At 33.9% G+C, this 72,089-nt stretch overlaps 1 protein-coding gene, 3 long non-coding RNA genes and 1 pseudogene across 7 annotated transcripts in view; 1 reads left to right on the top strand and 4 right to left on the bottom strand.

The window, feature by feature from the left end:
- Window positions 1-26,231: 26,231 nt before the first annotated feature.
- Window positions 26,232-33,151, top strand: LOC145101447 (uncharacterized). The gene is made up of 2 exons (XM_079038649.1): window positions 26,232-27,805; window positions 32,878-33,151. The coding sequence occupies exon 1, from the start codon at window positions 26,387-26,389 to the stop codon at window positions 27,764-27,766; it is 1,380 nt and encodes a 459-aa protein (XP_078894775.1). The 5' UTR covers window positions 26,232-26,386; the 3' UTR covers window positions 27,767-27,805; window positions 32,878-33,151.
- A 22,372-nt stretch (window positions 33,152-55,523) lies between these two features.
- Window positions 55,524-65,813, bottom strand: LOC145100093 (uncharacterized). 3 transcript variants are annotated; one of them, XR_013704815.1, is made up of 6 exons: window positions 65,575-65,813; window positions 65,298-65,434; window positions 65,073-65,226; window positions 64,592-64,706; window positions 61,576-61,667; window positions 55,524-55,709 (listed from the first exon to the last, which is right to left on the bottom strand). It is a non-coding gene; the product is annotated as an uncharacterized LOC145100093 (long non-coding RNA). The 3 variants fall into 3 exon arrangements; XR_013704814.1 differs by lacking the exon at window positions 55,524-55,709 and having other exon boundaries at window positions 61,544-61,667; window positions 65,575-65,810; XR_013704816.1 differs by lacking the exons at window positions 55,524-55,709; window positions 64,592-64,706 and having other exon boundaries at window positions 61,544-61,667; window positions 65,575-65,810.
- Window positions 65,814-66,409: 596 nt separating this feature from the next.
- LOC145100092 (uncharacterized) lies at window positions 66,410-67,148 on the bottom strand. Its single transcript, XR_013704813.1, has 3 exons — window positions 66,908-67,148; window positions 66,631-66,767; window positions 66,410-66,559 (listed from the first exon to the last, which is right to left on the bottom strand). It is a non-coding gene; the product is annotated as an uncharacterized LOC145100092 (long non-coding RNA).
- A 505-nt stretch (window positions 67,149-67,653) lies between these two features.
- LOC145100091 (uncharacterized) lies at window positions 67,654-68,394 on the bottom strand. The gene is made up of 3 exons (XR_013704812.1): window positions 68,238-68,394; window positions 67,961-68,097; window positions 67,654-67,889 (listed from the first exon to the last, which is right to left on the bottom strand). It is a non-coding gene; the product is annotated as an uncharacterized LOC145100091 (long non-coding RNA).
- Window positions 68,395-72,070: 3,676 nt separating this feature from the next.
- Window positions 72,071-72,089, bottom strand: part of LOC145101445 (F-box protein At5g46170 pseudogene) — a 1,895-nt pseudogene continuing 1,876 nt past the window's right edge. The window contains exon 2 of the transcript XR_013705664.1: window positions 72,071-72,089. This exon is cut by the window's right edge and continues 365 nt beyond it. The product of XR_013705664.1 is annotated as an F-box protein At5g46170 pseudogene (transcript).

Raw genomic sequence — 72,089 nt, 5'->3', positions numbered from 1 at the left:
GTCACCAAGCCTAATGTTATGCATTTCATTGTCGAACGCCATGGCTTTTGCATCTTTGCTTGTTCTGAAAAGGTCTTCAAGATCCTTCCACATTTACCAAGCATGAGATTTTTTCTTCAATACCATCTGAAAAAAAGACTGAGAAATTGTATTATACTTCCATATCTTCACAATGTTGTCAATTCTATCCAATTCAGATTGATCAGAGGTAGCCGAGGTCTTTTTAGTCGTTTTTCAAGATGAGAATAATCCCCAAAACCTTCACAATGAGTTTCAAATAACTCAATCAGGTCATCATAGTTTAGTTTGTCTAAATCAAGGATTAGCGGGATTGATGCCATGAAGTTAGTTATGCCATTCGACTTTTCAAAAGTTTCAGCATTGTTTGATGATCCTTCACCCATTGATGATCATGACAGAAAACAGAGAGTGATAGAGGAGGAGGGGGAACGAGAAGGATTTTGGTGCCAAAAGGTAAAAACAACGACTAGGGTAGTTGAAACTTAGGTTTGCTCGGATACCATGTAACAAACTTTAATTCGCACATGAATCCCCTTCTCATTCCAATGATATATATATATATATATATATATATATATATATATATATATATATAGAGAGAGAGAGAGAGAGAGAAAGAAGAGATCAATATAGAACTAGATAAAACCCATAGTACCATAGAACAAATTTATAAACTTAAGATAATTTTATCAATAGATTAGACTAAAAGGGTGTATAGTAATATTATGCACCATTGTACATTGAATTATTTTTATCTAATTTAGTCAAATTTAAAAGCTTAAAAAAAGGAAATTAAAAAGAAAGAAATTAATTACGCCTTCAAAGATGAAACTCCTCAAGAAAGTATATGTAGCCTCCTCTTTAGAACCTAGTTCCATCGAGGTTTCTCTCTTGTCGACTGCGATTGAACCCCACCACCGGTGGCTTCTCTGGTCGTCTTTTTCCCTTTCTATCACCCATCAGTACCAACTTATTCTATTTGGAAGGCTACATCTCTCTCTACATGTGTAAATTTGTGTGTATGAATGAGATTGCTCAAAACTTACTGTTAGATTAGTGTCTAAGTCCATAACTGAAATTGATATGTACTTGACCCGATTTAGCATGGTCCATTTGGGTTGCAGTTCACCGAAACAATTTATATGGATAGTATTTTGAGAATAGTATGTTTATGATTCATATTAATATATTATAAGTTCTAATATATTAATATGGAATCATATTATTTAATTAGTATTGATCAAGAATTAATTTTGAATTAATTTAATGATCAAAAGGAACTAATTAAATATGGACTCTTATATATATATATATAGCATGTGCCAAGTTCATTTAGGTTGGTCTAAGCTTGCAAGGATAGTCCATGGAGTTTTTAACCAATGGATCCTATGGAAATGAAAGGTCATGGGTATTAGGGTTTACATGAATGTAACCCTAATCCTCTATACTATATAAAGAGGTGTTTGGCACATGAAATGACACTAGTGTGTGAGCAAACATGAGTGGGCCAATTTCTAGTGTGCTTACTATTCTCTCAAGTTTCCAAGGGGTTTTAGGTGATTTGTGTTTCCACTTGAGGCTTCCACACTATTGGGGCTAAACTCTTAAAGTTAAAGACTTCAAGCCATATCAAAAGGTATGTCTTCTAACTAGACTTTTGTAGTATAGTTGCTTCATAATATGCTAGTTAGGATAAAACCTTGGAATATTGAATATTTGCATGTATAATAGAGAAAACATAGATCCAAGGTTTATAGGGTTGCATGTACACCATAAGAGTGTTAGAGTGCTCAAAACTCATCAATGGTATCAGAGACTAAGATTGTTTTCAATTATACTTGATGCTACATGTTTTTCCAAAGTTGAAATTCTGCCATTTTTTGCATCTGACTGCTCATCACGACGTGGCAGTCTTTACCACGACGTGGTGATGCCCCTGTATGCATAATTTCGGGGTTTTTCTTGGTATTGGATGAGGATCATTACCCTAAGCTGTTTTTTGAACTTGTAAACCTGTTTTGATGTGGTAATGTTCATGCTAATCCAATTTCAAAGATAATTGTCAATAGATTCATGTTTTGTATTAGTTTAATGGTTAGGCTAATTTCATGAAAATTGTTTGATTTGAATTATATTGTTCTTATGAGTTGTTTTAGATTAATAGAAAAGTTATGTGATAATATGTTTTCAATCCAAATTTATCTAAAAATTGTTCATAATATGTGTTTTTGTAACTTGTCCTCAAGTTATAAGTTGTTTTAGATTAATAGAAAAGTTATGTGATAATATGTTTTCGATCCAAATTGATCTAAAAATTGTTCATAATATGTGTTTTTGTAAATTGTCCTCAAGTTATATGAAAAGTCACATTTATGATTATTAAAGCTCATAAGATTTCCATAAGTTATAAAAAAAATGAAGAGTCTCATTTTTGTAAATGCTTTAAAGTCTTCCATAACTTGAAGAGTTTTTTTTTATCAAGAACTACTTTAAACACATACGTTATGAAATACAAAAGTTTTTGAATTATTCAAAACTTGCACTCAATTTTTGGAATTTGTAAAGTTTCACACACACTTTAATTCCAAACCCTAAAATTTTAAAATTTAAAATTCAACCCTTATACTTTATAGTATTATAAGTTAATAATATATATATATATATATATATATATATATATATATATATATATATATATATATATATATATAAGAACAAAGTCAGGCTTACTGTTAGTAGGCCTCATTCACGAAGCCGGTCTATAAGAGGGTATAAGGTTACTGCCTATAAAATGGCAGTTTAATGGGTGTCCACTCTCACCCACCGCTTCCTTGACTGGTGGAGGGTCGTTAGTCGAACGAATAGGACAAGGACTATAATATTCATTATAACTATAATGATAAATATAAAGTAACTAAACCTTTTATAAATTCCCAATCTTAGTTACTTTAGGAAAAATGTGAATTTGGTGCTAACCCATGAAATTATACTTTGCACTTTGCTTAAATCGTTAGTGGAGCGTGTGTGGTTAACCGACACACTAACCTGGATTTAACAAGGTAGGCAAATGGTAACTTAATGTTTATAATAGGATCGGTGGAGCGCGTATGGTTAACCGACACATCGATTAAGTGATAAATATTAAGGGTACCAAGTATATTTGCATGGTTATTCACATCTTGTTTTGTGATCCTTCGCATCCCAGTCACAAAACTTGAGAGGGCACAATCGAGATTGAAACATGTCATTGAAAAGTTCAATGAATCTCAAAAGATCTAGGAGTTTCAAATCCAATTAAAACTTAATAAATTATTTCGGTTTTTTTTTTTTTTTTTTTTGCATAATTTATATGTAGATATTTTATTGTTTATAAGGATATTGATGAATTCTTGTTGTATAATGGAGTATGTATTTTCAAATTGTTGTCGAATTTAATTATTTGTAATTTTTGATTCTTAGTTTAATGGGTACGTTCATGCATATTCATTTTTGAACATGTAATGTTCATCTTTTAATGTATGGTTACGAGTGAAAATTACATACGAAAATCCATATTAATACTAATACATGTTTAGTTATGAACATGATCAATTTTTGAGTTTTTGAAGAAAAAAATTGTTTATGAACATTTCAAATTTATGGATATTTATTTATATTTGATCATAATTTCATACATATTCAGTTATGAACATTTATTCATATCTACTCATAACATTTATACATATTATGACCATTTGTGAATCTTAATATAGTTCTCAATGTTCATCTATGAACTTATTTTTTTATTAATTCGTGCAATTAATTTTTTTTATGATTTTTTCTTTAATATTTTCTATTCATATTTGTTAGATTGATTAAAATAAATACTATAATTTAGGAACATCATTATTAAACTACTATTTTCTTCTAAACTAAAATTGTTAATGGTAAAGAAAGTGGTTCTATGGTTCTATGAATATATATATATATATATATATATATATATATATATATATATATATATATATATATATATATATATATATATATAAACATAATACATGTATGAGGCCAAATATACAATACATGGGCCGATTATAATAAATAATAATACATGAACAACTATTAAAAAGGAAAAATGACAATGTAGACCTACAAAGTATTCCACATTTGTCCATTAAGTCCTTTATGTTATTTCCGTGCCTTTTAAGGGAACAAAGTTAATTTTGTCAGGTCGATTTGATCCTTTTCGAAGAACTGAAGGGGTTACCCGGTCACTTCCTCCTCTAAAACGCTGACTAGTTGACAAATTGACCCAATTTCTTCTTATTCGTCATCTGCAACGACTTCCTTCTAGAACAACTTCATTTTCCTTCCTTTTCTTAGCCTTATTCCTTCCTTTTTTTCTGAGTTTCTTCTTCTTCTTCGTCTCCTTTGTTTTTCTTTTTATTGCTGCATCCGAACAAGAAAGCTATTGTGAGGTGTGATTGTGAAAGCATGAAAATCATAAGGACTTCCATCACTAAGAAGAATCCCAGTAGGGAAAACTATGGTTGCCCGAACATGGAACTCCATTTTGGGTTTTTTCAATTCTAACCTAATTTTGCTAATTGATGATATTGAAACCTGCATGGACCTAGGAGTGAGTTTCTTTTATGGGTTGATGAGACTGAAAATCGTGCACATGTTGTTGAAGTCCAAAATCAAAGCTTGAGGGAAGTGGTAATCTAAAATTGGAGACTGAAGATTTGCTTGAAGGAGGTGGTAAACCAAAATCGAAAGTTGAAGGTTTGGTTAGTGTTTAGTTGGGTTTTGTTTTTTGGCATAATTGTTTACAAGTTGTAATCCCTTTGATGTATGTTAGAACTGAACTTGCTATCGATCAATGATAATTGTATTTTGGTTTTTAACAAAATCGGAACCTTTCATCTCTACTTCACATCGCCTTTTTCATCGATCATATTACAGTTACAGAACAACAAAGAATATCAGTTTGTAGAACAATTTACGTTGTCGGAGTCGATACAACATATAGGGGTGTGATAATAAACCAAAACCGAATAATCGAACCAAACCAAATATGAATATCTTATTTAGTTAAATTTTTATTATTTTGGTCAAACCTAAAAAACCGAATAAGCTATATAATTAATATATATTGTTATAGTTTTATATCTATAGATTAACATTTATATTTAACTTGATGGACTAGTTACTAAAAAAGATTTTGATAACTCATTATTTAATCATTAACCATTATAATTTTATAATTGTTTATATTTTATTAAAAAAAACTAATTAGCCAAATGTTAATTAACCTCCGATCAATTTGTTTTCTTCTTCATATACGAGTAAAGCTATATTAAATTGTCTCTGCAACTTGTATGACTACTTCGACACTTCAAGACAACATATCGTGAAAAGACTGAATATAATATGTGATGTATTAATGTATTTTTTTCATTTGGTAAAATTTAGTAAGATTTTTTTTCTTTTAGTTTAATATTTAATTTTACATGCAAAATTTTATTTGGTTTAACCGGTAAACCGAACTGAATAAACTGTAACTGAATTGACCGAAACCGATTAAATTGAACCTTATTGTGTTTGGTCATGGTTAGTTTTAAGATGTAAAAAAACTGAAAAAAAAAAAAAAAAAAAAAAAAAAACGAACCGGTTAAACCGAAAAAACCAACCGTATAACAGCCCTAACAACAACTGAAGTCGATAGAGGAAAACGATTGATACAGTCTCGTTTGCAGAAGTCAATCCACTCCAATATGATACACTACAATTCGATACAGTCCAATGATGTTTTTCCAGTTTATACTATGATTTTTCCTTTTACTATCTGATTTTAATTTTAAAATGACAATAAACTGGATACTAGAGGTAGATATCTCAAAAAGATAGCTCACTACATACTTTGTTCCTTTAAAAGACACGAAAATAATATAAATGACTGAATGAATAAATGTGAAATATTTTGTAGGGTTACAATATCATTTTCCCTTATAAAATAACATGAAACACTAACATTTTGAATAAATAAAATATGTTTAAAGGTAATATATTTAGTCAAGTATCGTTTTTTAATATTGTAAAATATTTTTTTTTTCTTTATTTATCAATTTTACATTACTTAGAATTATATTTATTGATAAAAACATATTAGAAGTATTATTTTTTCGAACCAACCAAATATTATAATGGAATTTAATGATCTATTCAATTATGTTGTCTATTTCATTCCCTCTTACTAAACATCATTTCCTATGGAATAAAAATCATCCGAAAAAAGAAATCATATTACATTCCTTGGAAGACAACGAAACATTTTTTTTCATTCCGTCTTAGTGCTTCATTTCATTTATTTTATGAGTAATGCATAACAAACACAAACACTACTTAACATCTACTCAAAACAATAAAATACTGTGCTAATTTGGAAGAATGGTAGTCCATAACTGATTTAGTGGGATCTCTGCAATTCCCCAAGACCCATCACCTACTTTGAATATAAGTAGTATTTAAGGACAATGCAAATGGTGGAAGCATTGAGACACATAATTGCTTGTACGGACAAAGTAAGTTTCCCAATTGCAACCAACTTTAACTCCACCAATGCCACATTCCCATCTATGCAAAACAAGCACCCTCTTTCGAAAACAAAACTAAATATATACTATTATATCTAATTTGTCATGTATTTTCAATAATGTTTTATTGAATTGACCATGAGAAAGATTTGGTAATCGTGCTAGAAATGGTCACGTGAATGACAAATCCAATCTGGAGCAACCATGTGGCCTATTTGTTAAGGTTAATGTTATTAAATATCATAAATTTACCCCTCAATTTATAAGTTATCATAATATATTTTTTCATTGATTTGACATTAATTTTGAGTAAACATTTTAAATTTTAACTTTTAGAACGTCACATTTACATTACTGTCTACATGGCAATTATCTTCGGGACTTGGCATATTACTGTCTACATGGCGATTGTCTTCCGGACTTGGCATGCATAAGTGATGTTCCTCTTAATGAAGACGAAACTAACGATCAATCGAACAAACTAAAGTGCTAACGTTACATTCATAATATGATTGAATAAGGGATAATGACTTAAAAGGGTAATATATTTTTTGATTTGTACACATTTGGTCTGAGTTTTTTTTTTCCACATTTACCCCTTCAACTTGTTAAACTGTACACATTCAGTCCTTATGACCGGTTACTCCAGGTTAGCCGGGAAAATGACTTAATAGGGTAATATATTTATCATTTTGTACACATTTAGTCCTTAATATTTTTTTGTTTCAAAATAAGTCATTTTTATTTTTGTACACATTCAGTACTTATAAATGTTTTATTTAGGTTTTTCTCACGACATCTTACGTGGGACAATCATTGATGAAGTGTGTGGGGTTGTGTATATTTATGTGTAATGTCTCCTTTTCACAACAAAAAAATTTCATTTTGAAATAAGGCAAAACTCCCTAATTATAAATCCATTATTAAGAAAAAATGTTTATTCCAAAATACATTAATCGAAAATCAGAGTAATATAAGAAATGTGGAATCCTCAATATTGTTGATGAGTGTGTACAGTCATGCATTCTCCTTCCCACGACCAACGATAGAACCTGAAAACATAAATGTATTATCATGCATAACAGACCTACACTCATCAGATTAGAATACCTTGGCCCAATCAGTCATCGGACTGGAACGCCAACATGCAACAGGTCCAATCAGTCATCAGACTGGAATACCCAAGGTTTGTTGGCATGCATCCTTAACCCAATCGCTCTTCTCGAGTCTTCGTGCCTATTGCTTATAGCCGGCCCGCACCAGGTATTTTGGCCTACAGCATATAGCAGGACCACCTCAACCTATCCCACCACTATATGGCTATCCCACATAAGATGTCGTGAGAAAAACCTAAAGAAATCATTCATAAGTACTGAATTAATACAAAAACAAAAATGACTTATTTTGCAAAAAAAAATATTAAGGACTAAATGTGTACAAAAATATTAAGGACTAAATGTGTACAAAGTGAGAAATATATTACCCTATTAAGTCATTTTTACCGGCTAACCTGGAGTAGCCGGTCATAAGGACTAAATGTGTACAGTTTAACAAGTTGAAGGGGTAAATATGGACGAAAAAAAACTCAATGACTAAATGTGTATAAATTGAAAAATATATTACCCTTTTAAGTCATTATCCCATTGAATAACTCATGTGGCAACCTGACTTGCTAAGCTTTTAGATATACTGCATATTATTTAAAAAGTGTTTATGAACAATATTCTTTGGGAAGTTTGGACTTTTGCCACATACAGTTTTTATTTTGGAGTTTTGCCACAAAGTTTTTAAATATTTGTAGATTTAGTCCTTGCCATTTTATAATTTACATAAAAGGTCCATCTTAAAGAAACAAACCCTATTTTAAGATTTCCGTATGATGTTAGGTTTTGCTAAATAATAAGTTCAAAGTACAAACATTTCTGACTTAAACTTGTTTTGAATCAAAGTTATCTATGACATTGTTATCTTTATTATATAAATGAGATACACATGTTCCAACTTCAAGAAATAGATTTTTGAAGAAAAATAATGTAGTTTATTTGACATATGTGAATCTTATTTATATATAAAAGATTCCTAATGATATTTTTACTAAACTGTAGAGAAAAAGGAACTATACATTGTGATGTATGATTTTCTTTCTATTGAATGTCTAGATTTAGTTCAAGATACCTAATCATCTTTATTAACAACTGTAGTTGTTGTAATTATATTTTACATGCTAAAAGATAAACGTGGAACCTTTGTTGAAGTTTTCAAATATAGAGTTGATACACAGATCAATAAAACCATCTAAAGTCTTAGAGATAATAAAGGATGGTCTAAACCTTACTAGATATTCCTATGAAAGTTGAGTTAGCAGAAAGCAAGCTTCTAATGACAATGTAAATGGGAGGCACATAGAACTTGAAGAAGCTGAAAAACCATAGCCTGATGTAGCAACAGTTGGTACTAGCTTCAATAAGGAATTGTTGAACATGAATAATAGTTATTCATAAACACAAATTGTTTGCATATATGGTAGGAATCATCTATAACATGAGAAATATGAAATCTCTTATTTATGAGTTATTCTTAACAGTTTATGGAAAATCCATCAGCTACTATAATGTTATATCAGATTTTAAACCAGATTAACGACTTATATTCATGAATAATGAAATGTAATCCATGTATAACAATCAAGTATGAGATTGATTAATCTTCCTCCCTATAGCAAAGCGAAAAGGTGTAAGTAATTGTTTTAGAAAGAAAACATACATAAGGATCTATACACATTTAGCAAGACTTGTTGTTAAAGGATTTAATCACGCTCAAATGACTATGATCAAACTCTTTCACAGGTGGCTATGATTATATCAACAAGGATATTATTTACCATAACTATATATTCTGATTATGAGATATGACAAATAGATTTCAAGAAAAACTGCTTTTGTTAACAGACACCTACTTGAAGATGTCTATATAGCTTAGCTTGGAGGTTTTCTTAATCCAAGTTATCCTAAAAAATATGTAAGCCTTAAGATCCATTTGTAGATATAAAACATACATCTCAAGGTTGGAATTGTCATTTTTATATGAAAATACAAGGTATGCTTTTATATCAAAATGAAAATAACATCCGCTTACTAAGAACTAGTGGGAGCAATAGTGATATTCCTATTCTTGCATGAGTGAGACATACTTAATCATGAAAAATTACATTCTAACTATGCAAGAATGTTTTACCTTGACTCAGAAAGTGTTTCTAAGATGAAAGACTTAGGAAAGATATACATTCTTGGAATGTAAAATCGATGGAGATAGATAAAGATAAATGTTAAAGTTTTAAAATATTTATGCATATGATAAAAATATCTTGAAAGAAATCAAGATACAAGATTCCTTTGGAGGACTCTTGTAATTGAAACATGGCACCATTTTAAGCTAGCCTGAAAAGGACCTAGCATATAGCTAGGTTTGAGCTAGATAAAGTATCTTATATTTGTTTGGAAAATGAATTCATCATTTATGTGATATTATGCACAAGACAAGGAATATGATCATGCTATGAACATATCATAAGATACCAATTAAATACATGGGAAAGTCATTAGCTGACTATAAGGACATTCTAAGAGTACTTAAGAAGAACTAAGAGAATGTATATGAGTTAATTAATTTAGAAGAAGATCTTCATGTAAAGAGTTATACAAGATGCTAACTTCAAAACACACACACACACACATATATATATATATATATATATATACATACATACATATATATATATATATATATATATATATATATATATATATATATATATTAGCGTTGTAAAAATACCGACTAGGTCCTGATTAATCTCCGATTAATTCCTAGGCAATACCCAACCGACTAGAGGGCGCCTAGCGATTAATCCTTACCTACACGATGATTAAAACAGTAGAAAACGATGAAGTTTGAACACTTTGAAGAAGTTTTATCTCAACAGAAACTATTTGAGGAATGACTAGTGTTGTATTAATCATATTAATCTATTTTGTTATGGTATTACTAGTATTTACAAACTTTATTATGATATTAGTCATATTTATTTATTTTTTAAAAATCAACGAATTAGCAATTTGTAACAACTCGATGATGAGTTACTTTTAATTTGACCCTATGATTTATTTATATTGCAATATGGACCCTGAGTATAAGAAAGAGTGCAATATGGGCCCTAGTGGCATTTCTGTAATTTTAGGTTGGGAGAGTACGACATGCGCATGTGTATACGCTGCGCTACTACGACGCACCCTAGTACATTGTGCGTACATCTATATATAGGGTGTACATTCCAGTGATGCAAACCATATTTAAACCCTATTATAGCTTTATTTCCCATCACCTCATCAACCTCCATCCTCTTGGAACGTTCTTGCAACCCTAATCCATCTTGTGAAGCATTTCGAAGCTTGAGTGTGGGTGTTTTGTGCCTTTGAAAAAGAGGGAAAGCAGTGGAGACCATCTTGGAGGAGTGAAGCTCTTTAGATCAAGAATCTCACCACCTTTTGGCATCATTTGGAGTGGATCCGCAGGAGCAAGCAGTGTACCAAGGAGCGGATCGTGGTATTCTCGGGTTTCTTCATTTCAGGTGAGTTTCGCATCATTATACTATGGGTTGAAGGCACCAATGCCGACCCACTAGTTTTCGGTTATTTGTTAATAGAGGGATCTCTTAGGGACTGTATATAGTCACGTAGGATAAACTAATGACTCTAGATCTAGGCCCTCTTACATGTTCCTTGTTTGGTTGTGGTTCTAGGGTAGAATCATCTGTCCGGGTGGCTATCTCACATCTGATTATATACGGTCATGCATTTCTTAGATTGTTGCTATTTAGTATGTTGTTATGCTATAGTGATCTGCTAGATTTTTATCCTGGTATCGAGTACGTTGTTATGCTGTAGTGATCTACTTGATTTGTATCCTGGTATCGAGTACATTGTTATGTTGTAGTGTTATGCTAGATTTGTATCGTGGTATCGAGTACGTTGTTATGCTTTAGTGATAGGCTAGATATGTATCCTGGTATTGAGTATGTTGTTATGTTGTAGTGATCTGATAGATTGGTATCCTGGTATGTAGGATGTTGCTATGATATAGTGTATTGTTGGATCGGTATGTTATCTGTACTTACTGTTTATCATCTTGTGGAGTGCCTTAGGCTCTCTTACCAGTTCCTTGTTTGGTTGTGGCTCTAGAGTAGGATCATCTGTTCGGGTGGCTATCTCACCTTTGGCTACTTATGGTTACTCGTCCCATGGAGGTTAACCGGTAGTAGGATTGTGTGTTGTGAGAGGATTAGTAGTCGGGAGTGATTTGTAGGATAACATGTATGATCGATTATATGTGGTTATGTAGGATAACATGAGAACTCTTGGTCTAGGCTCTCTTACCAGTTCCTTGTTTGGTTGTGGCTCTAGAGTAGGATCATCTGTTCGGGTGGCTATCTCACCTTTGGCTACTTATGGTTACTCGTCCCATGGAGGTTAACTGGTAGTAGGATTGTGTGTTGTGAGAGGATTAGTAGTCGGGAGTGATTTGTATGATCGATTTTTGCCTGTTTTATGTGCCTGCTTGATCCTTGTTTGTTTATATGTCGACATACGGTGGTGATGGGTTGAGGCGATCCTTCTTTGTGTTGTAGGCCAAAATACCCTATGCGGGCCGGATGTAAGCCAAAGGCACGAAGGCTCGAGAAGAGCGGTTGGGTTGAGGTGGTAGGCCAAAAAACCCTGGTATTCCGGCCCGGATAGAATGAAGGCCTGTGAGGTGGTCCAGTCAGACCGAAGGCCGAAGGGCGGCAGTTATGCATGCTTGTATGTTTATCGTATGAGGTATTTTGGGGGAAACTCACTAAGATTCATGCTTACCCAGTTGTTTATAGTTTCAGGTATTATCGGTGACTGCGAGAAGGCGAAGGCGGGATTGTACACACTCATCAACAACATTGAAGATTCCACGTCTTCTACGATACTCTGATTTTTATAAATGCAATTTGGAATAAATGGTTTTCTAAATAATGGATTAATAAATTGGAAAGTTTTACCTTAATGAAAAAGAAATATTTTTGTTATGAAAATGGGATGTTACATAATTTATGGTCCCCGACTAATCTTCCGATTAATCCTCACCTAGCTGATTAAACCGTTAACTCGGTCCACCAACTAGCTAACATTGAACGTTTCTTACAACCTTGATAATTATGAATTGTAATTGGATTATGACAGGAATGAATAGTAAGTTTAAGTTTTATTGAAATGAGGTCCAAGCAATACATAATAACACAATCTAATATAAAATAAGAATACACTACTTTAGAAAAATGTTTTTGAAAGAAATAATTTGTAATAAAAGGGTTGGGCTAAGGACATGGGCTCAATCTCCTGTCATGCTCTTGTTTGATTGTTGGCTTGTGATCGGGAATGTGGGTCTTGGCTTAACTTTGACTTTTTCGGGAACATGCGGTGTGTACAGTCAGCCAGAGCCCGAGCAGGAGAGTGGTTCCCAAAATACCCATATTGGTTATGTTTGCTGAGTTTTGATTGTGTTGATATATAAATTGTTAGAAAAGCATGCTAGTGGATAAGGTTCTTTTAGAATCTGCTTTATAGAAATGCATGGTTTCTGTAATACCTTACGATATAGGTAGTTGCTTGTTTGATGTATATTAGTTGATTTGTGATTGATGTGTGTATGTTGATTAGTTGTATATGACCGAATTGAATAGCCTTAGAATGATCGACTTGACCTTTCTTCCTGTTCCTTGTTTGGTTATGGACTTAGGGCAGAGTTGATTATTCGAGAGTCTATATGATCTCGTGTTGTGTACAAAAAGCATGCACAAAAACAACCGGTGGTGCGATAGTGTGGGTAATCCTAGGAAGAATGCCTAGTAAGTCAGTTATAGCTCATAGTGGAGGTGGTAATAGCATATCTAGGAGTGGTAGTGTTGTGACTTTGGACCTTGGGAGGAATTTTGAATCGACTACGGATATGTGCGGAAGGTAGTATAGGCCCGTACTACTAGAAACACAAGATCCGTATGAGATTCAGGAGGAATTTCTAGGTTGTTAATTGACTAACAGGAGTAGGGTCTGGCGTGTTGAGCTTTGTATTGTGATGTCTGATCTTTTCATGGTATATTTCAGTATGGCAACTATTGGAGGTTCAGGATCAGGAGCTGGAGCAGGTGGCCAGGATGGGCCAGGATTGACTGAGGAACGGGTCAGGGAGATCATTCATGAGGAGGTTGTTTCTTTCGTCCGGGAGCAAATACCTGAGTTGGTTGGGCTTTTTAAAGCCATTATGATTGAGTAATTCGATGGAGAATATGCTACCCTTTCTGAGGTTGTTGTTGCTGGAACTTCCATGATTGTTGCTTCCATTGGGGTTCTAGGAGAAAGAGCCTTCCAGTACTAGGACTTCGACGATAAGAACCCCCGGTGTTTGACGAAGTTCTGGATCCGATCGTTGCCATGAGGTGGATGTCAGATGCGGAGGACTGGTGGATGTTGGTTACTAGTTCATACACCCCAAAGCAGCAAGTTGTAGTATCATGGGAGCAGTTCTCTGGGATGTTCCGCTTGAGATATGTTCCACTGGTGGAGTGGGAGAGGCTGACCCAGGAGTTTTTAGATCTAAGACATGGGTCTGAGTCGGTGACGGAGATCATCAATATGTTAACAGAGAGAGCTATGTTTTGTCCTGAGTTTGCTGCTTCTGAGCAAGCTCAGATGGCCCGGTATTTAGGCATGCTTAAGTTGGATATTCAGCAATTTGTGTCCACTCAACACTATGGTTTACTAGTGTATTTGTAGGAAGCCGCTAGGCGGCGGGAGATTGAGATGGAACTCCAGGCGAGGGAACAGAGGCAGTATCCATTGCACTTGCAGCCGGCGGTGAAGCGGTTCAAGCCCGCCAGCTAGAGTTTGGGATTGATTGGAAGGAGGCGTAGATCTCTCGTGTGTCACAGTTGTGGCGGGGATGGCCATTTTGGCAGGGATTATAGGCAGGGTGTGCGAGTTTGTTTCCATTGCAGCCAGAAGGGCCACTTCAGAGCTAGTTGTCCTTTTCTTGTGTTCCGTAAGGTGTTGGATCCTACACCCTTAGCTTGGTTGTTGCCCAACAGTCGTCATGGGACGGCCGAAATACCAGGGACCGGAAGCTGAGTTGGAAGTTCTTCTTTTATTTACAATTGGGGTAGTATTGGTATTTATCTGTAATTCATGTTTATGTTTTAAAGTTCAGTTGTAATGTCAGATGATCAGTTAATGGAAGTATCTTAGTTGGTCTTGGTTAATTAAATTGTTTGTGTAATGGAGTTAATTATCTTTGTCATCAGATTGTGTGTGTATTAGGGGTTTATGAATGTCGTGCATACTCAGATTCTCCGTGTATTTGGATATCAGTGGTTGTGAGTTGTCAGGTTCTAGCATATTTCAAGTGGGGGAGATTGGGACCTAGCAGTAGGAACACCATGTGGAAAAGCTCGGTTCCAAATCAGATTTCTCCAAGTTCAAGGCTTCCGCGCATCTGCTAAAATTTCCGGTTTTGCATCAAGGTCATTGTCAGTTGTTGTAATTCCGGGAAAATATGAGTTTAAGACAACTTCATGGTGGTTCGAAGATAACCACGACTGATTATTCCTCCTACCATGGGTTCAGACAGGGTTGGTACATGTTTGGAAGTCGGGAGACTCATGAACTAGCTGATGTGGATAAAGTGAACGGTTAAGGGTTGATGGAGGTATCAATGCTGGAAATTGGATCCTGAAGTCTAGACCTGATGGTTTTCGGTCTTGGAAAACATATTGATGGAAATTGACTCGGCGTTGGTGGTTTCGAGATTCCCCAGCTCTACGGTTCTTGCTAGAAGTTCGATTCATTAATTAGGAAGTTGTGGAATATGTTGTCATGATACGTAATTGTTTCATTGATTTTCTTTCTGAGGCTCGTATAAGGGATCTGTCTTGTTCTCGGATGAAGGGTTCGCTAGCAGTGATTGGTCAGGAGTCCTGATCCTCACTAGCTATCAGGTGTTTGTGTTCGGGAAATACACGAGTTGTCTCATAGCAGGAAGTAGTTGGTCAGGGAGCACGTCGTAGCCGACGGTTCTTCTGTTTGAGATGTCAATGAATAGATGAGGGGGGCATTATCTCGAGTATTCAATGCAATAGACTTTGAGGACGAAGTCTAAGTCAAGTGGGGGAGAATTGTAACATCCAGATGATGAGGTACTTTTAATTTTGACAGTATAATTTATTTATATTGCAATACGGACCCTAAGTATAAGAAAGAGTGCAATATGGGCCCTAGTGGCATTTTCGTAATTTTGGGTTGGGGGGGAGTACCCCATGTGACGTGTGTACACTGAGCGTACTAGTGTGCGCCCTAGTACGCTGGGCGTACATCTGTATGCAGGGCGTATGTGCCAATCATGCAAACTCTAATTTTTAGGGTTTATCTCATATTTAAATCTCATTATAGCCTCATTTCCCCTCACCTCATCAACCTCCATCCTCTTGGAACATTCTTGCAACAATAATCCATCTTGTGAAGCATTTCTAAGCTTGAGTGTGGGTGTTTTGTGCCTTTGAAGAATAGGGAAAGGAGTGGATACCATCTTGGAGGAGTGAAGCTCTTTAGATCTAGAATCTCACTACCTTTTGGCATCATTTGGAGTGGATCCACAGGAGCAAGCAGTGTAGCATGAAGAAGATCGCAGTATTCTCGAGTTTCTTCATTTCAGGTGAGTTTCACCTCATTATAGTATGGTTCAAAGGCACCAATGCCGACCCAATAGTTTTCAGTTATTTGTTAATAAAGGGATGTCTTAGGGACTGTATATAGTCACGTAGGATAGACTGATGACTCTTGATCTAGGACCTCTTACATGGTCCTTGTTTGGTTGTGGTTATAGGGTAGGATCATCTGTCCGGGTGGCTATCTTACCTCTGATCATATATGGTCAGGCGTTTCTTAGATTGTTGCTGCTGAGTACGTTATTATTCTATAGTGATATGTTAGATTTGTATCCTGGTATCGAGTATGTTGTTATGTTGTAGTGATCTACTAGATCTGTATCTTGGTGTCGACTACGTTGTTATGCTCTAGTGATCTACTAGATCTGTATCCTGGTATTGAGTACGTTGTTATGTTGTAGTGATCTGCTAGATATGTATCATGGTATCGAGTATGTTGTTATGGTGTAGTGATCTGATAAATCGATATCCTGGTATGTAGGATGTTGCTATGCTAAAGTGCACTATTGGATCAGTATGTTATCTGTACTTATTGGTTATCATTTGGTGGAGTGCCCTGGGGACTGTCCGTGGTTATGTAGTATAGCCTAAGAACTCTTGGTCTAGGCTTTACTGTATGTTCCTTGTTTTGTTATGGATCTAGAGTAGGATCATCTCTTCGGGTGGCTATCTCACCTCTGGCTACTGATGGTTTCACATACCATGGAGGTTAGTTGGTAGTGGGATTATGTATTGTGAGAGGATTAGTAGTCAGGAGTGAGTTGTATGATTGTTGTTTGCCTGTTTTATGTGCATGGTTGATCCTTGTTTGTTTATATATCGACATATGGTGGTGGTGGTTGAGGCGGTCCTGCTTTGTGATGTACACCAAGATACCATGTGCGGGTCGGTTATAATCCGAAGCCATGGAGGCTCGGGAGGAGCGGTTGGCTTGAGGCGGTGGGCCAACAAACCCTGGTATTCTGGCCCGAATAAACTGAAGGCATGCAAGACAGTCCAGTCAGGCCGAAGGGCGGTAGTTATGCATGCTTGTATGTTTATCATATGGGGTATTTTGGGGGAAACTAACTAATCTTCATGCTTACCCAATTGTTTATGGTTTTAGGTATTATCGGTGATTGCGGGACTGTACACACTCTTCAGCAACATTGAAGACTCTTCGTTTTCTATGATACTCTGATTTTTATAAATGCAACTTGGAATAAATGGTTTTCTTAAATTATGGATTAATAAATTGGAAAGTTTTAACTTAATAAAAATGAAAAATTTTGGTTGTGAAAATTGGACGTTACACAATTTATGGTCCTCGACTGATCTTCCAATTAATACTCACCTAGCTGATTAAACATTTAACCCCAGTTCATCGACTAGCTAACGTCGAACATTTTTTACAACCTTGATAATTATGAATTATAATTGGATTATGACTTCATTAAGGAATATATAGTAAGTTTTATTGAAATGAGGTCCAAGCAATACATAATACCGCAATCTATTATAAAATAAGAATACACTACTTTAGAAGTTGCAATCAAATATGATTGGATTAATGAGTTCATTGAACAACTAAGTTGAGTCATTCAATTCAAGGATAACCTAGAAATCTTTTGTGAGTTCAAGAGTATACTTAATCAAGATAAGAGACTTTAAATCTCATCAAATCACCAATCATATTCTCCAAGATATTTAACTATACTTAGTGTAAAGTCAAATATGGAGAAGATAGTATTCACAAAATTCACACAAATTAAATTTAGTTAGACCCATTAATTAAGTCTTTCCTTTAAACTAAACATGAAGGATCAAGCTTGAGTTATAGGACTTTGTTATTCTAGAAATGAGATTTGATTTAGATTAAGTATTTGGATATTGGAACATTGTGACAAAAACTATGATATTGGTTTTATATGTTAGGATATGATTTTCACATAAATGCTTGTTGTGTTCTATATTAACATGTTTAATCCATGAATAATTTAATTACTCTAAAAATTTCAGAGTCGGCTATAATTGTGGGAGCAATTATGAAGTTAGACTAATATAAATTAGATTGGTTAACTCTCATAAGATAAAAGTAGGCAATGGGTTGTAACAAAGGTTCATAGTTACTTGTCAGGGAACTAGTATTGGACATGACCCGCATCAAGATAACCTCATAGATCGCTGTTATAAGTGATACTTGATAAAATGTACTATCTTAGTATCCTTAATACCTGAGATACATATAGGGACTTAATTGTAGGGAATGCTATACTTTGATGTGGTCAACTATTAATCCATAAATGAGCAGTTATAATGGTTATTATCAGGTGTGGTATGAACTATGCAAGAAGCTTATGTAGTCAATATGAGATTTGTTCTTATTAGGTGTTGAGAGCTAGAAATCTAATGCGCATTACCCAAAGTTAAGCATAAAATGAGATTGATTGCGACCCAAGTCTCATGTTCAATAGGATGTTTGTAACAAAGGGATAACTAATAAATTTATCTTATACATCAATTGTAGCTTTCAGCTTTTAGAAATTGGATGTTAATGAATGACATTCTTGTTTGTGTGTTACTGGGGGCAGTGAAATGTTGCTGGATATTCACCAATGTCTATATCAATCTATGACGAGCCTTGTGAAAGTGGAAGATTGAAAGATCTTTATACCCAATAGTCATTATATAATGATATTTGCTAATGACATATGATCCTATATGGTCACCACTTATAGAAAGTTACTATTAATTGATTATTTATTAAATTAATAAATTTTATCAATTCTTGTATTTAAGTGAAAAAACATTATTTTATGAAAATAATATTTTTACCATTATACTGTAAATTATTGTTTTAGGAGATAATAACAAAGAAAACAAAAACTAGTAAATATCATATGGTGTGAATATAAATGTTACGCATAAGTTTTTGGGCACTTTGAGTGAGTCATTTAGTTGGAGCATAACTAGCTAGTTTGTGAGAAAGAGTGCAACACACTCTTTGTTTTGACTTTCTTGTCAAAACCACATACTCCATGTGAGGATGGAGTTAGAGTGTTCTTTTCCTTTCGTCACTCCATGCTTGTAAGAAAGACGATACCATTTCATTTTATATATAAAGAGAGTTTTGCTAGTAGAAATGGTTGTTCTTATTGATAGTTTTTTCTTTCTTTTGTTGGTTGCCAAAAATGTAGGCTTCTTAGTATTCACCCTTCTCCTCTCTTGCCTTATGTATTATAAGTCTTAATGGATTAAAAACAACTTAATACAAGTAAAAAATAGCAAGTTTTAGTGGTTGATTCTTGCTTGGTGAATACTTTTAGAGAACTTCTACTTTGGAGTTTAATGCCACACTTTATCAACTTTCATTTTTCCATGAGAATCAAAGGCCTTAAAGGTTGTAATGTTTTCCTATCTATGGTTGATTTAATATTTTCATGATCCCACAATGATCCTCGGTAGGTTAAAAATAATTTGCAGTTGATTCTATTTTTTTAGCTTCCATTGTCGTTATTATTGTTTTTAGGAATAGTTCATAAACAGACATAGTTATTTTTATATGGTTTTGTAGTTCAATGAGTTTTTATTTGGTTGTATATTGATCTCTTTCTCTTTCTCTCTCTTATATATATATATATATATATATATATATATATATATATATATATATATATACGCACACACACATATACACACTCTATAAAATTATAACATCTCGATTTCTAGGAATTTGCACTTTCGCCATTGGTATGAGAATTATTTGAAAATTGGTCCTAAATGGCATTTTTCTAACTTTTGGAGCTGCATGCGTATGTTGGGCATACCTAAGCATACGCGGGCGTACGTGCCCTGGACCTAAAAACCCTAATATTTAGGGTTTGTGAAGTATTTATTCATCCTTAACTCTCAAGGCTCCTTTCATCCATCAACCTCTAACCTCATTTCAAAACATATGCAACCCTAATCTATTTGAGAGCACTTTTGAGCCTTGAGTGTGCATTTTGGTGTTCTTGGAGGAGGAAAAAAGAAGAGGAAACCATCATAGAAGAGTGGAGCACTTTGGATCCAGAATCTCATCACCATTTGTCATCATTTGAAGGTAAAAAGCTCTGAACTTGATGAAGTGTTGATTAGATCGTGTGTAGCTATGGATTTGTGTTCTTTTAGTCCCATAAGCTTGGTATTATGAGTATGGGTTACTCTAATTCATATAAGTTGTCCTTTCATACGTCTTGGAGTGTTTAGAAACATACAAATGTGATTTTCGTCATTAGTTTCCTTCCATGCAAGAACTAGGATGTGTTAATGGGTTAAGAAGTTAGGGTTTTTGGTATTGAACACTTAATAGCCATGGAAGACCATAAAGTTGGAAACTTTATGGTTAATGACATCATTTGAAGACTAGATCTGAATTTTGGGCAAAAGGGGCTTAAGGTTAAGCTCTTAATCGAAGGTGTGGCTGGATGGTGCATACGTTGGGCATAAGCTGGAGTACGCAACACGTACATGGTCAACATCCCGACCTTGGTCAATCCTTGCGTACGGTGAGCGCACAAGATGAGTACGTTGGGCGTACTCGACTGAGTCAACTTGGCTGATTTTGTTGACTTTCGACTTTGACCATATTTTGACCTAGTTTGACCCGGGGGTATTCTAGGTATTTTGAATTTTATTTGAGTTGGTTATTTTCATGAATAGGTAACCGATTGAGTTCATATTCAGAATAGTGTCCTATTCAGCTATATTTTCATACTGAAATGTGAGTCTTCCTCATTGTATTTAGCGGGTCGAAGGCACCAAGGCCGACCTAATGGGTTGATATCCTTTTAGATACTTATTGATGATATGTTGAGTATGTGATAGGTCTGTATGATTGTTTGATAGTTGATGATATACGTTAGACTGGTAGATTTGTAGGACTACCTGTGATTACTAGCTGTATAATTATCTGTCAGTTGAATATCTATATTATTTGTTATATGTCGACATGTTCCGTTGGGGTTGAGACTACTACTTTCTGCTGTCATTCAACAGACCGGGGAAATACAATTGGGAGGTTATGGGCCAAGGGTAATCCAACCGGGACGTTGTAGACCCAGTACATGATATGTAGGGTAATCCAACTGGGAGGTTGTGGACCCAGTATGTGGTATACAAGGTAATCCAACCGGAAGGTTGTGGGCCAGGGTAATCCAACCGGGAGGTTGTGGACTCATCATGCTAATTTATGTATATTATAGGCTCTGTGGTGGTACTTTGGGGGAAGTCACTATGCGTTGGCTTACAGTTTTAGTTTATTGTTTCAGGTACTTTAGATTACTGTGGCAAGGCGAAGGCGTGATCGTGCACATCCTTTGGTTTTTATGTTGTTTGGATTTTGGGATACTCTAAATACTAAAACACACTTTTGAAACAATGATTTTGTAAACATTTAGGGTTATGGGTTGTTTTTCAAGAGTTGAATTTATTGTGATTTTTGGGATGTTGCAAAAATAAAGCTTGGTATTGTCATATTTATCATCCATTTGGTTAAACATTTAAAAGCTTGCAACTAAATTCTCTCAATTTATATGGATAAGGATTTGTATAACAATCAAAATCCTACTAATTTTCAACATCTTTAAGGATCTCAACATCGTACGTATTTTCTGTATATACATATCTTGCTCATAAATTTTCAGAACCATCTCAATATTCCTCAACCAAATTATTATTAGAAATTTTCAATCCCTAATGATCAATAGTTAGATATATCTAACTATGATACACCTACTAATCACATTGCTCTATTGAGGAAGAAAATATACTTACATTTTCATATGGGTTACCATTAACACTGATCCAAGTTATCGGTAACGACCAAAAAAATTATTTGGTTTGAGAACCTATCATTATGGTCGATAATGATATAGAACATCACGAGGGTGATTAAAAGATTATTGAACGGGCATTTGGGAGCTTCAATATCGTTGGGAAATTGTTACAACCAGCACAACTATATTACACAAACTTGCATAGTTTTGCATAAGATGATTGTTTAAGATGAATGTTGCAACGACCCTAATTTTCTAACATAATATCTAAGGGAATTATTAGAGTTTAATTTACAATGCCGAATTCTATAAAATTAAAACACTTTAAATCCCAAGTTTAATCACGAGTTTACAATAAAATCTCACATACAATTTGAAACAACAAGGAATGAAATCTATTCTAGGTCCTTATGCTCTTGTCTTCTCTCATACCACAACTGCTACCTGAACCTGCAAAACATGAAAAATATCTACTAAATCAAACCATAGGTATGGTGAATTATATTCTTATCTGTTTTCATGTTCATATACTTTTCTTATAATCTTTTTCTATCTTTCACATATTGTATCTTTTTGTTATCTTTTCTCATGCATCTTTTCTATTCTCTTTATTTTTATCTTATCTATCTCTCTTTTTCTGTTTTATTTTCCATTCTCATCTTTACTCTTATTTTCTTTCTCATTTCATTTATCTCTTTTCATGCCATAGCATTCTGTTCTTTCATTCTCATACTCTATCTTCTGCTAGTTTTCCCTAATATCATACACTGGTATTCTTCTCATTTATCTATCTCTTTTATATTACTTAGCCTCTTTTCAGGATCATCTCATACTTTACACTTACTATGTATTCTTTTTCTTTATCTATCTCATTCTATTATGCTTACATATCTTTTCTTTCTCATACTCGGTCTATGCCTTATGCATGCTCTTCTCATATTATTACTCTGATCTTCACACATATCTTACTTTTAACATTCCTGTCATATACTCTTTTACTCTTCATCTTTCTATTCTCATATACTCATTCCTGAACATTCTACTTTCAACCTGACCCAATGGTCACATCTTATACTTATAATCTCATCTATCTTCTAAAAGAAACAACATCCCATTACATTGTCGGGTAAACTCATCCAGACTTACTCTCCTTTCTAGTGATCCCTCGTGGATCCTTACTCATTCTTCTTATCTTTGAATCCTTCACAAATATTATATAAGTTCATAAAAGAACTCTCTTACCTTGTTCCACCCATGGAACGTTTTCTCTATCTTCTCTAACCATACATAATCTTTATTCCCATATGAATCATCTATCTACATCCCCAAAGCGACCATCATCTCTTTCCCCGTTGGGACATAATCTCATTCCCGATGGAATCATACTCTTTATTCCCGAAGGAATCATATTGTTATTCCCATAGGAATCTCTATCTCATTCCTGAAGGAATCATCTTTTTAAACATCTCTATCTTTATTGTGTGACTAATCACATAATACTTTTCCCATGGACATTCTATCTCTTTATCTCATCAAGAGATCTTCTACTACACATTTAGTACTTAACTCATTAAGTACTTAATCTCTATCAGTGTCTATTAATATATAGGTATTCTATATAATACCATTAATGACTAGACATACATACATACACTTATGATTATACTACATATAATCATAATCTGTCTTTTTCTATAATCTCTTAGGTATCAACAAATACCTTTCTCATCATCTAATCATACATAGGATTACAGTACGTATAATCCTATTCTTTATTTATCTACTCCTATAGGTATTACTCATAATACCCTTGTTCTTTCTTTATACAACTCTAGATACTTTGGTTATACGTGCATTCTCAGCTATATGATCTTAAATATATAATCAAAAGTACATAACCTTATATAGGATTATAACATATAATCCTATTCTATCTTTCTCTTTGTCATGCTCATATACATGACTCTTACGTACAAACATACTTACATGCATATAAATAAATATATAACATAACCTATAGAGAGAGAGAGAGAGAAAGAGAGAGAGAGAGAGTAATAACTCACCTTGTTAGCTAGTGACGACTAACAATCCCTTCTTTCAACTCTTCCATTAATGCATATTGATCCATCTTCTTTGCTCTTAGGCCTATTTATACACATATACAAGTTTCTGAATACTTGTCTAAGCTTATTAAGAGCTTAATGACTCTTATGGTCAAAATGACCACCCAGTGGATCATAATTCTATCTTCTAAAATTTTATCTCATAATTTACTTCAACCTATGAATTAAGCATCTCATACTACATAATTCATTACAATCTACATATAATGCATCAATTCACTAATCACTTAGTTAGTGTTTCAAACCCTAACTCTTATTGGATTGATTATACCATGCAAAACACTTTCTAAGCTTGATTAAAGCATCTAAACACTCTCATCTACATCATAATCAAGCTATAGGTTGATTAATTCAACACATCTACACAAACCAACAATTTCACCAAAAGTGGAGAAATCATACCTTGATGTGGAGAGGATGAAAATCCTAACAATCCTCCTTCTCTAGCTTGTCTTGGCAACATTTGGGTTGCAAAATCACCACCTTTAAGCTCCCAATCGATCTCCCCTTTGAAATGATCGAAACGAGCTCTAACAGGTTCAAAACTCGTCTTTAATCCTTGATACTGCGTTGTGGTGACCATTTGACCTTAGTCAATGGTAGCCAACTTACGCCACAGCATCGTGGCGATCTATGTACCCCACCGTGGTACCTGAAGATCAGCAAAGTGCATTGTTGATTCCATTCCAGCTTCGGGAACAACTTTCGTACAATCTTATAACATTCATAACTTTTTCGTTTCTAACCCGTTTTCTATGATCGTTATATCCATGCGAATGTGAGAACATACTCTACAACTTTGTTAAGTCATTTCTCATTGACTTAATATGAGACTTAATCTATTAAGTCACCAACTTAGCACAAAAAGTATAAGAATACTTATTTTACCCTTTTGGCCAAAATGTATCTTCTCATGCACTTCTTATCTTGAACTTACTCATCTAATCTCTTATAAGTGACTTAAACTTATCTTGATCATTTTCATGAAGTCACAATTTCATAAACTTGCTAAATTCTTAAAATTGATCATCTGCCATTTTGGTTAATAGTTGACTTTAGTTGAATAAAAATCAACTCTGTCTAAATTTCGGGTTCTTACAAATGTGATATAATAAGCAATTGGAGTGAAGATGAAACATATAACTTTACCCATATATTTAAAGGTTCAATGAATCGGCTCCATCAATATCTTCAAAGAAATTATAAGATATGCTCAAACGGTCTTCATTATGAGCTTCGTTTCAACTTGGTTGAACATAATTCGTCGAATAGCAATCATGTATGAAAATTTGTTATTTTAAATATTATGGTGCATTATTGTTTAATATATTAATTATATATTTTACTTTACTTTTCTACAATTAAAGGAAATTATGTATAGTCTAAACTATTTATTTATTTTAGTTAATTTTTAGTAGATTGTTTAATATAAAATTATATGAAATATTATTGGATGATAACAGTTATATGAAAACATAGAGGGTTTATAAAGCCTTTTGAGTCTTTAAAAAAAACTCTCTTCTTTTGTTATAACGAATAAACTAATACCCTTTTATCCTTTCTCAAAATTAAAATTATGCATTTTTACAAGTGATTATTCGAACACTATATAATAAGGAAGTAGGAACCATAATCATAATTATACAACCAACTGCAAAAATTTAATTAAATCATATGTAACTATAAAAGATGAAGGCGAATAACAGATCTTAACCCTACCTTTCTTTTTTGGGATTCAGCTTTCCTTCCCTCTGATGAAACCTTTCACAGACTTTGCTTTCTGAGAAGCCACTGGTAAAGATAAGCTTTAAACGGAGCTTCCCTTCTGACATTTTCCGGCCTGCTTCTGCTTATATACATACACACAGTTGTATCTATATGTTTGTGTGTCTGTCTGTATACATGGCTACAAAAGCCAAGCTAGTCATCAATACAAAGGACACTAGTTGACACCCCACCACACCTGCTCTCTCTCTCCAAATATATACCACTACTTTCTCTCTCTAAAACTGCACTAATTTCTCTCTCTAGATAAGATATAGTTGGATTGATTTCAAGGTATGAAAGCTGGGTATGGAGGTGGATGAAATTCAAAGACAGGTGCGTAAATTTCAAAGGGTTTCGTCTAATGGTAGTACTACAACTACTGACAATTCTTCAAATCCGCAAAAGATAGCTACCCATAAAGGGAATTTGGAGTTGCAGAAGTTTGATGATGGTGGTGGTGGTGGTGGCGGAGGAGGAGGAATAGATGTTGTTGTAGGTGGAGGTGGTGGTGGTGGTGTGGCGAGGCTTTGTGGATGGCCTTCCTCCCGGATTGTTAGGGTTTCTAGGGCGTCCGGAGGGAAGGATAGACACAGCAAGGTTTTGACATCGAAAGGACTCAGAGATCGTCGTGTCCGGTTGTCTGTTAGTACCGCTATCCAGTTTTATGATCTGCAAGACCGATTGGGGTATGATCAGCCGAGCAAGGCGGTAGAATGGTTGCTCAAGGCGGCATCTACTTCCATTGACGAGCTTCCTTCTCTTGACCCATCGTTTTCCGGTGCCATCTCTCACACCCACCACCATCACCAGAATGAAGACAAGAAGTCGACGGGAAACAGTCCCGATTTTGAAGATCCAAATTACCAACAACAAAACAGTAATAATAATAATAATAATAATGTTTCTAAGGCGAAATCTCCGGCGTGTAGTAGTACATCTGAAACAAGCAAGGGGTCGGGGCTTTCGTTATCTCGATCGGAGAATCGGGTGAAAGCTCGAGAACGAGCGAGAGAAATGGCTTCAAAGAAGGAACGAGAGAAGGAAACTGATTCAACGAGGGCTGCTGTTTTGAATCAGGTCAATAGTATTTCGGAAAACTCGTCTTTCACGGATCTTCTCACCGGCGGCATTCACAGCAACACCAACGTCCGCCGTCACAGTCCAGAGTCAAGAACCCACTGGGCAACTCCGATGGATTATTTCTTCGCTCGACCTACACAACCTTCAACCCAACTAATCCAAATACCACAATTCAACATCACCGCCGGAGATAACCACCAACACCAACACCACAACAACAACAACAACCCACAACACCATTTCTCCTTCCTTCAAGACAGTTTCGTACCGGCGGTGACAACGGGTGGTGGTGGCGGAGGAGAAAGTTACAATTTAAACTTCTCCATGACATCATCATCCGGTGGCACCCTTGCTCCGGGTTTCAGTAGGGGGACCCTTCAGTCCAATTTACCGTCGTCTCTTTTACCTCATCATCACCATTTCCAGAGGTTTCAGTCACCCTCCATAGACGGATCAACCTCCACAAATCTGCCCTTCTTCATCGTTCCAAACGCCGCCTCCGATCATTTCCCAGCAGCAGCTGGTTACCACTTAAGCTACGGCGGCGGCGGAGGAGATGGCGTAGGACGGCATTCAGATCATCACAAAGAAAAAACAAAGAACTGAGACTTCAATCAATGGCCTCTTTCCCCATCTACATCTCCGGTAAATCTCTTTCAAAATTTTCCATTTCTTGAATTTCTTCTCATATCTATATATATACAGACGCTTAAAGACTTCATTTGCATTTATTCCTGGAAGTAGGCTAAGCAATTGCATCCAGAAATGGAACTCTTTAGATCTTCAGTAACCCTAAAAAATTAGAATGTCGTTTTTGGGTAAAATCTATTTCATTTCCAGAAATTGCAACAATAAATTTTATTTCATGGCACCGAATTTAGTTATGTTGAATGATTTGGTTTATTCATGTAGATGAGACGTCTTCAAGTAATCTTGATTCATGGATAATCTTGATTTTGATCAACTAAATTATTTTAAATACACAAATGGATGAAGTTTTGAAATTTGAAGGATCGTAAAATAACAAAAAATAATTATAAAATTATGAAAGTAGTATATTTTGTACTTATCAAATAACAAAACGAAATTATATAGACAGGTAATAATCACATTTTAAATATCGTCTATATGAAGTTTGAAGCTCCATAAATAATAATTAATTTGTACAAAAATTCTGTTGCTTTTATCTCAAACACATAAATTGTAGATCTAACATAACATTTTTTAATTGTTATATCAAAAAAGATTCTTTAGATAGTACAAATTTTTATAGGACATCTTGTCAATACCTAATTTTTAGAATAAAAAAAATGATTGTCAAGTTTTTTTTTTTTAAAAGTCTTCAAGAAACCTACATTTTAGATCTTGGTATATCACTCGATCTTACAAAAAATGAGAATTCCAAATCAAAGATGTCTTAACAACGTAAATTCCAAATAAAAGAGTTGATTATTAAAAGCTTGATATGAGATATATACGTGGTCTCAAAGTCCCATTATGATTAAATAAACTATTAGAAATTTTTATTTTGTTGCATGATTGTGATATTAGTATGGGTTTGTTAAATTAATATATAATCTTCCTTATTTGGATTATATAATAGGATATAGTTAGGTGTTTGTTTTGTTGGGTTTATGGATTCATAGTTTGGTTTCCTTTAATTCAAGCATGTTTTTAAGAAAAGACAGGTGTTCGCTGTCCACTTTCAATCAATATAAACCCACTTTTATTAAAATTCCGACAGATTCCTTAATTATATAAAAAGTCCTTTTAATCATATTTAAATGCCCAAATGCCCAATAGCCATTATGTTTCACTGAACCCGAAATTTAATTTTGTTGCCGGGTCGCCCCGAGCCCTGCATATTTCGAGCACTGGGAAAAAAAAGGGCACACACTACTACGCCGTTTTGTTTTAGGGTTTTGCTTTTTGATAAGCTTAGGTTAGGTGGGACCTACATGATAGGTCAAAGCCATGCACGTACGGATGCCTTTTGATTGGTTGAAAATTGTGTATGAAATGACAAAAGTATCCCTCCCTCTCCAAACAGTGCATTAATTCTTGTTTGTTTTTTCACCTGGTTTTCTTAATTTCCTCATTGGCTCAATTTTTCAAATATTTTATTTGTTCTTTTTCAAAAAGAAATGAGAATAAAGGGATTTGAAGTTATGTGTTATAGGATTTTATTACTCATAGGGTATGATTATAAAACTTAAAGGTTGTGATCAAATATTATCAATCTTTAATATTCTTGATTGTTAAAGAAAGGAGATTTTTAGGAATTGCGTGTAATTCATGAAATGGTTGCAACATTCCATTTTTGAATTGGATTATGAGAAAAGGAATATATATCTACATTTAGGATTGAGTTGAGGACATAACTGGTATTTTATCAATTTTGGACATATTTTTTTTGTCAAGATTTTGTCTAGGTGACATTGATTGAAACATAAGATGGTATCTCTTGACGTTTCTCTGTAACGATATCTCTTGACGTTTCTCTGTAATTACGTGACCTATTCAAAACTTTCTCAATAATTGAGTGGCATATTTAAAGCATTTCAAGAATTTGGTGGCCTCTTTAGACACTGACCCTACAAAAACAAAAACAGAAAAAACAAAAATATTAAATAGAATACAAGAGTTGAAAGAAATTAGGAAAACTTATTGTGACATGTTAAATTGGATTTTGCTTAACTTGTAATCTTCATTTAAATATCCTAATGTACATCAAGTGATTAAAACCAAGAACTTTTTTTTATAGTATATAAAGTTACCTTTAGCATTTTAGAAGGTACATCAACTCATAAAAAGTAAATTTTATCAGTTTCTGATGATTGCTTTTGATTCATGGAATGGTTGCAACCCCATTCCAATTTTATGAATTGAAATGTTGGTTATATAGGTATATTGCTTCATGTCAAATCATAATAACCTTCAATGATCACGTGAATAATGGACTTTTATATATATATATATATATATATATATATATATATATATATATATATATATATATATATATATATATATATATATATATATATATATATATATTGATGTCATAATAGAATTACTTTTCTAATTTTATAAAAAATATTGGTCATATAAGTACAGAATTTATTTTTTGGTATCAAGTAACGTCATAACTAAGCATGCAAAAGGGAAAAGCCTTTTTTTTTCTAACCCTCAGGAAACAGCCTAATGAAATATGTAAATGTAAAAAGATTCATCACGGACAAATGACAACATAAAATTCCACTTATTCGTTTTGTTGCTAATATAGTATTATTTTATTTTATTTTATATTTTCTAATATAATACTTTTCTTATAATAGGTACTCTAGGTATAATATTTTTCTTGTATAAGATATTTTATAGCTATATTTATGTTGTTTTTGACATATCACAACTACCATATTTTTTGAGGTTTTCTTTCATTTGTCATGTTTATCAAACCAAAAGCAGCCAACAAGCTAGTTTATTTATTTATTTTTGAAAAACTAATTAAAGTAGCTTTTTAGTGTGTTTTTAAAATTTTCTAAATATATTCTTAATTAATTATAATTAATTATAAGAAAACTCATTCTTATAAATGACTTATATGTCATTTTATATTTTCCAATTATTCTGTTAACTAGTTATTTTTACCAAATATTATTTTTTATTAGCTAACTCATATTTTTTTAACTATCTACTCGAGTTGTTTTAAATTGTCATGTTTGATAAACTAAAAATTAATTTATAAACTTGCTTTTTAAAAAGCTATTTAAATTAGTTTTTGAGAAGTTTTTTATTATTATTATTATAATTTTTTTCCAAATATTCCTTTAATTAATTATAAAAGAAATATACTTCTAAATGCATTTTTATGTCATTATATATATATATATATATATATATATATATATATATATATATATATATATATATATATATATATATATATATATTTCAACCATCTTATCAACTAATTTTACCAAACGTTAATTTTTATTAGCTAACTTATAAGGTAGTAGCTAGCTTTTTCAACTAGTATGACAAAAATAACTTTAGTTTATTTTGTGTTATAATATAATATTAGGCCTTGTTTTTTTATTAATTACTCTATCAGTATGGATAAATTATATTTGATCAATGTTTTGATTAAATACATGCTATAGTTACAGTAAGACATAGATAAATATAAGATGTGAATAAAATAAAGAACATACAAGAATTTATGTAGTTAACATGGTTGGGGTAAAGCGTATATACTTGGGCAGTTTTAGGGTCGACATCAAATACCACTAGCTGTATATGTAGAATCTCCATGTAAATATTTAGAACTCAATAAATCTCTCGTCTTCTACCGTGGATGTAGTTAGTACGATTACCCTATTCATACGAACCAAGTAAAACTTATGCGCTAATTATTCTTTTATTTTTTATTTTTTTGCATCTTTAATTGTGTGTTAGTGGTTAAAGAAATTATGACAATAAAGGTTTCTATTAACTTCTGAATGATACAAGCCCCATAATGTTTACAATTACAATCGATATATAGAGAGAGAAAAGACAAGGCCAAATATGACCAACAAGCCAAGCCTATAAACAAACTGCCAAGATCACCTACAGAAGGCTCGAGAGCCCTTTGGAGTTTTCTAATGAATGGAACCGGAAACCCCCATGTAGAAGATCTTTTGGAATCCATGTATTGAAAATCCTCTTCATATCGAATTTTCCTCCTAAAATTCCCTTATGGAATCTACCTTTTGGAACCAATATCTAGAAGCCAAATATTTCTAGCTAGACATCTTCTGGAAGAAGGTCCAAAGACAATCCTACTCCACAACCCAACATTAATTAACATCATGCTTGGGAAAATATAATGAAAAAGTAATCAAGAACAGTTTTGTAAAAACAAAATTATAACTTAATGTGAAAAGTCTCGTTTCTCCAACTTTATCTATTCTTTATATATTACATAAAAAATAAAAACTTATATATAGCTTTGTTGGGGAATCTAGAATAATAGAAAACCAAATGGTTCCTTAACTAGGTTCAACCTACCTGATTTAAGAGAAAACCGGGTTCTACCGAATCGGTTCAAGAGAAAACTGAGTTCAACCAGGTCAAGAGAAAATTAGGTTTAAATGGGCTTGTTCAAGAGAAAAATGGATCAAACCGGGCCAATTCAATATATAAAAACTGGTGGTGAAAGAAGTAAGGGCCGAGCCCAAATTGGTCATTCAATATATATTTATATTTACACCTTTTATATATATATATATATATATATATATATATATATATATATATATATATATATATATATATATATATATATATATATATATATATATATATATATATATATATATATATATAAGGAAGGATTGGAGAACTATGATTAGACATGATAAATGAGGCTGATCATGATACTGATGTAACAGTCTCTCCATCTTCAACTCCCCAGGTATACCAGGGATATACACTAAATGAAGTTCCAGGCTAATTAAATAAATTCAGTGCATTTAATTAATGAAACTTTTTATGATCTGTAAATTCGTAAAAAAGCTAAGGCCTGTACGATATATATCCCTATATAGACAGTGTGGATAAAAATTATTATCTATTTTTACTTCAACTGAATTTGGATAAAACGTATATAAATGTGTTTTTGCTATAACACTTGAAATGACGATTTTTTTTTTTTGTGTTGTGTTATTTTCCAGGTAGGTGCTAAAGATGGAGAAATGGCAACGAAATCACTGGGGCGATGAAATCTATTTATGATCATGACAATAATATGATATTTATGTATTAATTTATAAGTGGGTGATGATGATAAGTAAAATTAATTTGCAGTTGCATTAATGGCAGTGATTGATCATTGGTGTGGAGGAAGATAGATAGGCGAAACAGCACCTCTTGCCTAGCTCTTCTTCCTTTTGTTTGTATTCTTTGACTTTCGATTGCCTGCAATGCAATGGCTTGCTTGTTGTGTGAGTGTGTGCCTTTTTGTCTCTCAGTATTTTCTATTTTTGAATTTCACTCATGGATTTTTGTTCATGATCGTATATACTCTAAAAGCTTTTAGTTTGAATTTCAATATGTATCCCGCATGCTTGTATATTATTATCCAGATTTACCAACGATGGATTCTTGGCTTTAAACACACTATAAAATAAGAAAATATAAATACATAGGTTGGAAATCTTCAATAAAAAGGTACTTAGGACCATGGACAACATGGGCGTTACAATGGCTAGAAAGCATTTTTTTTTCTATTTTACAAGTCCAAAATTCATTAGATACGCGTTTAACTACATTGTGAACAAAGAAGGCAATCAACGGAAGTTTAAAATAAAAAGAAAGTGAGAACAACGTCAACACGGGGGAATAAAAGATCATTGGAAACGAATCGTCTCCATGACCATATAGAAGCAAGCAATGGTAGAACGTTGTCCAATACTAGGTTTCAACAAATATAAATAAATTGTTTTGCTCTTAAAAATTGTCCTAAAAATCGGTTGTTTACATCTCCAATTTGAATTAGTAGATTATTTAAGATTCAATTTTTTTATAATGTTTAGATAAATTAAATTACCTCCTACCTTTTATGCTTACAATTATTTCTACCCACTAAAATTTTGACAAATCACCAAATTTAATTTTATTTGATATATTCCTAATATACCCTTAATGAGTTATTTAAAAAAATATAGAATGATAACACTTGTCATAATTCTATTGGATAGGAACATTTGTAGGCATAAAAAATAACAATCAATTTAATTTCTTGTTTGTTTAATCATTTACATCGTTCAATGCTTTTGAATATATATATATATATATATATATATATATATATATATATATATATATATATATATATATATATATATATATATATATATATATATATACACCAATCATTGTTATCACAAATGTTTTATTGTTATGTGGTAGGGTTTTTCCAAGTGGTTTCAAATTTCATTTTTGGAAAAGATAGTACAAAAATAAACTTATGATAGTTGTTTCATTTCATCTAAATTTTTTTGGAGTCCATGTATAAGCAAATAAGAAAGATTGTATTTGTAGCATGTAAGAACTAGCAACCTCTTTCTAGTCTATTAGCTGAAATGGATAAACATTTATGTGTCAAGGTGCATATTTTTGTTTATGTGATTTGTATATTCATAGTAGAGGTTGACAGGAAACATGTGAATGCATTATTTATACAACCCATGATTATGAATATCAAACAACAAAATCTAATGAAAAAATATAGTGAAAATTGAACATCTACATCGATGTTGAAGGAATATTTTGTTTGGAATTGAGAACTTACTCTAAAGTTGATATTTAATACATAATTTACTTGAGTATGTTGATGGTTTGGCTTATTTGTTTTTCAGTATTGATCTTGTTATATTATTTGTAGTTTTGTATCGAAAAAGACAGAAGAAGCATGCATAAAAATTTAGTGAATTTATTATGTTTAGTATTCAAGGGACCATTTTTTCTCTCCTGTCTACCTACTTACTTGTATAAGTAGACGTCACTAACTATACCATATAATTAAGATTTCATATTTTGAAGATCTCTTTTTTTGAATAGTAAACGACTTTAACTTATAAATAAATATTGTAAGTAAAAAGTCTTGAAACGTGTAGTTTCCTCTTTTTATTCAACAAATTGGATGATATGGATGACATCGTGTTCAGGAAAAAAAAAATATGAGCAACTATGATTTTTGCGTTTGATATTAACATGTATATTTATAACTGGACTGAGAAAAGGTTTAAGCTAAAAACACTTTGATCGGTATGTTTGGTATATGTCTCTACTATTTATTGTTTTTTGTAACTAAGCTTAAGTTCCTCGGTTGAGTCTCTTTGTTTCTTACATGATAGGATGGGTTGACTGACGGATCACATGTACGCAAAGACCAGTAGTCGTATTCATTGTGGTGAGTAGATTTCTAGACAATCCTCACGATTACATATGTAAAGTTTAGCTACCCCTTGTATGGGATAGGAGGATATGACTACCCTAAACGTTATATATGTAAAGTTTAGCTACCCCTTGTATGGGATAAGGGGAAATGGCTACCCTAATGCCTAGTTTGTTACCCAAGACAAATGTTGGTAGCAGTTTTTCACCCATGACTGGGGAGCTTAGCCCGCTCGGAGTTAGACTATGAGACTAAAAATGGTGGGAAAAGATTAATGCATTTCATATTATTTTGTGCATTATTCCTTGTTTAACCCTACGGAGCCTTGATATAATTTGTCAGACCTTTTATAACAAATGTTTAGGCTTTGATTATGTTTGAAGCTATGGGCTATTCAAACCATTTCCTTTTAGTTGAGTTTATTTAAAAAATATTTTATTTGAAATTATGAGTATTTGATCCTTAATCTTTGGGTTATTGAAAGATTAAACCATTTATTTAGGATTATAGGTTAATTAAACCTTTTGCTGGAATTAGGGAATATAAACTCCTTTGTTCCATATTGTAGGTTATTATTGGATTTGGTTATCACATTATTTGAGTAGAATTTGTGAGTTATTAAACTCTTTAGGTTTTGGTTCAAGGATTTTATATCCTTGTTTTTTAATATGGGTTCATATACCCTTTGCTCTTGGTTATGTAACATCCCGTTTAACATAGAATGATTAAATAATAAACCCGAAACCACGAGAAGTAACTTTTATTATTATTTTATATTATTATTGTCCAAAATCAAATAATAATTAGTGGGGTCTTGGTTTCGGGAAGCCAAATGACAAGATTTGAATCTCCAGGGGTTACAGTGTAATGCCGAGATTTATTTTAAAAAGGATTTCAGAAGTCGAGATGTGTTTAGTATCATTCGGACTTCGATTGTAAGGATTTTTAAAAGATAGGGACTAAAGGAGTAAATTTCAGACTCAAGTTGAAAAGACTCTTATGGAGAGGGACCAAACGTGTTAATATACACATGTTTGATGGTTGACACGGGTTGAACCCGTTACCCTCGTTCAGCCTATATATATATATATATATATATATATATATATATATATATATATATATATATAATACACCCCATACAAACCCCAACCCTAGTTATCACTACCGGCCGCCACTCTCCCTTCTTCACCTTCGGTAGCCGCCACCACCATAAGGGCCTTCCTCAGCCACCGTTACCGTTTGTTGCCTCGTCGACGGACGTCCGCCATCCTCATTCTTCTCTACTATTGTTTCAATCGTTGTTTGAGTCGCCGCCATGGGCCACCGGCCGTCGCTGTCCAGCCGCCGACGAGAGCCATGACTGGGCATCATCTTCTTCTTCCTTTCTGTCGCCGCTGCTCCCAAAAACCAGTCAAACTGCATCTTTCGCCTTCGTCTTCTTCTGCTGCTGCACAGTCGCCAATGTCGTCATTCCGGGCGGCTGTTGCGGCTGGTTCCTCCCCGACTTCCTTGTGCCACCACGAGAGTGGCTGAGATCGGAGTGTATTCAGTGTCAAGCTCCCGAAGATTAGGTGTTATGTAGACGTGTGTTGCTGACGGGGACTCAAGAAAACTCGCCACCACCGTGAGGTGGTGGCTGTCATTGCACACCGCCGATATTGCCGCCTCGAGATGTCCGATGGGGTGTGTTTTATGTGTTCAGCTCGTGTTTGTGTGTGTTGTAGGTGGTGTTGATGGCTGGAAAACAGAGAAGATAACCACCATGGCCGCCAGCCATGGTAGCTACCACCATGTGCCACCGTCGGCCACCACAAGGTGGATGTGTGTGTGTTTGGCTTAATGTGTGTGTTAGTTGAGATTTTGCATTGTAAAATTGTAATCGGGTAGGAATAACCAAAAGAAAACTCAAAACCACCACTGTGAGGTGGTAGCCACCGCCGTAAGCCGCCATTGACCACCACTACTCGAGGTGGTAGTGGGTGGTGCCCGACTAAACCCTAATGGGCCTAATGAAACCATAATGGGCCCAATGAAGCCTAATTGACCTAAACACCCAATCATGCTACTAATGGGTTAGTATTGGGTCGGAAACCCTAATTAGGGTTTGGAAAACCCTAATGACATGAAACCCTAAATTTGGGGATTTATCGGGACCCGCACTTGAATTAATTACTAAAGTAAAAATGTTAATTAATAATCATTTTCAAACTAACCTAAGGCAATATTGGACTTAATGGATTAAGTGTTCTTACTTAACCCTAATTATCATTTCATGTGAAAACTCTAATTACACTTGGGCCTTCCTATTGGGCTTTGGTGATTGGACTATTGATAGGCTATCAAAGAACAAGTAAATTGACCAAAATAGTTGGATGAGCTTTAGGGTAAGGCCCATGTGAAGGAATTGGGCCCAATTTGGAAAATTAGGCCATAGGTGGTCCATAACTCGGTCGTTATGATTATGTGATATTGGGTCATGGGAGTACCAAGAGTTTGGACTAGAATAAATTGATGGGCCTTAAGGAAAGACCATGTAGAGGTCTGGGCCCAATTTGGAAAATTGGTCTATATGTTAGGCTTTGGCCCATTACTTGACTTTTGGGCCTTGGAGTATGAGTTGGGCCTTGGGCTTAAGTCAAGCTAGGTTGGGGGTAAAGTAGCCTTTTACCCCAAGCATGGACATATGGTTATGTATTGGAACCCAATTATTAATTGGGTGGTATTCTGATGATTGACAGCTCGAGAATCTGTCAACCAGCAGCTAGAGTTTATCCGCGGGACTTCAACAGTGTGAGGTGAGTTATCCTCACTATACTAAGGGGTCTAAGGCACCAATGCCGGCCCATTGGACATGATATCCTAGTAGTTGGTGATATGTGGAGTATGACTTAGTCATGTATGCTAGTTCTATGCCAGTTGGGTAGATCTGTAGGACTACCTGTTTTACTATTTGATTATATGTATGTGTAATTATCTGTATATGTAGACATGTTGTGTGGGTAGGGTTGAGGTTGCACTACTTCTTGCGGTGACCAACAAACCCTGGAGTATGCCAGATATGAGTTGACGACCGGGAAGGCATACTAGATACGAGTTGAGGACCGAGTGGTATACCAGACTCATACTGAGGGCTTGAGGGTATTGGATTCTGGTATACCACTCGGTCCTCAACTCGTACGTACATCTCCTCACATTTTATGACTTTGTTTCTGGGATACTCTGATATAGAACTATTTTGAAAATAGATTGTAATAATTGTTGGTTTCTAAATGTTTTAAAAAGTTTTAAATTGGCTTGAACTTTTATGGATGTTATAGGTTATTTAAGTCATTTGTATTATATTCGTTGGTCCTTGTTTGTTAATATGGGTTCACACTGATTTGGAGGTTTGATATGAGTTTAATAATTACTATTATTACTTACTCAATATGAATCAACTTTGGGTATTCTAATTAGGTGATTACATTGCCTAACTTATTTTGATTTGTGCTCAGATTGAAAACTTAGGGAATTTCTTCAAAGATAACAATGATATTGGCATCAGGTTGTGAGGTGGCATTTTAACTTTATGATGTCATCAAATTGATTACCATCTCTTTCTTTTGAAAAAAAAAACTCAAAATTTTGTTACTTTGGAACCTAATTTTTCACAAAACTATTTTGAAGTATTTTAAAGTATATTGGGACCATATATTTTCCTTATAAACTAAGATTAAAATAATTTTTTGTATAATATCACATACAAATATTTTAAATTTAACCTAGCGAGGGATGTTTCAGTCTACATTGTGCACTTTAGTATCTTCATTTATAAAATTACACCTCATTTATATTACTTTTGTAACATACGAGTCTTCAAGGTATAATCTTTATTTAATTTATATTTAAATTGGATGGCCACAACGTGGTGGAAGCACCACCACGATGTGGCAAGACCCAGATCAAACACGACTTCATTAAATCTCCCACGATGTGGCGTTATGTTGGCCACGATGTGGGGACAGTTTTGAACCAAAACCCTAATTTATGGGGTTGTTGCCCTATTTAAGGGCACTAACCTCTAGGGTTGCCCCATTAGGAAGCCTTTACCCTCTAAGAAACTACCCCATCCAAACCCCAACCCCATTATGGAAGATCTTAAGCTTGTGTGGTCACTTTTGGTGATTTGAAGGAGAATGAATCATTATTGAAGAATTGATCTAGCATGCAAGTCTCATCATCACCTAACCACTTCGGTTGTGGTGACTTGGTAAGACATGTGGAAGATATGGTGGATAACTTATTGACCTATGTTCAAATCGTGGAACTACTCAGATCATGTGGCCATGGAGGTTCGCCTGTAGTGACTCCAAGATATGAGTCATAGCCTCATGTTTGCAGCGAATGATTAGTCGATGTAGGAAAGATGGTCCGAAAACTCTCATTAGGGAAGTTCGATTTCCAAAAAAGTCTCATCATCACCTTCTTGTTTACTTTTTGGACCATTGTAAGTATCCAAAACTCAAGCTTTATGCTATGAGCATGCTAGATCTAGGTTTTTGTCCACTATTCTCTATGTTGGGTTGGGTAAAATGCATGAAATCAAAAAAGTTAGCAACTTTATGGATTGTTAAGGTCCCTTAGTGTACATATCTTCCATATATGAATTTTTTTGCTATATTGGGCTTCATGCATGTGATCCTTGGTGGTATTTCTTCATTTTGACCTAAGTTTGAGTGGTATACTTGAATTGGACATGTAAGAGTGAAAAGCACTGATCTTTGTGAAGTATCAGGCATTAGCAAGGTTCTGGAAAGTTTGAAGGAATAGCTTAACAGATTAAGAGCTAAATCTATTAAGTTGATGGAACCCAGTCCCCACGATGTAACGTTTAGGTGGTCACAATTGTTGGGTTTTGAGCATTCTAACACTCCTAAGTGTACATGCAACCCTAAATACCTTGGATCTATGTTTTCTCTATTATACATGCAAATATGAACTTTCCAAGGTATTCATCCTAACTAGCATAATAACATTGATTCAAATGAATATATCAAGTTATAATTACATACCTCTTTGATGTAGATTATCTTCATGAAGCTTGAGTGCCTAGTTCCCCAAGTGTGACACCTCAAATGGTTCACACAACACCAAATACACATGGAATGACTTAAGAGAACATACACACTTCATGAAATCGGCTAGCCCTTCATACTCACACATCGTGGCTGATTTTTCCCAACAATATGATCTTTATATAGTGTCACAATTAGGGTAAACCCTAATTATCATGGCTTTCCATTTCCTTGGATCCATGGGTTCAAATACACCATGGAGCATCTTATGGGTTTTATCCCAACTTGACAATCCATGGAGCATTAGCCCACTATATAAGTATGGATGATTTACACAATCAACCCATATATTTAATTAGTCTTCTTTTGATAACTTAATTAATCCTAGATTAATTCTTGATCAATACTAATTAAATAATCTTATTAATATATTATAACTTATAATATATTAACCAACCTTAAGTGTTATTTCTCTCATTTTAGTCTATCCAAATGTATGATGCCATGCAACCCAAATGGACCATGTCAGGTCGGGTCAAGTCTTACCAATTATAGTTATGGACTTAGACATTAATCCAACAGTCTCCCACTTGGATAAGTGTAAAACTATTATTGCGTATGACTTCAAGAGCCGACTGGCAATCGTAGCTCTCAAAAGCTTCTGTCGAACTCTGACCTTGTAGATGAACTCTGACCTTTGTCAATGACTTGTCCATTAGATAAGGGATCATATATTCCTCCATTCTAGATATCATATGGACTGAGACATGGATTATAATCATTCTCTCTGTCCATTTGTTGTTTCCCGATTTCCGATTTATGATGACTGACTAATTGAACAAATCAAATCATTCCAGGCCCGGCCGAGCACTTACATTTGTCATCACCAAATCATCGAGGGGCCCATAGATATCACTTTTATCCCGAAGGTAAAAGGAATGGATAAACTTCGACTCAAATGGCTTGTTCTACTACTTATTGAATCATACACAAAGGACGTTTTATAACATCGAGTTACCGAATGCGTTTTCGTGCAATCAATGTACAACCAACTCACAGTAACAACTCATATCTCTAGGTTTGAAGAATATAAGATATTATCGCCTCATGATCACTCGTGATAAAATCCATGAAGTGATTCCAATGAGCGCGGGTTGAATCCAATACACAGAACTTATGATCACTCATGAGTGTTGTAGCCCTTTGTCCAACATCTTAGACCTCTACAAGCCAACCCATGACAGTCTTAATTTATATCTACTTCCAACATATGACCGACTGTGGATGGTTTGAATAACTTAGTCATCCAGAACAATGACCTAGTTATTCTGGAAGTTAAAACATGCAAAGTGAAACACAATAATAATTGAATCCAATATGGTATCAAAACCTATGACCATAAATAAAACACCTTTTATTTATCACCATATGATTACACATTATTCATTGTATACTGTTTCAGCTATCAACTTTATTCTTGAATTTAAAACAATAGTTGTCCCATGCTCCAAGCATGTACACTATGTTTTATAAACACTAGTCATGCCATACACCAAGTATGCATACTATGTTTTTCTATGATCTTTACTTTGTGAAATAGATCAATTGAACATAACTCCAATGATCCTCTTTTCACAGTCCCAAATCCTTACTGCAAATACAAGAATTCCAAATTCATGCCATTTACTGAAATCTGTTAGATTCTAAACTTATATGCATTGATCCTCTTGTAATGATTATGCACAAAGTCAGAAAGACTTGACAACAATCATTACAGAACATTCCAAAGGAGATCAGCTCCTTGGAAACATCCTCCTTGCATTAAGTTTCCTAATCTTACACAGATTGAATAATTTCTAACTTTGAAACATTTCCAGATTCCATTTTGACTATCACTTCTGAACAAGAGTTGTCTCCTTACAGATTATGTCAATATGGTCCTTCCAGAATTATCACTATACTTCCAACTGTCCTTGAGCAACCAATCTTTGTTAAACCTTAGATTGTCCTCGACAATTGCTTAATCCTTTTAGTCATATCCAATTCTAGACCTTTTCCCTTCTTAATGCCCCAGGCATTTGAAATTTTTTAGAAAGGATGAATATAGCACATGTAATTGATCCTATATCCGAAGCATATGGGACATGATTCATGATGTCTCACATAAAGACTAAACCAGTCTTTTTCTATAACATTTCCATTTCTATTTGCCAAGTTCTCATAATTCAGATTATGAAAAGGGATGCCGTAATCATAATCGAATTTTAGAATGCAAATAATGGACCCATATACAAAATTTCCTTATGTTGATCCATCTCAACATGAAATTCATATATATATATATATATATATATATATATATATATCCTTGACTAAATACGATTAAAACCTCAATCTAAGCTTTTAGATTTGAGATGAAGTATAATTTCGTCTCCCTTAATTATAGCAAAACAACTCTTTCCCAATTGAAACTTTTTGTTTTCTATAATTAACATTGCTAACTTGCAATACTTATCATAATTATCATGCTCCCATTAACATGATCATTATTAGCATAACACTTATGCTCCCACTAGCTTTGACATGTACTCAGAAATCAGCTGGACTTCTAGAAAGTAATACTTTATTGACTTTCTTACCAAAGTTTAGATTTCTGATACTAGATTGCTTTGATAAAACTTTATCATATTTCTAACTTTGAAACATTTCCAGATTCCATTTTGACTATCACTTCTGAACAAGAGTTGTCTCCTTACAGATTATGTCAATATGGTCCTTCCAGAATTATCACTATACTTCCAACTGTCCTTGAGCAACCAATCTTTGTTAAACCTTAGATTGTCCTCGACAATTGCTTAATCCTTTTAGTCATATCCAATTCTAGACCTTTTCCCTTCTTAATGCCCCAGGCATTTGAAATTTTTTAGAAAGGATGAATATAGCACATGTAATTGATCCTATATCCGAAGCATATGGGACATGATTCATGATGTCTCACATAAAGACTAAACCAGTCTTTTTCTATAACATTTCCATTTCTATTTGCCAAGTTCTCATAATTCAGATTATGAAAAGGGATGCCGTAATCATAATCGAATTTTAGAATGCAAATAATGGACCCATATACAAAATTTCCTTATGTTGATCCATCTCAACATGAAATTCATATATATATATATATATATATATATATATATATATATATATATATATCCTTGACTAAATACGATTAAAACCTCAATCTAAGCTTTTAGATTTGAGATGAAGTATAATTTCGTCTCCCTTAATTATAGCAAAACAACTCTTTCCCAATTGAAACTTTTTGTTTTCTATAATTAACATTGCTAACTTGCAATACTTATCATAATTATCATGCTCCCATTAACATGATCATTATTAGCATAACACTTATGCTCCCACTAGCTTTGACATGTACTCAGAAATCAGCTGGACTTCTAGAAAGTAATACTTTATTGACTTTCTTACCAAAGTTTAGATTTCTGATACTAGATTGCTTTGATAAAACTTTATCATAATCATACACCTTATCTTAGATAGCTCATAGGTGTGTCTAAACAATTTTAAGAACTATGAAAAGGGATGTCGTAATCATAGTCTTGATTCTTTAGACCTTTGCCACTTCTCACAAGTCCATGTTAGTGTGCCGGTAAACCACACACGCTCCACTAACGACTTTGAGAATGCAAATATCAAAATTGCTATCTAGCTAAAATCTACTTAGTGAAAGTGTTTCCTCACCATCATTTTCATGAATCGGAGAAAACCTTATGACACTTAGATTTAGTGGTGTATGTGTTCTTATCCATGTCAATTGTCAAAACCATAGTCACAAGACAAGGATAATGACAAATCCAAACTCATATGGACTGAACTCAATCTTAATTTCTTGTCACCTGGCAGCTCAAGGGCCTGTCATTGCTTCCAAGATGGTGGCCCCCGGATGGATAGAAAAACGAGATTTATGAGCCTCCTCCAACACAATCTGGCTCGCCCCGCCAGACATCGGAGCCCATAACTGACCACATTTGGTCAATAATCCACGACTATCTGGAAAAAATCTAGCAATCTCACCTCTGATCTTCCCTTTCTTCCAATTCTCTTCCCGAACACCCTCTGCCTGAGTGTGACATCCCCATTTTTCACGGCCAGAAAGACCGATTTTGTTTATGCTTTATAAAAATCAAAGTACTTCTTTTTATAAAAATGTTACGGAATTTGTTCCCAGAAAAATACGATAAATACATTATTAAAACATTTTCGAAGAAACGTATTTATTTCATTTTAAAACGTTTGGGATGTCATCGTTAATACAGAAACATAAGCATAAACAGAACTTACAATTATTTACACTAGTGATCTACATCTCTTTAAATCTCTCAGTGTAATGTCACTTCATATCGTCACCTGTGATATAAATAAACTGAGTGGGTCAGGTTGGGAAACCTGGTCAGTACATAGGGTTTTCAACCCACAATAATATAATTATTATGTTCGATCATCAAACAATTAACCCAATTACCCATCCCCATTATCTTCTTTATTCTTAAGGATCTACCCTAAGAATCAGCTATTTCTCATTCATTCATTCCTAAGGATCATCCTCAGGAAACAACATGAAGTCCATTGTTGCCAATGACACATTGGTTAAGCGCAGCTGCTAATCTTGTCACTTAGGTGCAGCTGCAAGAATGGTGACATTTTCTATGAGGTGCTTCTGCCGATATTGACCTTTAAACGCTACTGTCGTGGTCATAAGGCTCCCCATTAGGCGCAACTGCCGATACTGTCCTTAGAGCGCAGCTGCTAGGACGTTTACCGTAGATCTAAAACATCAACGGGTTGTGGCGCAGCTGCCAGTGCTCATCTATAGGGTATTAGGTCCACTGCTGCCAGTGTATACCTATAGGGCACTAGGTCCATGCTACTAATGTTCCTCTATTTCAGCTTTTATCCCTCATCATTCATCTACCCATGTTTTACCCAACATATTTTGTAGATATAAAATACTTTACACAGTTTACATCATTTAAAACATGTATAAAAATCTTTCACCAGCATAGACAACAAGTATTCAGACAATATGCACACATAGTATGTAATTTATAATAAAATACTTCATATCTATGTGTAATCTGAAAGGGACCATGCACTCACCTGAGTAGGTGGTGACTCAGCACTCGAACAACGCTTCAATACTCTCAAAACAATTTTCTTCGATAAAACCTAGTATCAATACCACTAGGGTTTAGTCTAACGATAACCGCGACAAACTAATAGTCTGAATATTATTATTATTATTATATAAGCGTTAAATAACACTCAATATAACTCATAATAATAGCCCAAATACTCATTATAAGTTCCTGATAATGTTACTATATTAAAACATAAGCTATACTAAAGATAGGTTACGCGTAGCTCACTTACAGCGGGTTTTCTCGAAAACCGGGCTTCACTGGAGCAGCGTTACCGAGACAAAAGGCTCTTTTCTTGGGACTCCGGGAGCCTCGGGGCTTCCTTCGGGTGCTAGGGGGTTTACCTAGGCTTTTAGGGGGGTTAGGGGGCTAGAGAGAGAGTCTAGAGAGAGAAAGAATAGTTTAGGAAGGTGTGAAGAATGAGGGAACCCGACACCTCTATTTATAGGGGTGCTGACTGGCCTACATGCCGAGTAGGGGGGCCTACTCGCCAAGTTGGTCCATGTGGTGGCCTTCTGGTGGTGCCACGTGTCCAATTCTGGTGGTGCCACGTCACCCCTATCGCGTATCAGCCTTCGAACTTAGAAAAATCATAACTCTCGCATACGAACTCCGTTTTCGACGTTCTTTATATCCACGCGTAGGTAAAATCAAGATCTACAACTTTCATTGAGACTCCGTCGGCTAATTCTCGACCGATATCAAATTTAACAGTAGGAGGCGTTTAGACTGTTAAATGACCGCGAAGAATTTGTAACTCCTTCATACGAACTCTGTTTTCGTCCATCTTTTTACCATTGAGTTCCTATTAATGAGATCTTCAACTATCATTTAGGTCGCGTAAGCCAAAAACCGCTCGAACTAAAATTCGAGTTTCGGGTCGTGCACTGCTAAGCCGAATCTTAGCAAAATCATAACTTCCTCATACGAAGTCAGATTTGGGCGTTCTTTTTATCGACGCTCTTAGTTTAACATATTCTACAACTTTCGTTTAGATTGCTAAGGCTAAATCTCGCTCTATCGTAAATTCACTATTTACGCTTCCCGGTGCCGTGCCGGTTTTGCCGTAAAACTTCGACGGGCCATAACTTCTTCGTTATAACTCGGATTTCGGCGTTCTTTATATGTACAGAAACCTTGTGAAATATTCTACAACTTGGTTAAGGTTATTTATTCTAAATAATCTTTTTGTCGAAAAGTCGTTTTCGGCCCCTATTGCCTCTAATTTGACTAGCCCGGATCTGCGAGCGTTACAATTATCTCCCCCTTAGGATGATTACGTCCCGGAATCATCAACGAAACAGGGTCATATAATGACTCCATACGTCATCTCTTCATCCTAGGTATTAATTATAACTTCTATATTCCTTCAAGTCTATCTTTTAGACTCATTGACTATAAGCAGTACTTGATCGTGCACCTGCTCTCCACCTCAGGTTAGACTCCCAATTATGACCTTCAAGTCACAATCTCGATCCTTACTGGATACGAACTTTCTTTTATTACTACTAAGGATCGATGTGTCATATTCTAATGACCTATCATCGTACGTTGCAACACTTAGACTTAGGTCTCTTAGAGTTAAACTCTAAAACAGACTATGCCTTCCTTCATGTTCTAATGTGATATAATCACACTTTAACATTAGGCATTTCTAGCTATCAACTTCTTTAACAACGAGCGCGATATTTCTATTGATCGCTTTGATTTCAATCGTTTGGTTTAAGTCAGACGCTACACCGATCTTGATTTTCTAAACCACATAGCATACTTAGCGTAGTTGGACTCAATTCAATATGACCACTAGGGTTGGAATATCAACAATCTTCTTAGTCATTACCGAAACGATGGTAACGACACACTAGAATAAAATGAAATCAATTACCAGCTTCTTGGTAACCTTGTGACTTTCCCTGATCCAAGTGTGAGTCATGTGCTTCCGGTAGCATAGGCCTCTACTACCATTCACACCTACTCATACTCGTCCCAAGTATTGTCCCGTAGTTTTCCAAGTCACCACACAAGAAAATCACATAACAGCTTAACACATCAAATATCAAAACGAAGGTTTTTATTATTCCTTGAAACTATTACATAGGTGTTCAAGTTCACCCTAGATTATGCCTCTAATAGGCTACATCATATGACACTATCTATATGGCTTCTTCATAATTCGATCTCTATATATCCATCCTTACTCTTGATTCCTTGCATCGTCAGCTGCTTCGTCAAGGATCATTTGAAATGCTCTTGCCTTTGGTTTCGACGGCACATTTGGCTTTGTAGCCCCTTCTCTCTTTGGGAAATCTTGCTTGAAGTGCCCTTCCTCGTTACATTCGTAACACACCCTTTTGTTGAATTTATAATCGTTGGCATAATGCCCATGCTTCCCACACTTGAAACAAGTCACCTCCTCACCGCATTTTCCAGAGTGTTTCTTTTTGCACTTCTCACACCATCTTTCTTCACTCCCTCCTCCTCTAAACTTCCTTGGATTGGACTTGCTTCTCTCATCGGGATTCGCAGACCCCTCAAACTTCCTCTTTTCGCCAACCTCGGTCTTGTTGGCGGCTCTTCCCTTGATCATATCCTCAACCGACTTGGTAGCCCAGATAGCTGCCTCCAAGGTAGGTGCCTAACGCACTGGCACCGCGTACTGCCATGGAAGTCCCTTTGTGTACTTATCAATTTTCGCCAGCTCATCCGGAACAAGATGCAAGGCAAACTCCATCTTTTCTGTGAAGTTGTTCGTGTATTCATCGATTGACATGCTTCCTTTCTTCAGAGTCAGGAATTGGTTTTCTAGCTCAAGCAAATTTTGGGCTGAGTAGTACTTACGTTTGAATTGCACCAGAAACTCTGCCCATGTCAATTGCAGGGGCTCATTGGGGCTCAAAGTCTTCCCTAGGGTATTCCACCAGTGAACAGCGCCTCCTCTGAATTGACGTACTACAAACGTGGTTTGTAGCTTGCCTTTGCAACCACATGTCATGAAGGCCAATTCCATCTCTGAGATCCAATCCATGACTCTGATCGGATCTTCCTTCCCAGTGAAAGTAGATGGCTTGCAAGTTAGAAAATCTTTGTACTTGCATCCATTCCTCTCGACTCCTCCATATTGAGTGTTCCTCCTAATCACCGGTGGATCAGCTTGACCAACGGTCCTGCTATCGTTCCCTTCCTTAGACTGCCTGTCATTCAGCTCGGGCTGCTCAATAGGCATCGTAAATTCCTCTCGAGCTTGTTGAAGTAAACGCCTTGTTTCCTCCATTTGACGATCCAACATCACCTGGATCATCGCTTGCACTCCGGCCATCGTTATTGGCTCAACAGCGGCTAACACAACCGGTATCTGCTCAATCACCGGGGGTTGATCTCGGTTCCCATTTGCATTCATGTTTCCGCTACGGGTTCTTGTCATCTTTATCTATACACCGAATAAGGTGAATCTAGATCTTTACTTAGGATTGACGGTTAAATCATCCGTATCACTCCGAAACGTTTATATGCTAGTTCTAATATCGTAGTCGTACATTTAGAATCTAAACACATAAGGTTTCCAGATCCGGTCTGCAACAGACCATAGATCCGAACAACTAACAACATATCAGGCACAAGTATTTAGCACATAAAAGCATTTAGGCACAATTCCTAAAATAAGCTAGTGCTCACACCTCACAATCATCGCTTAGCATTCTAAGTTTAAGTCTAGAAATAAATCTATATTGCTAGTTCGCTTAAACTAATGCTCTGATACCAACTATGACATCCCCATTTTTCACGGCCAGAAAGACCGATTTTGTTTATGCTTTATAAAAATCAAAGTACTTCTTTTATAAAAATGTTACGGAATTTGTTCCCAGAAAAATACGATAAATACGTTATTAAAACATTTTCGAAGAAACTTATTTATTTCATTTTAAAACGTTTGGGATGTCATCGTTAATACAGAAACATAAGCATAAACAGAACTTACAATTATTTACACTAGTGATCTACATCTCTTTAAATCTCTCAGTGTAATGTCACTTCATATCGTCACCTGTGATATAAATAAACTGAGTGGGTCAGGTTGGGAAACCTGGTCAGTACATAGGGTTTTCAACCCACAATAATATAATTATTATGTTCGATCATCAAACAATTAACCCAATTACCCATCCCTATTATCTTCTTTATTCTTAAGGATCTACCCTAAGAATTAGCTATTTCTCATTCATTCATTCCTAAGGATCATCCTAAGGAAACAACATGAAGTCCATTGTTGCCAATGACACATTGGTTAAGCGCAGCTGCTAATCTTGTCACTTAGGCGCAACTGCAAGAATGGTGACATTTTCTATGAGGTGCTTCTGCCGATATTGACCTTTAAATGCTACTATCGTGGTCATAAGGCTCCCCATTAGGCGCAACTGCCGATACTGTCCTTAGAGTGCAGCTGCTAGGACGTTTACCGTAGATCTAAAACATCAACGGGTTGTGGCGCAGCTGCCAGTGCTCATCTATAGGGTATTAGGTCCACTGCTGCCAATGTATACCTATAGGGTACTAGGTCCATGCTACTAATGTTCCTCTATTTCAGCTTTTATCCCTCATCATTCATCTACCCATGTTTTACCCAACATATTTTGTAGATATAAAATACTTTACACAGTTTACATCATTTAAAACATGTATAAAAATCTTTCACCAGCATAGACAACAAGTATTCAGACAATATGCACACATAGTATGTAATTTATAATAAAATACTTCATATCTGTGTGTAAGCTGAAAGGGACCATGCACTCACCTGAGTAGGTGGTGACTCAGCACTCGAACAACGCTTCGATACTCTCAAAACAATTTCCTTCGATAAAACCTAGTATCAATACCACTAGGGTTTAGTCTAACGATAACCGCGACAAACTAATAGTCTGACTATTATTATTATTATTATATAAGCGTTAAATAAAACTCAATATAACTCATAATAATAGCCCAAATACTCATTATAAGTTCCTGATAATGTTACTATATTAAAACATAAGCTATACTAAAGATAGGTTAGGCGTAGCTCACTTACAACGGGTTTTCTCGAAAACCGGGCTTCGCTGGAGCAGCGTTACCGAGCCGAAAGGCTCTTTTCTCGGGACTCCGGGAGCCTCGGGGCTTCCTTCGGGTGCTAGGGGGTTTACCTAGGCTTTTAGGGGGGGTTAGGGGGCTAGAGAGAGTCTAGAGAGAGAAAGAATAGTTTAGGAATGTGTGAAGAATGAGGGAACCTGGCACCTCTATTTATAGGGGTGCTGATTGGCCTACTCGCCGAGTTGGTCCATGTGGTGGCCTTCTGGTGGTGCCACGTGTCCAATTCTGGTGGTGCCACGTCACCCCTATCGCGTATCAGCCTTCGAACTTAGAAAAATCATAACTCTCGCATACGAGCTCTGTTTTCGACGTTCTTTATATCCACGCGTAGGTAAAATCAAGATCTACAACTTTCATTTAGACTCCGTCGGCTAATTCTCGACCGATCTCAAATTTAACAGTAGGAGGCGTTTAGACTGTTAAATGACCGCGAAGAATTTATAACTCCTTCATACGAACTCCGTTTTTGTCCATCTTTTTACCATTGAGTTCCTATTAATGAGATCTTCAACTATCATTTAGGTCGCGTAAGCCAAAAACCGCTTGAACTAAAATTCGAGTTTTGGGTCGTGCACTGCTAAGCCGAATCTTAGAAAAATCATAACTTCCTCATACGAAGTCAGATTTGGGCGTTCTTTTTATCGACGCTCTTAGTTTAACATATTCTACAACTTTCGTTTAGATTGCTAAGGCTAAATCTCGCTCTATCATAAATTCACTATTTACACTTCCCGGTGCCGTGCCGGTTTTGCCGTAAAACTTCGACGAGCTATAACTTCTTCGTTATAACTCGGATTTTGGCGTTCTTTATATGTATGGAAACCTTGTGACATATTCTACAACTTGGTTAAGGTTATTTATTCTAAATAATCTTTTTGTTGAAAAGTCGTTTTCGACCCCTATTGCCTCTAATTTGATTAGCCCGGATCTGTGGGCGTTACACTGAGCCTCCCTAATCAATCCTAAAAGCGGGGAATCCACTGATATCCTCATAAACGATGCCCCCATCGAAAGGCCCAGCTGACTTGCGGCTCAAATCATTCGCTACTACATTCGCTTTACCCAGATGGTAAAGGATCTCGCAGTCATAATCCCTTACTATGTCCAGCAACCTGCGTTACCTCATGTTCAGGTTCGGCTGATCCATAGTATGCCTTAGACTCTTGTTATCCGTGTAGATAGTACAACGGACCCCATAAAGATAGTGCCTCCAAATTTTTAGGGCAAAAACCACGTCCCCCAACTCCAAATCATGTGTAGGATATCACATCTCGTGCGGCTTCATCTGCCGCGAAGCATAAGATATCACTAGTCCTCTCTTCATTATGACCGTAGATGGATGCATCACAGAATACCATAAAGTCCTCAACTCCTTCCGGGAGGGTCAAAACCGAGGCCTCACAAAGTTACTCCCCTATTAAGCCATTATTCCCATTAAGCTCTTAATGCCTTAAGATAAAGTCCCAAAACGTAGATTTGACTTCCTTGAGCTGGAATACCACGTAAATTAGCTAAATTTACATTCATGCATGGCTAAGTGAAGCTATTAAGCTTAGAAATGACTTAAAAATGGCTTAATGCATGCATGATGACTAATATCCCATAAAGTTGGCACCTTTATGCCTAGGAAGCCTCTAACAAGTTCAGATATAATGAAATGATCCCTTCAAATCGTCCCAAACCATCAATCCATATAAAAGGGACCAAATGTGTGCCAAATCAACCTATAAAGGAAACTAGACATTGAAAAGTCAAGGTTTGAACTTGATACCTTAGGAAGCTTGCAATGTGATGAAGGGTTCTGGATCTCAAGTCCCCCACTAAGCTATGAACTTCACTCTCTTCTAGGTTCTTTAAAGATGGACCAAATCAACACAAATTTCTCTTCAAGAGCTCAAAGATGTAAAAATGGAGGCTAAGGGGACGGTTAGGGTTTTTCTGGAGGTTTAGACACAAGAAATAAGGCCAGCCCTAAAAGATTAAGGATGAATATATATGGTGCAACACCCCATTTTAGGGTTTCTAGAAGTCATGTGTACGCCTAGCATACATAAGCGTACGCCCATTGTACGCGCCCGGTGTCCCAGTCCATCTCGAGCTAGTACGCTAAGCGTACCAAGTGGTACAACCCGCATACTACTCTAAGGCTAAAAAATGAAACTCTGAATTAATAAAGGGAAAAAATGAGAACACCAAGATCGGGGTGTTACAGTGCTTGTATGTTTTATGCATGGAGCTGATCTAGGCTCGGGGTCATTACAGACTTGGGGTTGATACGGAACCGATGGAGCTGATCTGGGCTCAGAGTCAATATGGACTCGGGGGTTGATACAGACCCATGGTTTCTATGAACCCCATACAAATATGGGTTGTTATATATGTTATATGTGGAATTTTGGGGGAAAATAACTAATCTTCGTGCTTATAGTTGTTGATTTACTATGTTTCAGGTACTTATACGATCGCGGGAAGGAAAAAGCTTGATTGTACACACCCATCTGTAGTTTCTGTGATTCTACATGTTTCGATACTCTGATTTTTTGGGATAATTGTGGTTGATACTTATATTTTGTTTGACTTGAGTTTGTGGAAACAATGATTTTACCTTATTAAAAATGCAAAATTTTTCTTTGAAAAATTGGGACATTACAAGTTGGTATTAGAGCCCTGGTTAGAGGGATTTGGATGAACACTCGTGGGATTCCAGACTAACACTAGGATCTAAGAAAAAAATTTCTTAGTTTTTTTAAGCAGTAAAGAATTTCAAAGAAGAAAAGAAGAGAAAGCAATATGTAAAATCAGTCGAAGCTCGAAAGTGATCTCCCAAAGTACCCATACTTGTGTTTTGTTGTATTTGAGTTATTACATGAACTGATAGAGATTCATGCTAGTGATATGATAAGGCTCCCTCAAGAAGTGCATGATAGAATTACCTGAATAGTGATGTGTTTTTCCTTGGAGATGGCTTGTGTTACTTTGTAGGATTGAATCTAAGGTTGTTAACTACTTTATGTATACTTTATGGTTGTACATAGTTAGGGTTTTATAGCCTTATAATGCTTGGTTTTTCCTTATTTCCTTTTCCTTGTCTGATTGTGGAGTTAAGGTACAATCATTTATTCGACTGTATATCAATTCCTATATTATGTACAATTGGTATACGTGAATCAACTGGTGAGTTTAGCATAGATTCTCTGCGGGGTGGAGCGGTGGTCGAGGCGGAACCTAGGATGAGTATGTAGGTGCTTAGTGGTGGTTTTGGAGAGCCCATAGGGATATGTGGATACGGCTAGAGTAGAGTAAGTAGTGATTTAGGACCTTGAGAGGGCCACCTGAATCAACTACGGATAGGTGTGGAATGTAGTATTTTTTTGTAATACTGAAAGCATAGGATCTGTATGCGATTTGGGAAGAACCTTGGGGTACTAAGCAACTCGTGAGAGTGTATATAATGTATGTGTACGTTTTATTCTGGTTTTGACCTCTTCCTTGTGTGATTCAATATGGTGATGACTACCCATGGTTCAGGCTCTTGCAACCCAGAGAAGCCGGGTACCAATGATGATAAGATATGTAGGATCGTTGTTGCATAGGTGGTCGCGATGATCAGGGAGACTATTTTAGAGATGTTTGGGTCTATCAAGACCACGATGATTAAGTTGTTCGACGAGTGTTACGCGGCCGTCACCGAGGTTGTTGCTGCCGTAGCCACCATAGTTGTTGTTGTTGCCAGGCCACATGGGGATGATTCGATGTTGTACCAGGAATTCAACAACACAAAGCCCCCAGAGTTCTACGGGGTCAGGGACCTGAGTACGGCTATGAGATGGGTTTCTGATGTTGAGGGATGCTTCTACACTTGTTCATGTCCGGAGAACCTAAAGGTTTGCGAGTTGCCGTTGTTTTTTGATATTGATCCAAGGCTACCTTAAACAAATCGAAATCGTTTGACCCACTTTTGTGTAGGTTGTTGTAAATTTCTCGGAATTCAGTACATTTTAGCCTTAAATCACACCACTTCAAGCTAATTTGGTCAGCATTTTGACTTTCACTTTCCATTAAATCATAGAACACGTTTAGCACTTTTTCTTAAAAACAATTGTATGTTTGATTATCTCCTTCAATTTGGTCTTGGAAGCCGATACCCACGCTTGTGATAACTTATCTTCTTCCTCTTTTGTCCATTGCACTCTATCGATTGCATTGGTTCGAACGAGTTTTTTTTTCCTTTCTATTTTTTTGGTTGGGGTGGTGTTGAAGGTTATGTTTCCGCTACAAAATACGAAGAATGAGGGGGTAGAGAAGGTTGTGCTTGTGGTTGTGTTTTCCGCTACAAAATACGGAGAATGAAGGGGTAGAGAAGGTTGTGTTTGTGGTTGGAAATGTTGTTGGTATATGAAACCGGGTTGAAATTGTTGTTGATTGGGTGGGAAAGTTTGGTATTGCTGTTGGAAAAGTTGTGTTTGTTGGATAGGGGAACCACTTTGGAGCAAATTCATAAACCCACCTTGAGGTGATTTCATGTTCGGGTATTGGTGGGGAGTTGTATCTAACGTAAAAGCGTTATCAGACTTGCAGTTTCGATAGTTTGGTAGAGTATTTTGATTGGGATCCATGGTTTTTGGATTGTAAACAAAGTTATGTATGTAAATAGAGAAATAGAAGAATGGTGTAAAAATTAGATTTTGTATTGTGGTATTTATATAGGTAAATGATTGTTTTAAAAAAAGTTAACAATATTTTTTTTGAAAAACTCTTGTTCAACGGTTATTCAAAGAGGTCAAAGGTGGTGAAGTTCGAATCGAGGTGTGATTAGTCGTCATAGAGCGTTGAACGGACCACAAATCGCCACGACATTGAGCCACCACGAAATACTGGAATGGTGTTCGTAATTATGGTTCGTGGCCACTTCAATAGCGAACACCTTTGCGGTATGTATACGTGAAGCTCTTATATAATATATTACTAGTTGTGAGACTCATGTAGTAGATGGGTTGATTTACAACAAAAAAAATGTAACGACCCGAAAATCACGACATAAAAATTTTTGCTTTTAAATTAATAAATTGTTAATACAGATTGTTTCTATAAAACCAAAGTAATCAATATTTAGCAAAATATCTTTTAACCAGAGAAATTCCCAGAAAGCAGAACCATATGGTGTGTGCGCTACAATCATCCTAAACTCTTTTATTTGAAAACCAGAGTACCTGAAACATAAACCGAAAACCATAAGCACAGAGCTTACTGAGTTTCCCCAAAATACAATACCACATACAATCACAGATTATCATGCAAATACATATAAGTGCCACGGGCTCCCCCATGGTCTTTATCTATTATGCCATGGGCTCCCCCCTTGATCTTTATCTGGAATGCCATGGGCTTTCCACTCATGGTCTGAAATCCAATTTCCATGGGCTCCCCCAGGGTCTTCGATGTAAGTATCACAAAAACAACTAGCATAACACATAACACATAATGGGCCGACATTGGTGCCTTCGACCCATGGATATAGTGAGAAGACTCACCTCGCACTGCTGAAACATACAGAAAACCTTTGGTTGTTGGCTGACAAATCCTCAAACTACCAATAACAAAACAATACCCATTTAACAATTGGGTTCTAATCCATAACCATAACTCCATACCTTAGGTAAAAAGACCATTTTACCCCTAACCTAGCCTTGTCCAAAACTACGGCCCAAACTATAATCTAAAAGGCCCAAAGGCCAATTAATCGACTAATGGCCCAATTTTCCAAATTGGGCCCTAACCTCTACATGGGCCTTACCTTAAATCACAACCATCTTTCTAGCCCAAAACATTTGGCATTCCGATAGCCCATTAGCCCATAATCATCCAAAGCCCAATAATGGACCACCTATGTCCCAATTTTCCAAATTAGGCTCAAGCCTCTCCAATGGGCCTTATCCTAAAGCCCAGTAATTGCCTTGGTCCAAAACCTGTTTTTAGATGGTCCGCGAAGGCCCACAGCAACTAAGTCCAAGAAATGTCCCAACCCGAGGCCCGCAAATTGCAAAGTCCAATCTGACTGAGTATGTAGGGCGTACTCAGTTGTACGTTGCGCGTACTCGCATAAAGGCTTGTATGTTGTGCGTACAGGCTTATACGCCTAGTGTAACCCCCTCTTAATCCCACTTTTACCATTAAGAACTTGATGCTTAGCCCATAGGTCTAAACCACATATTTGAGTCCTAAACAACGTCTAGACACATAAAGTCATTGACTTGGTGACTTTGCATGCCCCAATTGGACCCAACCTCAAAATATAACACTCTACTATCATGAAAATGGTCCTAACTCATGCATGGATAGATTTAGACCCCAAAGATAGCAAGTTTATGACTCAAGGACCAAAATAACACCAAGAGTGGCAACTCTAAGCTTCAGAAACATTATGAACACATAAGATCTCCACAATGGAACCAAAAAGGTTCATAAACCCAAACCAAAAGAGATCTCAGTTAAGAATCATAAAGTTCAAGACTTTATACCTTAAATAAGTGCCAAATGTTGATGGATTCTGGATCTATAAGCCTTCACTCCTCTAGTGAAGCTTCAAGGATGACCACCTTCCTTCAAAGCACCAAAATCCACCTTACAAAGACCTTATAGGCTCAAAACACACAATCAGGGAATTAGGGTTTGAGTGCAGGGTAAGGAGTACAAGGAGGCTGATAAAATGAGGGTTTCAAGTCCAAAAGAATGCTTAAATAATGGTCAACCTTGGAAATTACGGTTTTCAAGATCTGACCGTACGCCCCACGTACACTTCTGTACGCCCAGCGTACACCTTCGGATTCCCAATCAATACCTTCACATGATTACGCTAAGCGTACCACTTGGTATGTCCCGCTTACTCGCTTTACTGCTTGTACACTAAGTGTACCTTGTTGTACGCCCCGTGTACTTCATAACCCCTTAACCCTAAATACTCCGAAGATCATAACTCCTTTGTTATAAACTCGATTCCAATAATCCTTATATCTATTTAAATAAGTTCCAAATGTTGATGGGATTCTGGATCTATAAGTCTTCATTCCTCTAGTGAAGCTTCAAGGATGACCACCTTCCTTCAAAGCACCAAAATCCACCTTACAAAGACCTTCTAGGCTCAAAACACACAATCATAAAATTAGGGTTCGAGTGTAGGGTAAGGAAGACAAGGAGGCTGATAAAATGAGGGTTTTAAGTCCATAAGAATGCTTCAATAGTGGTCAACCCCAAAAATTAGGGTTTTCAAGATCTGAGCGTACGCCCCGCGTACACCTCCAGATTCCCAATCAATACCTTTGCATTAGTACACAAAGCATACCACTTGGTATGCCCCGTGTACTCGCTTCACTGCTTGCACGCTAAGCGTACCTTGTTGTACGCCCTGCGTACTTCTCAACCCCTTACCCTAAATACTCCGAAGATCATAACTCCTTTGTTATAAACCTGATTCTGATGATCCATATATCTATATAAAGGTATCAAGACGCTCAATACTGATATCCATTCATACTCACCATAAGATATCCCAAACGAACATCCGCTTTCCATAAAAACCCGAGCTGACAAATTACCAAAATGCCCATTTGATTCCTAAACACAAACCGGATACTCGAACTATCTGAAATACCTTAACCACTCCTAGTAAGTCCAGAACCCAACTTATCGAGGGTCTGACGCCTGCTAATACCCAGTCCTTTGATCACCAACTCAAAATGGGAACAATGCGAAACAGGATGTTACAAAAAAAGTTAAATATAAAAGTCAAAATATTTGAGAACTTTGAATTAATAAGAAAATACGAAAAATAATGAATTATTATTATTGAATTTTTTTTATCTTTTAAATTTAAACAAATAATTTAAATAAATAAACAAAAGAAACTAATGAACTTTAATTTAGGAATTCTGAAATTAAAAGATAACTTCATTAATGAAATTGATATCCATTTATTACTACACTAGGTGTATTACATGAGTTTATTTAAAAAAAAAATATGAAATTTTAACAATTTGAGAAGTTTGAATTTATAAAAAAATGAGAAAAATTTTGAATTATTAAAATTAATGAGGCTTTAATACATTGAATACAATACATATATAAACCATTGCTAATAAATACCTTGCATATTAAGACGAAATTTTAATTTAATAAAATTTAACATATAATAAAATGACAAAGTGGAAAATAAAAAATTCAAAAATTCTAGAAAATGTCATGTGCCCAAATTAAGAAGAAGACATGTGGCAAAAAGATTTTGATTTATTAGGGATTATTTATTTATTGTAATTATTATATTAAAATGTTATATGAACTTTAATAAAATAGAAAAACTCATAAAATGACATGTGGAAAAAAAAATTAATTCAAAATAACAACAAAATGACATTTAGCAAATTGAATAAGAGTGTAACATGAGGTAAAAAAATATTTATATATTAGAATAGATAATAATAATAATAATAATAATAATAATAATAATAATAATAATAATAATAAGTTTAATGTAAGTAATCTACGACTTATCTTATTTAGTACACATTTTATTAAAAGGAGAAGAAATGGTACTCCTTGTTTTGAACTCGTTGCCCAAGGAAGAGAGTCACCGACTCGAGTACTCTGCCACTGAGCCAAAACGTTTTAGATTGTAAAATGTAAATTTTCACTTTATATAATATAGACAAAATTGCAAAAATGGTTCCTATGGTATACATTGTTTTGGGGTTTTAGTCCAAACCACGACTTTTTTGGATTGATAGTCTTTTTGACCTAGTTTCGTTGCGTTTTTGGTCCCTCAGTAAACTGAAAAAAGACTATTATGCCCTTCTGGTATATTTTTTTATGCTTTTCTACTTAAATTAAATGAAAAATAAAATAATTAACTAATTTGGGGCCCACATCTCTCTCTCTCCTATGTAAACCCACCGCCGATCGAAACCTCAATTCGACTACTCAGGGTTATACCCATGATATCACCTTCAATCCAAAAACATCATCTACATACAGGTTATACACAAACACCCATTCGACTGGTAATACACATAAATGAGAGGAAGAGGAATCGTAAGTGAAGGAAAAAAGGGTGAGCCGATAAAGGAGAAGAAATCGAGAGGGGCTGTTGTAAGGAGCTGCTCTGGCGGCCGGTAAAGGGGAAGAAATCGACGCATGAGATACGAGGGATGCCAAATTTACCAGGTCGGATTACCAAGGTTAAAGACTGCTCTGATTCTTCCAAAGCTTTCGCTAGTTTGTTGTACTCTTTTATTGTAGGTCCAACTTCACTCCCATAGATTATAGATCCTTCTTGTTTGATTCCAACCACTAGATAACCTCGTATTCACTTCTATGTAACTAGATTTGTGGTTCGACGAGCTACCACCATCGTATTCCTGCAACATTAGATTTCACAGATTTTTGTTTTTGTGAGTTTAGAATAAAAAATCGATCAGACCCTATCTCTCCATCTCCAAGCCCTTTCCTGTACATCGTCTTTTACACCATCACCATTCCCACCATCCTACCACTCCAGAACCATTGTAGCTTCCACCATCAAAAGGGGAATGGTTGATTTTTTTAGTCTTGTACAAACTAATTTCAGGTGTAATCGGACATAGAAATTGACCAAATCAGAAATAGAAATCGACCAAATCCGATTTCAGGTGAAATGGGTTTCTCTCATCGTTAATCAGTTGGCAAACCAAATCTGATTTCATGTGTTGTGCGTGAGTTATAAACCAGGAAAAGAAGAAAGAAAAGAAATCAGATTCGTAAGTTTGAGAAGGATGAAAGAAAAGCAATGTGTGTGTGTGAGAGAGAGAGAGAGAGAGAATGTGGGCCCCTATTTTTATTTTTAGATATAAATACTTATAGGAAAAAAAAGAAAAATGAAAAATAAATATAATAAGGGCAATTTAGTCTTTTCAGTCTACCGAAGAACCAAAATTACAAACAAACTATCTCAAAAAGACCAGCAATCCAAAAAAAATCATGGTTTGGACTAAAACCCAAAAAAATTGCTTACCACATGGACATTTTTGCAGTTTTGTCTATAATATATTATAACAAGGTTTATTGAACTTTAAAGGAAAAAACTAAAATAGAGTGGATGAGAAGCAAACTTGAACTTGGGTCACTCGCTAATTGGTGAGGGTTTTAGCCTTCTAATTGAAACTAATACCATACATATTATTTACGTATTAATATGTATGAATAAATTTAAACCGTGTGTTTATATTTAAAACTATATTTAATATGTATTTATATGTAAAGTTATAGCTTTAAATATTAAAATACAGGTTTAAATGCAAAAATACTTATTTATATGCTAAAATAGTGTATGCGATTGACCTCCACGTGAACCTCAGAACGGGTTAATGTTGGCCGTTTAGAGGGTGTTGTTTTCTAACTTTTTGCTAACTACATATCAATAGTATACATTATATACAACTAGTAAAGAACCCGCGGCTACGTCGCTTTTGGGGTAATATGGAAAAAATCGGTAAACTTTAAAAGATATGTGCTAAAATTGTAAATCACCATAAATAGGGAAGAAAGTCGACAACTCCTAAAATTAGATGTCAAAAGTGTACAACGAAAAAAGGGACATTGGTGGAGAAAATCCAAAATGTTGTGGCAATAATATTAAAGTTGTCAACATTGGGAAAATACGTTGACAAAATTTTAAAGGAGGTTTTTTTTGTATTTTTTATGTCAAAATGTAAAACTTTTGACTACAAGGACAAAAAGTGTCAAATTCATTAAAGAATTGTGGCAAAAACTCCAAAATGTAAAACCTTTGAATATAAGGATTAAAAGTGTCAAAGTCATTAAAGATTTGTGGCAAAAACCTTAAGACACAAAAACTTAATCAAAAGGCAAAAATCTAAAAATTTTGACATTAGGGACTAAAGTGTCAGGTTCAGCAAACTTTTGTGGCAAAATCCTAAAGCCTAAAAGAATACTATTCCTAAGCTCCTTTGGATTATATATATATATATATATATATATATATATATATATATATCTTCTCTACTAATAAAACAGTACTAAAAACGCCACCTGACATTCTCTTAGCCACTCGCCCTTGCATTTTCCCGCTCAAAAATTATAAGTGAAGTTCCCACTTTGCCCTTCTATTCTTGAAAATATTACTGTACACATCAGGAAACGGCAATCAGTAAATATATAAATCAGGAAATTTCAAATTTAATTCGGTGGAATATTGAAGATCAAATCAATCCCAACAAATCAGGTAATCAATTTAAATTCCATTTTATATCAATCCCAAAAAATCAGGCAATCGGTTTAGGAAGAAATGATATATTCCAATACAATTTCAGAAGTCAATACGATTCCTGTTAACGTGCTTTATTCAATACGATTTCAGAGGTCATATGTTCATCATCAGGTCAACAAAACTACATTGTTCTTTACCTTTTAGTTGTTCTTTTTCATCTACATTCTTAATCGATTTCATCACTTTTCCCTCTATTTTTTTACCTGTTATATATAAGAGTTTGATACATTGGTATTTCTTTATGTATAATATTCTGGTACATATAGTCGCGATCTGTGTGTGTCGATTTTTAGTTTTATTGATTTGTGTATCTTATATAATTGTATGTGATACATTAGAGTCATAGGACCATTTAATTTCTTCTACAACTATTTGCTTCCTCCAGTGATTTGGTTCATCTAAATACTTAATCGTAATTAGGGTATTTGGATGGTTAGACCTATAATTCTTCCATAACCATTTTTCTTAAAAACCCCACCACATGACATATTTTCTGAAAACTTGAAAATACTTTTATCAGTTGGTGGTTTCTTTTAGGCATTTCAGCAATCACATCATATTCATATAAACTACAAACATGTTGAAAAAGTAACTCAAATTATCAATTCATTTGATTTATTCATGTGATTTATCAAACCTGTTTAAATAATAAACAAAAAAATACAAATTTCATTTTAAAGTTCCTTTTACACTATATCCCATTTTTAGGAATCTATTCTCAAAGTGCAATACTATAATCTGGAATTGATCATCTTTTAGTTTATTTTTCTAAATATATGTGTTATTGTTTATATGTACGTATCTGTTTATATTTGTTTTTGTGAATCATAATTTTTCTGTTTATATCTGTTTTTGAAAAGTATGTTTACAGGTGATAATTAAATATATAAATCAATCAGTGCTTTACGATTTTCCTGTTTATATCCTAATTTTTTTTGTTAAATATACAGGTTTTTTCTGTTTAGTTTTTGATTTTTAGTTTTTTTCTCATTATATACCCTTAAGGGTATATCAGTAAATATGTAATTTTCTCATTGTTTTCTTGGTAAATCTACACTTAGATAATAAACAAAAAAAAATTGATTATTTCATCTAATTTATCAAACCGTTTAAATAATAAACAAAAAAATTATCAATTTCTTTTTGAAAGTTCGTGTTACACTATATCCCATTTTTAGTAATTTATTCTCAAAGAACAATGCTATAATCCGTAATTTATCATCTTTTAGTTTAATTTTCTAAATATATGTGGTTGTCTATGTGTGTGTATCTGTTTATATATGTTTTTGTGAATCATGATATTTTTCAAAGTCATGAATTTTTTTTTGGACAAACAAAATTATCTTTCCATTATTATAATATATGTTTTTTTAATTACAAGGTACAATGGAACATATTACGTTTTTTTTAAGCAGTTATGCAATGAGCTGCAATATCAAAACAATAACATACATGTTAAAACTACAGGTAAGAAATGGAACCGCGAATTCCAACAGAGTTGGAATTCGAAATTCCATTTCATGACATGTTTGCATCATAATTGGGACAAATTTCAGTTATGTTGGATATGATAAATAGATATGATCCTGAAAAAGGAGTGTAGTTTTTTAGGGTAGAAGTCCCATCTTTTTCCCAAAAAACTATGTAAATTGTCAAATTAGTAGTGTAGTTTGTGAGGGTATAATAGTAAATTTACTTGATTTTTTTTTATTTGGATGAGAATCCAGTGGAAACAGAATCAGTCGTTTTTTTGAAGTAGTTATGCAATGAGCTGTCATATCAAAACAAGAATAGACATATTAGAAACCGCAGGTCTAAAATAGAACCGCGGATTCCAACAGAGTTGGAATTTGAAATTCCATTTCATGATGTTAGAAACCGCAGGTAAGTAATGGAACTGCGGATTCCAACAGACTTGGAATTCGAAATTCCATTTCATGACATGTTAGTAATCCATTCGCAGCCAAGAACTGGAATTGTGCATTCCAAGGCAATTAGATTTCAACATTTCATTTAATTATGCATTTGTTTGAAAATTTAGACAGAAATTAGATTTTAACATTTATTTTTATTGATTTACATTCCAAAAAGGTGAATCATCGTTTAAAAAAAACATGATTTCTCTTATTACTATGAATATATTACAGCTATATATCAAACACATGCATATACACATATTTCATATTACTATGAATACTTCAATTTTTTTACATGCATGCTATTTGCCAAACATATACATAAACACATTTATTCTTTTTATCTTTCTTTATCTTTTGTGATTTGTAGTAAATACTAATAAAGTATTGCTTTTTTCTTTTCTGAGTTGTTGTAAATAACAACAAACTATATTTAGCTTTTTTCATTAGACTAAATGAAAGAAATACGATGTACTTTTTTTTGTTTATTATAACATCGTACTTTATTCTCTTCCTATTACTGTATTGCACTTTGTAAATTATCCAAATATAACGTGTGTGGATTATTATCTTCAACTGTTAACAGATTATGGATTCCCAATTATAACATTTTACTTTGATAAATGACCAAATTGGTCCATGCTTTTTAAAATTTTAAAGAGAATGTCCCTATTTCAAAGAACATTGCTATAGTTTTAAAGGAATGGTCTGTGTGTCATAAAATCATTTTACATGAATCATCCCTGTTTAAGATCTTAGACATGAGAGATTTTTGTAATATAAAAAATAACACACTATTGGTCCAATATTTACATTGTTAAAAAAATATTTAAATACATTGGATGTTAAAATGGTCATTTACCTTCCAATTGTTTTTGACAGTCATGTATTCTGATGTTTTAACTGAGACAACATACTAACTCTTTGTGTATGTTGAATTGTATGAATAAGATCCAACTGATAAAAATTGCCCAAACCTGGATTACATGTCAATAGCAGATTTAGTTAAAATTAGACAAAAGGGTAAATTAAATGTGTAAATTGGGTAAAATTTTAAAAGTACAATGTCTTAATAAGATAAAGTTCAAAGTACAATAATGTTTATGTTGCAGCTCTTTATCAAAGCACACAAGTGTTATTGATTGCGTTCATGAAATACTAACAATATAATATATTATAATACAAATATACATATTCTAGGTGGTGAAATCGTAACAGCCTAACAATTTGGTATGTAACTTTATTAAATCAACAAAAAAATTATGCAGATTGGAAACATAAATAAAAATATATCTTTTGTTGTTTTAATTAAGGAAATAAATATTTTTTTTATGAATACTTACCTGAAAAAACGCATATTCAAATTTCAAATTTTGAATATTTGCTTCCTGAAAAATCTTCCAAATAGCCAAAAATTTATTCCAAACACATCGACGTTTTTTTCCTTTGCTTTTTATATGTCTTCTACTCGTGTACCATCCTTTTCCATCCATTTTCCTGCAAAATAAACAAGTAACTTTCTTTTGATTTTAATCTATTTTCTGTCAAAAAAAAGGAAGAACAATTACCTAATTTTACGTTCAATTACAATTCTTTTTATGACGTTCAGAACTTGATTCGCTCCTCATTTCAATAACCGATTGGATTACTTATGTGCCCATGATTTTTATTCAGTCCAAATCTTCAATAAATTCGATACATAGAACTAGAGAAAAGATCGAAGAAGAAAACAAATGAACATGGAGCATATACATGTAATCGACTTAGGTTAATGGCATACGTATAACAAATCGATGGAGGAGAAGAAAATCTAAGAAATTTAACACATGGATGAAGCCTACTTACAGTTATCGGCGGTGGATCATAACGATTTGTCTATCGGTGTTGGATGATACCGATTTCGTTAGGGCAATAATATGGTATTTCAAAATACCCTTCTTCCAATTTCTCATACCTCAAAATTTAGGTGGGTAAAGTTAGATTGGGGGAGGGGGTTTCATCAATGGGTGCGATTCCTTTTCCCAATATGTATAAAATGTCTATAACTACAATATGTATAATTTGTCTATACAATACTAAAGCTACATTTTTATAATTGAAATTTATAATCCACCGTAATAAAATTTATAATTGAAATAATGAAATATATATCTTCTCAATTTAAGGTTCCCTTTTAAGACAAAAATGAAGATGCGTTTAATATAAATATTGTGTTTAATTTAAATATTATTTTTTTTCATATTTTATTTTATCAATTGTATATAACTATAGGATAAATATATTTTTTATATTAGGATATATAATAAAATAAAAAATATTTATATATAATCATATTACAACAATTAACCGTCTTAAATATTTGCATAAAAAAAATTGCAATTATATATCAAATATTCGCATAATGTTACTTTATATTTTATTTTCTTTAATTTAGTCATATTCTTTATTGCTATCATCTTATCTTATAAAATAATTGTTGTTATTTGTTCATATACAGACGTATCATGAAGTCATTTAATTCTAAAAATAGTAGAAAATTAAATAGTTTTTATTTAGATAATATAAATGACATTAATTTGTGTACTACATCAATCCAACAAATTTCAAGCGCTACAAATGTTATTACTTCAGTTTACAACGATAAGTTTTTGCTTTAACATTTTTTTTTTTTAAATTTGTACAACTTTTTTAAGCAAATTTCAAATTTTGAATATTTGCTTCCTGAAAAATCTTCCAAATAGCCAAAAATGTATTCCAAACACATCGACGTTTTTTTCCTTTGCTTTCTATATGTCTTCTACTCGTGTACCATCCTTCTCCATCCATTTTCCTGCAAAATAAACAAGTAACTTTCTTTTGATTTTAATCTATTTTCTGTCAAAAAAAAGGAAGAACAATTACCTAATTTTACGTTCAATTACAATTCTTTTTATGACGTTCAGAACTTGATTCGCTCCTCATTTCAATAACCGATTGGATTACTTATGTGCCCATGATTTTTATTCAGTCCAAATCTTCAATAAATTCGATACATAGAACTAGAGAAAAGATCGAAGAAGAAAACAAATGAACATGGAGCATATACATGTAATCGACTTAGGTTAATGGCATACGTATAACAAATCGATGGAGGAGAAGAAAATCTAAGAAATTTAACACATGGATGAAGCCTACTTACAGTTATCGGCGGTGGATCATAACGATTTGTCTATCGGTGTTGGATGATACCGATTTCGTTAGGGCAATAATATGGTATTTCAAAATACCCTTCTTCCAATTTCTCATACCTCAAAATTTAGGTGGGTAAAGTTAGATTGGGGGAGGGGGTTTCATCAATGGGTGCGATTCCTTTTCCCAATATGTATAAAATGTCTATAACTACAATATGTATAATTTGTCTATACAATACTAAAGCTACATTTTTATAATTGAAATTTATAATCCACCGTAATAAAATTTATAATTGAAATAATGAAATATATATCTTCTCAATTTAAGGTTCCCTTTTAAGACAAAAATGAAGATGCGTTTAATATAAATATTGTGTTTAATTTAAATATTATTTTTTTCATATTTTATTTTATCAATTGTATATAACTATAGGATAAATATATTTTTTATATTAGGATATATAATAAAATAAAAAATATTTATATATAATCATATTACAATAATTAACCGTCTTAAATATTTGCATAAAAAAAATTGCAATTATATATCAAATATTCGCATAATGTTACTTTATATTTTATTTTCTTTAATTTAGTCATATTCTTTATTGCTATCATCTTATCTTATAAAATAATTGTTGTTATTTGTTCATATACAGACGTATCATGAAGTCATTTAATTCTAAAAATAGTAAAAAATTAAATAGTTTTTATTTAGATAATATAAATGACATTAATTTGTGTACTACATCAATCCAACAAATTTCAAGCGCTACAAATGTTATTACTTCAGTTTACAACGATAAGTTTTTGCTTTAACATTTTTTTTTTAAATTTGTACAACTTTTTTAAGCAAATTTCAAATTTTGAATATTTGCTTCCTGAAAAATCTTCCAAATAGCCAAAAATGTATTCCAAACACATCGACGTTTTTTTCCTTTGCTTTCTATATGTCTTCTACTCGTGTACCATCCTTCTCCATCCATTTTCCTGCAAAATAAACAAGTAACTTTCTTTTGATTTTAATCTATTTTCTGTCAAAAAAAAGGAAGAACAATTACCTAATTTTACGTTCAATTACAATTCTTTTTATGACGTTCAGAACTTGATTCGCTCCTCATTTCAATAACCGATTGGATTACTTATGTGCCCATGATTTTTATTCAGTCCAAATCTTCAATAAATTCGATACATAGAACTAGAGAAAAGATCGAAGAAGAAAACAAATGAACATGGAGCATATACATGTAATCGACTTAGGTTAATGGCATACGTATAACAAATCAATGGAGGAGAAGAAAATCTAAGAAATTTAACACATGGATGAAGCCTACTTACAGTTATCGGCGGTGGATCATAACGATTTGTCTATCGGTGTTGGATGATACCGATTTCGTTAGGGCAATAATATGGTATTTCAAAATACCCTTCTTCCAATTTCTCATACCTCAAAATTTAGGTGGGTAAAGTGGGAGGGGGTTTCATCAATGGGTGCGATTCCTTTTCTCAATATGTATAAAATGTCTATAACTACAATATGTATAATTTGTCTATACAATACTAAAGCTACATTTTTATAATTGAAATTTATAATCCACCGTAATAAAATTTATAATTGAAATAATGAAATATATATCTTCTCAATTTAAGGTTCCCTTTTAAGACAAAAATGAAGATGCCTTTAATATAAATATTGTGTTTAATTTAAATATTATTTTTTTCATATTTTATTTTATCAATTGTATATAACTATAGGATAAATATATTTTTTATATTAGGATATATAATAAAATAAAAAATATTTATATATAATCATATTACAATAATTAACCGTCTTAAATATCTGCATAAAAAAAATTGCAATTATATATCAAATATTCGCATAATGTTACTTTATATTTTATTTTCTTTAATTTAGTCATATTCTTTATTGTTATCATCTTATCTTATAAAATAATTGTTGTTATTTGTTCATATACAGACGTATCATGAAGTCATTTAATTCTAAAAATAGTAGAAAATTAAAAAATAGTTTTTATGTATCATGAAGTCATTTAATTCTAAAAATAGTAGAAAATTAAATAGTTTTTATTTAGATAATATAAATGACATTAATTTGTGTACTACATCAATCCAATAAATTTCAAGCGCTACAAATGTTATTACTTCAGTTTACAACGATAAGTTTTTGCTTTAACATTTTTTTAAAATTTGTACAACTTTTTTAAGCTCAAAATAAACCATTTAATAATATAAAAATATGATGATATATTGACATAAGAAGAAAAAGAAAATATATTGCCTACTTCATCGACCGCTAAAGATTATCATCTGCAATATCTGTTATCAACGGTTATAAAGATACTTTTCTTTCTTCATTAATATTATTGATTGTATATTATTACGAAAAAATTTAATGTTACCAACTTTCAATTATTTATTATTTTAAATTTTATATCAGCACAATTATTTACACTTTTATACATTTTATATGATATACTTGTATTCCTTATGCAGAAACAAACAATAATATGTATTATTCGCAAGCAAGACAGAAAAGACAGAAAATTATATATGGATAATAAAAAATCGAAGAAAAAAAAAAAGAAAATCCAACGTTCTCAATCCACCGCCTCAAATGTTTTGAAAAACATGGATAACAGTAATTTACTTTTTTTTCAAAATTTGCGCTTCACTTACCTATTAATTAATTTATAATATTTATTCATGTTAATTACAGTATCATTATTCTTCATTTTTTGTAAACTTTGATATCTTTTTTTATTAGACAATCAAAATCAAAATTATAATTCTATTGCAAATTATAAACCGTGGATTTCCACGGGTTTTAACCTAGTGTGTATATATATATATATATATATATATATATATATATATATATATATATATATATATATATATATATGATATGATAGTATTAATTTCGAAGATAAGGTTTGGGCTAGTGGTAACGCATTCAACACACCATAGAGAGACCCATATTCGATTTTTGTCTTCCCTTATTTTCATTGTTCTTTAGAACTTAGAAGTCAATTGATACAACTTGATGCCTCCCTTCCTTGAGGTCACGAGTTCGAAATCAAGCATCGTCGTTTCTTCTTATCAAGATTATTGATATAATATGTACAAAAAAAGTGTAAATGGTGTAAATATATATAAAAAATCACAATTTTAGGCCAACAATCAAATGGCAGCCACGTCAATATATATATATATATATATATATATATATATATATATATATATATATATATATATATATATATATATATATATATATATATATATATATATAATGGTACTTTTTTTGATAAAAATAAATTGTGTACAAAAAAATTCACCGGTAGAAAATATAAAAAATCTTAAATTTGCTACCATAATAAGTCATCCACTCTTATATTCTTATGGAAAGATGTTATCATATCAACAACCCTCAAGCTCTACAATCAAATGATATTGAACACATTATACAAAATAAACCTGAATTTCATGAACCAAGCATTGATAAAAACTACAAACATGCTAAAATAATGGAAGCCACTTTTGGGCTTTAGTTGTCTACTTGTCCCCATCAAATTTGAAAACATACTATTTTTTTTTAATAACAGAAAATTACATAAGCAAGGAGCTAAAGCAAACATTAGACTAATACAAATAAAAAAATCTAGAATCTAAAAGTAAAACACACCACGAAAACCAATCTAAGTTGCATATTTTTCTCTGTTTTCAGCTGTGAATAGAGATTGAGGAGTCATTTCATTGGATTACTCATCCATATCTAATTAAAGATATTCATCTGACCATCTTTTCTTAAAGGTGCACAAAATGAACCTTTTTTTTTTTACTAAAATAATATACAAAACATATTTTTTTTTCTTCATATTCGGGTTATAAGATATCCACCCCGGATAAATCTGATCCGCTGGAGATATGAAAACTTGAAACCAGAATTGGGGGTCGGGTTTTTATCAGTAAATAAATATCCGATAATTTATATCCAAAATCTAAAAAATTTACGAAAAACTAGATAGATCCGAAATCCAATAATTTATTACAAAAATGCGGACCAGATTATCTAAAATACAATATGGAAAAAACTTGTTCTGTCCGATTGGGATAAAATCCTGGTTTTGTGCACCTCTCATCATGTCCTTAAAAAGATGTAACCTTACTCTAGGATGTAAACGAGCCGAGCCGAATCCGAGGCTGATCAAGCTCAAGCTGGGCTTGTAAACAATTTAGTGGGTTTGCGAATATATATATATATATATATATATATATATATATATATATATATATATATATATATATATATATATATATATATATATATATATATACTCGTTTAGGCTCGCAAGCCCACTAATTGAAGCTCGTGCTCGTTTAATTCGATCTCAAGTCAAGCTTCTAATGAGTCGATCCCAAATAGCTCACGAGTAGCTCGGCTCACTTACACCCCTAGCCTCATATATTTTTTTCTTGTATTTTTGAAAAGTGTTAAATACACAAAGTATCAATTTACTTGGGTTAATTGGAATATGTTTTTCTCTAGTCGTTCTTGGTAGCATACTTTAAGGTTTTAAAACATAAAACTTAAAACAATTTATGTTGAAAAAAAAACAAAATAGTCTCGAGTGTACAAAAGGTTTCGTTGAAATCAATGTTACCTTGTGATGATCGTGATCATGTCACCTTTGTAGAAACGACTAATAGCTTTTAAGCTGCCCAACTGCCCACAATGCCCCTTTTCATCCATTAAATCAAATACTGTTTACTGCAAAAATATTATTTTTCTTGATGCCCAAAACCCCGACTCCACAAATATAATTTGAGTGATAATGGGCTTTTATAAAGGCCTGGTGCCGACAAAAGCCCAATTCATACTGAAAGATACACAATAGTCAGGACTCAGGTGCTAGCATTAAAGCATTAAAGCCCACATTGAGCCCTCTAGACTCTAGGAGTAAATGAATAATTCATTATTTGTGATTTGTGGGTGTCAATCACCAAACCAAATAAATTAATAAAAAGAAGCCGATATTTAATAGTGATCCTTTCACAATTTATCATCAAAACCTCATTGAATACACCTGACATAACTAACCCTTAGCAAACATCCAGACCAAAATTATAACAGAAAATCTACACAATTCAGAAAACAGGCAGTTT

Source organism: Lactuca serriola, chromosome 4 (genome assembly GCF_051521515.1).
Source record: "Lactuca serriola cultivar US96UC23 chromosome 4, Lser_US96UC23_V15, whole genome shotgun sequence".
Classification (NCBI taxonomy): domain Eukaryota; kingdom Viridiplantae; phylum Streptophyta; class Magnoliopsida; order Asterales; family Asteraceae; genus Lactuca; species Lactuca serriola.
The sequence above is the reverse complement of the archived record's forward strand: the minus strand, read 5'-3'. Positions and strand labels throughout refer to the sequence as shown.

What these genes read in the sequence shown, in the direction of transcription:
- LOC145101447 (XM_079038649.1), top strand. Translation starts at nt 26,387, where the DNA reads ATGGAGGTGGATGAAATTCAAAGACAGGTGCGTAAATTTCAAAGGGTT.